Source organism: Adiantum capillus-veneris, chromosome 28, assembly GCF_014529385.1.
Source record: "Adiantum capillus-veneris isolate H3 chromosome 28, ASM1452938v2, whole genome shotgun sequence".
Lineage (NCBI taxonomy): Eukaryota > Viridiplantae > Streptophyta > Polypodiopsida > Polypodiales > Pteridaceae > Adiantum > Adiantum capillus-veneris.
In genome coordinates, this window is record NC_140958.1 from 56,676,973 (window position 1) to 56,749,061 (window position 72,089).

The window sequence follows — 72,089 nt, forward strand, 5'->3', positions numbered from 1 at the left end:
TCATCATCACTGTTCTAAGCGCCGCTAAGAGCCAACACGCCACCAAAACTGGCCATTTCCGCCCCTCAGCCGACGGGCCACCACCCCCTCCTGCGCAGTGCCGTGAGGCACTCTTGCCATACCCACGGCTTTGAGAGCTCACTCCACCTCATGTGATGCCCATAATACTCCATGCCTCATCACATGTAGACTTTGTTGATTGTACCTTGGTGAAGATGCGGGATTTTCCCATGCCATGTGGCAGTGCCTGGGCAAACAACCCCCCATGAGTTCAAAATTTCTCCCATTAAGTGAAATTTGAACTCACAAAGGGGCCCTTTAAGGAGTTTGACTTTACCTCTCTCTACCAAAACGAACGCATGGATAAATTTTTGCAAACAAACTCCAAAGTTAGCGGAGGTTTAGAATGTCCTCTTCAAGCTCTATCTACTACTGATATATAACACGCCATGAGATTCTTCATATTTTAGAAGATTCTTTTTCTGATTCACCTATGATGTGATAACTCTGTTGGAATCTAAGTGAATAAAAAAAAGAATCTTCTAAAATATGAGGAATCTCATGTCGTGCTATATATCAGTAGTAGATAGAACTTGAAGAGGACATTCAAACTGTCAAACCTCCGCAACCTTTGGAGTTTGTTTGCAAAAATGTATCCATGCGCCCGTTTTGGGAGAGAGAGGTAAAGTCAAACTACTTAAAGGACCCCTTTGTGAGTCCAAATTTCACCTGATGAAAGTTCTCCAAAATACCCCTTTGTTTTGCCCCCAACTTTAAAGCCTTGCAACATGATGCGTGGAGCTCAGTAAGCCAAGACGAGAGAGCCACTTGTAACTCCGATCTACCTGATCCTTACCACAGCTTGATTCTCTCAGGGCCAAAAACTGAGGCCGTGAATAACATAAAAAACCATCCACCACTGCACTGCCGCTCTCCAGTATCAACTTTGTTAGCAATGGCTAACACAAGCTACACCGATTATGCACCAAGTTGGAGATGTGCTATGGATGTGCATAATATTTCCTATCCACATTGTATAAGGTTTTGGGATCATTTGGAGTTTCAAGTTGTATATGCTAGCTAGAGGGCTCAAACTTAAACCCATAGTAGAAAGGATTGTGGTGCAAGATTTTATAAGAAAGCCTTTATGCAAAGTGGCTTCATTCATGGAGTAGTAATTCTTGAGGATCCATTATTGAGATCTCTCTCTCTCTCTCTCTCTCTCTCTCTCTCTCTCGTGTTTACTTTATGGATGGCCTAGCCTTGATCGAAATGCCCATGCTTAGAAGGCTAGTGCTAATCCATTGTAATTAGAGAAGAATTTCTTAATCTAATCTCTACTTTCTTCATTAGTCCTAATTCTTCTATATTTCATTATGTCATGAAGTAGTTTCACGTTCTCATTATTCTAGATTTGAGTGTGTGTGATGACTTATTGCTTATTGACCACTCATATCCTTCTATGAGCACTAGATTTACAATATTTAATATCTCTAATTAGGTTAATTAAGTTGGTTCTTAATCTTGTGATTAGTGTATGTGCCCTATTGTTTGCTTCTGTGTGGATGGGTTTAATGAAACTCTAGCACCATTCACCTTGTCTGTGTAGATTTTGATGAATTACCTTGATTGGCATGTGGTGATTGGAGAGGCCAACACTAATGCAATTAGTGTGTGCTTGTCGAGAGTGTGCTTTGAGATTCTAGTCTATGGCAAGTTGGACATTGGTGGGCTTAATGTGTGTAGTTGATGCTTGATTGATGATGTGATTAGAGTTAGTGATTCATGGCTAATCTCTAGTGCATTGGAAGAGCATTCTCTTGAATTCTCTCATTTGATACATCCAATGATACACGTGCTTCCAGCCCTATCCAGGTTGCTGATCCTAGGATTGATAAATTTGTTGTTCTTGGGTTGATTAGGTTATGCTACGATTTTTCCCAACCTTTGGCGCCATTGTCGGGGATCGATAACCTAAGCTAGTGAGTATAGGATGTTTAGAATAGAGTAATTTCACTACTAATTTCATTGGTTTTGAGTGTGTGTATCTCAATTTTGGTTTGATTTGATGATGTTGGTGCAAGTAATTGAAGATAAATTTTGAGTTATGAATACCCCAAACCCACAATTCCACCCCCAATTTCACTAATTTCATACCAACCCTTACTAATTTTTCTTCATTTCCATGCTAATTGTACAATATGCTAAAATTTTCTAATTTTTGACTAAATTTGCTGATCTAACCGCTAACATTTGAAGTGTAATGTATGTTCAATCCCCTTACAAGGGGTGGAATCAACACTTTTATCAAGTTAATTGTGCTAATCCATGCCTAATTTGATGATTCGAGTGTTTGATTTTTAACCTACAATGGTCAATTTTTGGGCTACTTTGGAAGAGCCACACATGTGTGTGCATGGTGGAATCATCATGTGGGTCAATGATTAGCTTGGATGCAATCAATTGTAAGTGCATTAACCTACTCTCCATTCAATTTTTGGGTGATTAATTTGATTCCAATGTGTTGCTAAAATTAGGTGTGTAAATCAATTGACATACTTTGAGATACTAATTTAATTGTTTTGGAATGAATTTGATGATCAATTTGGACTAATGAATGATTTGTGTGTCAAGATTAAGCTTGATTTGAAACAAGAATTCATGTGTGTGCATAAAGATCTTTGTGTGTGTAATGCACCAAAGAGGGAAAAAATTGCCATAAAATTCAAGTGTGTGTGCACCTAATCTTGAGTGTGTGCATGCATAAAAATTGAGGGAATTGATGATATGTAAATGTGTAATCATGTAATTGATGTGAATGCTATGCTAATCCCATCATTGGTTATGCCTATTTACCAAAAAATTGGGCAAAGATTGAGTGTGTGTGTGTGTGTGCCCATCCAAGACCACTTGATTTTCAATGATTGATGGTCAATTGGGGCACCCAAATGATTTTTGATTGTGAAATGTGCATGAAAAGTGTGTGCAATCATTAGGTGTAAGCCTAAATGCATTGACAATTGAGTCAAATTTGAACTTTTGTGCTTAATTTTTTAGTGTGTGCATTGCTTAATTGGGTCAAATTAGTGTTAATTTTTGAGAAATTGAGCATGCATGCATTTGTTTATGCTAGATTGAGTATACAATTTTAGCATTATGATGAGAAATTGATGGATTATGTGCATAAATTTTTGGCCTAAATTTGGGTGTGTGTGCCAATCAATGCATGTACAATCCAATTTGTGAATGAATAATTAATTGGTATTTTTATCAATTATGATGATGAATTGGCCAAATAATTGATGTGTTATCACAAATTAGCTTTGAGAATTGAGATACATCACTCGATTGGTACTCAATTGTGTAGATTTTTAGTGTATTGCCATGCTAATGATGAATCAATTTGATGAACATGGGAAAAATGCACTAATATGTGTGCCTACTCAATGAAATTTGATATCCAAATTGGGATGAATAATTCGGAGCAATTACCAATTATGATGATTATTATAAGTATGACCATTGCATGTGTATACCAATAGAAATGGTGGAAATTTTGATGCTTTATGCCTTTGGAAAGACCATAATCAAATGTGTATAGCCTCACAAAATAAAATGAAAAATTTTAATGATTTGGATGATTAGGACTTTGAGATATGAGCAACTCAAATGCATTGATCGATACTTGGAGTGTATATTTGCAAATAAGAGGAATTTTTGTATAGGATGCTTGATTTGTAGTCATTTTTGTATAGAAAAGCAAAATCTGTCAAGTTTGCATTGGTGAAGGGTGGTATCATGTATTATTTTTTACTCAATTGAGAACATATAAATTTTTAAATGCATGATGAATTGGATGGGATTGGATACTTCATTGAGACCACTTTTTAAATGATTTTTCAGGATTGATTGAGGGACTAGGTAATAATAATGGGGGTTTAAGGTTGATTTGATGTGTGATAATGCATTGCACCTTAGTTCATTGAATTATGAGTGTGCATGGAAAGTGATTGCACCGGGGAAAAGTCCACCTACATTCAAGTCGCCACTGCTTGAGTCACTAGCACAATCCATGTAGTCAACCTCTTGCTGCAACTGCACATAGCCCTTGTTACAGTATCATGACCATTGATCTCATAGCCTTGGAGAGGGGGAATGGGGGAACACACCCGACACAACAAAAAAGGCCTCTATATAGCTCACGGTATCCACAACACCCCTATCATTTCAGAAAACACCTTCAAAAACCACACTTCTCACTAACGGACCACTGCCTACTCTTTTTCCAATGTCTACACACTCCACAAGTCCACCACACAATGCACACCTATTGCCACGGTCGGTCTCCACCCTTGCACACACACACACACAGCCGCTCAATCTCACTCTCTCACACAAAACATCATCGGTTTGGGGGGCACACATATCCACACTGTCGGCATCTGAGGGGGAACACAAGAACAGGAGAAAAAGAAAGGGGGGAAAGGGGAATGACAACAAAATTGGGCAATATTGGCTTGATTATGCTTCAAAAGGCATGTACAAAGGTTGCAATGCCATCACAATGGCCATTTTCAACAGAAATTACAAAGGGATTTGACAGGCACACTCCTCTGCTAAAAAACTCCACTTTCCGGGCTTCAAATGGAACAAAAAAAGCCCCCAATTCATTAAAAAAATGGCTTTTATAGTGGGGGGTCTTCAACTTTGGAAACTGCTCCCTAATTGGCCTATCTGGCACCTTAATTTGGCATCTTTTGGAAGCGGAGAGCCGCTTTTCTTTCCTTTACTCTCTTTTGCTCTCCTTGGGCTTGTGCTCTTGAAGGGGGGGGAAGGGGGGTGCACTGGCGAAGACGCTAGTGTCCCTTGGCATTATTATTATTTTATTTTTTTATCCTTCATTTTCACCCTTTGGACTACCTTTGACTCCTCCCTTTGACTATCTTTGTCCGGTCCCTTGCTTAATCTATTCTCCCCTAGCCTTATCTCTCCTCACTTTCCCTTTTTGTCTCGGCCTTTAGGTGACCCTCTGCTCTCCTCGACCATCTCCTCGGACTACTCCTTTCTCAGATGGTAGCCCCCTTGTGCGGCCCTTGAATCTTTTCTCTCTCCCTCATTTTATGGGACAACTCCCCTTGCATTCGACCTGGCTCGAGCCCGATTACTCTACCCGGCCATACTCTCTCTCTCTCTCTCTCTCTCTCTCTCTCTCTCTCTCTCTCTCTCTCTCTCTCTCTACGAGAACAACCCCTTACCTCACCACTAGCGACATCGCTAGTGGGGGGGTTGTGCTTAATTTACCTTTAAAAAGGCCCCTTCACTTGTGTGGGACCGGCCACCTAACGGGCGTGATGCCAAGTCATCAAGTGCCGGAACTGGCAAGCCACCCTCTATGTGCCACTTGCCGCTGATGTTGGCCAAAAGCCACCACGTGCTGCCCTGGGCGCCATAGTAGCATAGCCCGGTGCGCATCTCCATCACCAAAACTCCAAGGAGCATGCTCACCACTCCTATACACTACCTATCCCCCATGCCTTGGGCTATATTTGGTGGCCTTTCCCCTCCAATTTGATCATATAGGAATTTTGCAAGTGCCACATGGCAGCATATGGACGCCCCCTCTTGAGATGGGTTGGAAAAACCCTCAAAAGATCACATTTTTTTCCCTTGATTTACACCTTTGTCATTTGCTGCTCACAGACCAAGCTCCCAAACCGTAAAACCCGATCGTAAGCACTTCTCCCCCGCTCCAAACTTGCCAATTCCTTGTCGCATTCCGAGCTTCCCTAGGTCGTAAATCAATGCCGCAAAACTATGAAAAAACATTCGAGACTGCTCTGTTGGCAATCATCACCGAACTTCCTAGCGCGATATCTCTGTCATCGTAGCTTCGATTGTCAAGCTGTAAATTCTTGTTGACTTCAATTGATGCATACCATCCTCCAAAATCCCGTCAAGGCCCCAAAGATGCCAGACGGCATGATTCCCCACGCGGTCACCTGGCCCATAACTGGCCCCCGGCAAAACTTCAATTGGCCATAACTTGCTATCCAAAGTTCATTTGCAATAAACAGTCATGCTCCATAATTTGAGCTCTACACATCTATCTACTACTCACATCTGCCTAGACCATCTGTCCCCAGCTGCCCTCTCCATCGGGGATCTGCTAAACCTTCTAACTTTGCACTACAATATCTTGAGCATCGGGAATCTGTTTGACGAGCCGTCTGAACCAGCTTCTGGAGCACATTGAACACTACATTTTAGAACACTGACTTGACACTTTGGGCACCTTGATCTATCATCCCATTTGGACATATCTTGAGTCTTTTGGCCTAAAAAACTACTTTAAACATACATTCGAACTGCCACCAGTCTGCCCAGGGACTCCATACTGCTCTAGCCTTCTGCACTGCATGTTCCTGTAGCCTTTGCCTGACATAGATCACTTTCCAACTCGGACCAACTTTAGCAGCACCATCATTGCCCAACCCCCTTGCTGAACATTTATGTTTGACCAAAAGCATATTTATAGAACTTTAACATTGGCACACCAAACTGACAAAAACTGAAAGCACTCGCAAAACCACAACCCCATGTATAGGATATGTAAAAAAACTTCATCTACCTTCGCACACTGCATACTTTAGGTGGGTTGCCTAGCCCCCTTGGCTACAATCTGATGCACCTAAGGCACTAGATTTCTCTCAAAATACAACTTGAGCCACACACTGTTTACCCTATTCCTAAGAAGCTTACCATTTGCTCCTACCAATTGATAGGTCCCATTCGGAAAGGCTTTCTACACTTTATATGGACCTATCCACTTCTTCTTGAAATTTTTCTAGAACATGAAATACAAATAACTCTTGTACTTCATGACCAGGTCTCCTTCCTCTATCCTTTTGTCTGGCAATTTTTTATTGAACTTGGCAACCCGTTTCTCTCTTGACTTCACATAGTAGTCCACTACTCCCTCCTTGTCCATATGCAAGGCCTCCTATTAGCAACAGCTAACACAGGCTACACCAAATATGCATCAAGCGGGAGATATGCTATGGTTGTGCATAATATTTCCAACTCACTTTGTATAAGTCTTGGGCTCATTGGAAGTTCCAAAGTTGTATATGCTAGCTAGAGGGCTCAAACTTAAACCCATAGTAGAAGGGGTTGTGGTGAAAGCCTTTAAAAGGAATCTTTTATGCAAGGAGGCTTCATTCTTGAGTATCCACTCTTGAGGTTCCACTTTTGAGAGCTCTCTCTCTCTCTCTCTCTCTCTCTCTCTCTCTCTCGTGCTTACTCTATGGATGGCCTAGCCTTAAGCTTAATGCCCATGCTTAAGAGGCTAGTACTAATCCATTGTAATTAGAGAAGCTTGATTAATCTAGTTCCTATTTTACTCATTAGTCTTATCTTCTCTACATTTCATTAGGTCATGAAGTAGTATTACACTCTCATTATTCTAGATTTGAGAGAGGTATGTACTTCTTGCTTTGATCTTAACTCTCTTCTTCCATAAGTATTTCAATTAGTTGATTACTTCTCTAATTCTCTTGATTAATGTAGTGTGTGTGTACTCTTGGTCATGTCATTAGAGTTTGTGCTTAATTGTGTGCTTATGTGTGTGAAGGTTTAAGAGCCTTGAGCTCAATGCCACTCGTGTGTGATGTGATTAGAGTAGCTAGGTTGATATGTGATGATTGGGAAAGCCAACTTCAATGCAATTAGTGTGTGCTTTGATCATGGATGCTTGTGTTGACTGTGTTCTTGTGATCCACAAGATTGGCAAGTCGGTGGACTTTGGTGGACTTGATGCGTGTAGGAGTTGATTGACTAGTGATTAGAGTATGTTTAGAGTTAGTCTTGCCATGGCTAATCTCTACTTGCATTGGTGAGGTATTATCTTGAATCCTCTATCTCTATTAATCCGATGCTCATGCTTCCATGCCCTAGCTGGGTTGTCGATCCATGGATTGATAATTTTGTGTGGGTTGCAATTAGGTCGTTTCTACAATGCTTCCCTACATTGGCACCATTTCCAGGGATCGATAACCTAAGCTAGTGAGTATAGGATGTTTAGAATAGAGTAATCTATGTACTGGCCGACTCCATGCAATGTGGCCCATGCCATCCACACATACATGCACATACACCCTCTGGGCCTCTGGCCATCTACCTATCTTTCTCTAATTCGCCACAATCGCGGGCCATCACCGCCACCAGAAAAAAGTAAAACCACGGTCTTTTTTGAAAAAAAAAACTATAGGTGACTCCCATTATCAAGAGGTGAGTCACACCTCCCTCATCCTTGCCTTACCTCCATCTCAAACGAACCTTGAACAACGAACCTTGAACAAACACATCTAGCTTCAATTTGAGGATGAAAACTTTTTGGGCATTAATGAGTGATTGCACGTAGTTTTTGCAGGAATTGTCACAAATTGAAAAATAAAAATAAAAATTTGCAAACCCAAATCAAGAATTGAAGCTAAACCTCCTTTCTTGCCCCTCAATTGTGTAGTGCTCCTACTCGTGTTTGGTCAACGCATAGAATGTCTTTATAACTATGTATTCATTATGTTCTCTTGCCTTGAATGATATGATTTTGTAGATGAGTGCAAGTGTGCAACAATCTTTAGTGCTTGAGTTGACTGGATTTCACATTGCTTCATTTGCGAGCTACATTGATGATATATTCATGCTTGGTCAAGAAGTCTTGTGCTTTAAAAATTGAGCTTGATATTGAATGTATATTTTAGTGCTTACTCTAAATGAAAAATCATTGCATAGCACTAAATTGAGCTTCTTGAATGACCATGAGATAGCATTGAACATGATTTTTAGTGCTTGTATTGTATTGATCATATGAATGTATAGCACTAATAATTGATTTTTTTTTAAGGGATGTGGAAATGTTGGGATTTCATTGATCCAACGTGGGAGTCATCATTGAAAAGTATTAAAAAATGTGGCTAGTTAGAGCCATTCCAAATTCTTTGAATTGAAAGTTGTACACATGCTAGCTCATAGCTTGGTCAAAAGTTAAATTTTTTCATTTGAGCTAGTGTTTACCCAACTTTTTTGAGAGCTTTCAAGTACAAAATTTGTCTATTGAGAGCCATTCATTTTAATTTCATCAAGTTGCAGACATCTCTAGCTCATAGCATGCTCTAAAAATGTAGAATTTCATGAGCTAGTTGCTAGCCAACTATTAGGAAAGCTTTTAAAATGTAAAATTGGGCTTTGAAGAGCCACTTCATTTCATCAAAGTTGCATTATTTTTCAGCTCTTGGCTTGTTTTTAATTCCATATTTCATTGAGCTAGAAACTAATCAACTTTGAATCATGCATGAGAGATGGTAAAACTTGCAAAATTTGCTTAACATTAGTCCTTTAGTCCAATTGCCATAAATACGCTCTTGATGGAAGCAATAAAAAAGTGCTAAAAACTGAAACAATGAAGCAAAAATGTGTCAAGAAAAAGTAGCAAAAATGCTACTAGACACATGAAAAGAAAATATATATGTTATGTTGTGTCTATGTGAGGCCTAGCGCCTTATTGGCACTTGGTAGGCGAGGAGAATCACCTTGGTTTGCTTGGTCAAGGCCCTAAACCGATTCCTTGGGCTGCTAGGGGTTAGCCAGTGCCTTGGTAGGCTAGTAGGCTTTTGGAACACTTTCTTGAGGGTTCAAGGAGCGGAGACTTGCCTTGGGGTGGTAGCCTTGTGTTGTGATTTACTTTTTCCTATAAATGACAAAAGCAAACTTCCATGAGCTTCAAAAATCTTTGAAAATGTACTAATAGATTAGGAGCTCTTTTATAGCCCATAGACATGATAGACTTGAATGATTTATTAACATTAGTCACATAGTTTTTAGGCTAGTAAGTTTATGAAATTTCATTAGCCTAGGGTCATAATTGATTGCTCGTGTTTTATGCATAAAACTGAAATTTCAAGTGGTTTAATACTCATGATAGTTAAGTGTCTTTTTTGCTTTATGTTGTCAAGTTTTTGACTATGATTCACCCATCTTTTAGAAGCAAAAAATTAACTTTGCATGATTGTTCATTGTACTTCATGTTTTATTTATCCTTGTTGGCCTTTGATGTTAATTACTTGTTCTTATGTTTTGCAGCTCAAACATTTCTTCCATGGACTTGCTTTCTACCATGTCTCCGTGTTTTGCTTCACTGGCACACGAGGACGTGCACCAAATTAGGAAGGGGGAAATGTTAGCAGTGGCTAACATAAGCTACACCGAATATGCATCAAGCGGGAGATATGTTATGGTTGTGCATAATATTTCCAACTCACTTTGTATAAGTCTTGGGCTCATTGGGAGTTCCAAAGTTGTATATGCTAGCTAGAGGGCTCAAAGTTAAACCCATGGTATAAGGGATTGTGGTGAAAGCCTTTAAAAGGAAGCTTTTATGCAAGGAGGCTTCATTCTTGAGTATCCACTCTTGAGGATCCACTTTTGAGAGCTCTCTCTCTCTTGAGTGCTTACTCTATGGATGGCCTAGCCTTGAGCTTAATGCCCATGCTTAAGAGACTAGTACTAATCAATTGTAATTAGAGAAGCTTGATTAATCTAATTCCTATTTTACTCATTATTCTTATCTTCTCTACATTTCATTATGTCATGAAGTACTATTACCCTCTCATTATTCTAAATTTGAGAGAGGTATGTACTTCTTGCTTTGATCTTAACTCTCTTCTTCCATAAGTATTTCAATTAGTTGATTACTTCTCTAATTCTCTTGTTTAATGTAGTGTGTGTGCACTCTTGGTCATGTCATTAGAGTTTGTGCCTAATTGTGTGTTTAAGTGTGCGAACGTTTAAGAGCCTTGAGCTCAATGACACTCATGTGATGTGATTAGAGTACCTTGGTTGGAATATGATGATTGGGAAAGCCAACTTCAATGCAATTAGTGTGTGCTTTGAACATAGATGCTTGTGTTGACCGTGTTCTTGTGACTCCCTAAGATTGGAAAGTCAGTGGACTTTGGTGGACTTGATGTGTGTAGGAGTTGATTGACTAGTGATTAGAGTATGTTTAGAGTTAGTCTTGCCATGGCTAATCTCTACTTGCATTGGTGAGGTATTCTCTTGATTACTCTATTTCTATTCATCCTATGCTCGTGCTTCCATGACCTAGAGGGTTTCCAATCCATGAATTGATAATTTTGTGTGGGTTGCAATTAGGTTGTTGCTACAATGCCTCCCAATAGTCTGACAATCGTGGCATGTTTTGCACTAGTAGTGCACGTCGAAGGCCACCAAAAGCCTGTTTTTAGCACTCAAAATAGAACTTGGTCTTTGCCTCGATGTCCACTTTCTTCATGGAATTGCTCCAATACCATACATATGTATTCTTTATACAACACCCTTCTTAGCAATCTGTCACATCCATAGTTCATTAGATCTTCACCTACCAGTGTGAATTTGCGGGCCTTCTACACCACTCTTCTTCTCTATGACTTGGACAAACCTTCTGGACACTACGGGCATGCACTAAAAAACCCTTCCATCTCCTTTAGAGTCTCCCTGCCTGCATAAGTGGCTCGGGCCACATATAAACCTACAACATGCACCTCCACTTTGCTACATGCTAATTGGTCTGCCTCTTGATTCTACTCCCTCCTTACATGCTTGAACTTAACTTCTTTAAAAGACTTTAGCATTTTCTTGATGGAAAAGAACCAGTGGTTCAAAGAATCCCTAGACAAACCTTCTGGATAGTACAGGCATGCACTAAAAAACCCTTCAATCTCCTTTAGAGTCTCCCTGCCTGCATAAGTGGCTCGTGCCACATATAAACCTACAACATGCACCTCCACTTTGCTACTTGCTAATTGGTCTACCTCTTGATTCTACTCCCTCCTTACATGCTTGAACTAAACTTCTTTAAAAGACTTTAGCATTTTCTTGATGGAAAAGAACCAGTGCTTCAAAGAATCCCACTTTACTTGGCATTGGCTTAGCAGTTGCTTGATGACTAGCAACGCATCTCTGTTCACCACCAACCTGGAAATGCTAGACTCTATACACCGCTTCAAACCCAAATGCAAAATGAGATACTCCACCTCATTATTTGCGTGGACATCCTGCAGATCATCTGCCTTCAAAAATATAGCTTTGCCTTGTGGGTTGTGTATCACCACACCTCCACTTGCCTTTTGGACTACCCTTCGATGCGCTCCGTCAAACCACATTGTAAAAGCATTCTCCAAATCAGGCTCCTCCTTAACTTCATCTGGCACCACCCTTGGATAGGCTTGAAAATTGACGGCCTTGCTAAAAAGAATGTTCACCAAGTGAGACCGACTCGTGTGATCTACCTTGAACTCGAAATCGAACTTGAACTCTTGCAGCTCCAACACCCACTTCATAATGCTCCTTCCTGGCTTCAAATGTAGCACTACTTCTGGCAATAAATTGTTATCCCTCACAAAAAATTGCATACAATTAGATGCGCTTTAAACTTCCTGCAAGCAAAGACCAAAGCCATCACCTATTGTTCTGCTTTGGTGTAGGTGGTCTCACTTGTGCTAATCATCCTACTTTCAAAGTATATCGGCTTGTAGCTCCTTCCTACCTTTTGCAGTAAAACCGCTTCGATAGCAACTGTGCCTACCGTCATGTAGACACATAGAAGTTGTCCTTTTGATTGGGAGGACACACTGCTGGTAACTCACACAAAATTTCCTTGACCCTATCAAAAGCTTCCTCAGCTTCCTCATCCCATTCGTAACCATGTACCATTTGAGCTCTCTTTTGAAGAGGATGTACATATTGTGATAACATCCAAAAAAAATGTGATAGATACTTTAGCTTATGAAAAAACAAACCCAAACCTTGAGCATCTGATGGAGGCTCCATTAACACCAATGCCTTCACCTTCTTAGGATCAGCCTCTATACCATTCTACAACACCACATGACCCAACATTTGTACTCGAGGCTGTGCTAGCTTGCAATTATTGGGGTTCAACTGACCTCCTTCTTCATCAAGACTTTGAAAGCATAACTGTAGTTTTGATAGGTTCTCCAATCTTGAACTGTAACAGCCTATATCATCCATGAAGACCCTGATAAAGCGGCCCAAGTATGGACCAAACACCCTGTTCATCCAATCCTAGAAGGTGGCATATGCATTCACCAATCCAAATGGGATCGTGCGATAAGCAAAACAAACCCATGGAGAGATGAACGTGGTCTTCAACTGGTCTCCATAATTGAGTATCTCTCGTGCCCAGCCACTTGGTTTAGGATCTAGTCTTGAAACAATAGTGGATAGGGATTTCTCTTGGTTTTTGCATTCAGTGGCTTGTAGTTGATGCACACTCTCCATTCCCATTCTTCTTAGGGGCTATAACCACTGGTGAAACCCACTCTAACTCTCTCACAGGGTATATGATGCCTGCATCCAACAACTTATTGATCTTTTGCCAAAGGGCCTCCTTTTGGATCTCCCCTAATCTCCTTAGCTTCTGTTCTTTAGGCCTATGCCCCTCCTTGAGAACAATCTTGTACTCTACCCCTTTTGCACCACTCAAATGCTTGTAGTTCGTCACAAACAGGTTTGGATAGGACTTGCATAGCCGAACATAACTCTCCTTCTCACCCTTGGTCAAATCTTCACTTATCATGCTTGAAAACTCCTCTATGCTTAAACCATGAGCTTGAGGCTCTTTACCTTTTTCCTTAGGAGGGGAGTCTTCTATGATGATCTTGAACAAATATGCATCTATCTTCAGCATGTTGTCCTCGCTCTCCTCTTCCTCTGTGCTAGCGTATCCTTCATCATAGGCCGTCTCTATCTTGTACTCCTAGCTCGTCGTGTCGCCATAGGAGGAGAACTGCTTTCTTTGGTCTTCAAATCTAGCACAATCTATCTACCCTTATCTCATCAGGCAAGGTGAACACTTTTCTCTCCCAATCCTGCTTAGCACCTATTGCCAAAAGCCATGGCCTACCCAAAATGATCGGATAAGCATTATCTCCTGCCTTCATCTCACAAAAAAGTCTATTAGGCACTCTATACCCATCTTTTTGACCTTTACATCCCGAGCCACACCCAGACACCTAGCTTTAGTATGGTTGGTCATCCTCATGCACACATTCAATTTGGCTACTGCCTTAACTCCCATCTCCTTCATGGCTGCTTCTATCATGACACAAACCTGTGCTCCACCGTCTATATAGGATTGTACCTGCATCCTTTTCTCTATGACCGCATCAACAGTGGAAGGAAATCAGTGGGTCTACCTACCCTCAAAGCCATGTTTTACACTGCTTGCACATTCCCCTTAGCTCTCGAAAGCCTGGTGCTAACACTTTTAGAACACTCCTTCATGGTTGCTTCTATCATGACACAAACCTGTGCTCCACCGTCTATATAGGATTTTACCTGCATCCTTTTCTCTATGACCGCATCAACCAGTGGAAGGAAATCAATGGGTCTACCTACCCTCAAAGCCATGTTTTACACTGCTTGCACATTCCCCTTAGCTCTCGACAGCCTGGTGCTAACACTCGTAGACCATTGCCTCCTCAATTTTGGATTTAAAGCTAACAACAACTGACAAAAAGTAATGTTTGCTTTCTGATTTTGAACATCACTTACCAGGTTGTACTTGGGATAGCCACATCCTAATTGGAAATCCACTTGCTTGATTTTGCAGCGTCTCCTTCTTTTGCTAGGTTGAGGCTGATCTCTACCTTCATACACTTTCTCTTTGCCCTTGCGAGCTCTGGTTTCCCACTCTGTCTTTGTCTCCCTCTGAGATCTTTCCCTCTTGTTGGCCAAAACTTCGACATCCTGCTTATCCACTCCGATAATATTCACTCTTGGAACTTCACCTCCGTTTGGTGGAGCTAGCTACACTGGATTCTCCACTGCTTGTTCTCTTGGACCATTGAACTGCTCTTGGAATCGGTCCCTACCAAATAGTGGGTAAATGCCTCCTCTCTCTCTCAGCGACGATTGCGGAAAATCAGGTGCACAGTGCCCCTCTTTTCCACAATTGTAGCGAGATTGTAGAAAATGCCTGGTAGCGTCCTTGCCCTACCTCTTGCTCCTCTTGGTTGTCCTCTTTCCATCAGGCTTAGTTGTAGCTCTTGCATTTGCTCAAACAAATCTTGCATCATGCGTACCCAATTTGTGGCACAATCGCTACTCCTCAATTTCCACGAATTTCCTTGTGCATAGTCCTCGCTACTCCTCAATTTCCATGATTTTCCTCGTGCATAGTCTCCCTCGGACTCTGCAGTTGAAGGGAAGCCATCGTCTTGTAGCCCGACACACCTTGCTCTATCTTCTTCTTTATCTTTCCGCTCTTTGATCGTGCAATTGCTATCGCACCATTGTAATTTTTTGGGCTTTCAAAATCAAATTTCTCTCCCACCTTAGGATGCAGACACACCATGAATTTGTCTAGCTTAAAGTAGTCCCCATTAGCCAATTGCATGGCTGCTACTAGTTCTACCCAACACTCTTCAAAATGGCCCAAAACCAGATTGAACTTTGAACTTGTCACTTACATCTTGTTTAAGCGCATTCAGCTTCGCATTCATCTCAATTTGGGACGCCTCCTTGCAAAAGTCATGAAGAAACCTTGCCCATAGAGCTGACCACGCCTGTCGCGGCTCGCCTTCTAGATCTTCATACCAAACTTTGGCTTTTCCACGCATCACCAAAGGAAATTTCTACATCTTGCTATCCTCGTTTGGCATACGCAATGATAGCATGTATAGCTTGAACTAGAACCACTGCCGCTGAGGAAAGCTTTTCCATGCATGGGAACCCCCCCATATATTTTTGCCCTTTTATCAAAATATTTTCCATTATATAAGTTACTTTTGATTTTTTCTTCCTTTTTCACAAACGTTTTAGCCTTTATTAAATAAATAATACTTATGCTAATCAATCACGATGTAGCATAATAAGTAAGCTTTCTTTGTTGATCTCTCTTTTGACCTTAAAAATATTAAATATATATATTCTAGTATTTTCTAATATATTTTTTTCATGTATGTATATTATTCCACTCTACCAAAAATTTTATTCACTAGTTTTCATTTTCAAACCTCAACCCCACTTTCAAATTTCAATAATACCTCCATCTAGATGATTGCCAATCTTTTCAACACTCTAGGTCATGTTTTCATACACATGAAGGAGCTTACACTTGAAGGCAAGAGAGAAGTCCACTCAAAGGGGACCACCAAAAGACTTTTGCAGCCACAAATAATACATTATTTGGCTAAATTTTTTAAGTAAAGAAGAACCCCGAATCTGAAGGAGCGTTCAACATGGAAGATGTAGCTCCTGATCTCAACTTTTAGCTCAATTTGTTTCAGAATTTTTGGAGTTATGAACACGGAAATATGATTTTTGTAGTGGACCCCAGTTTTCTCGTGTAATGGTGACACAGGCCATCCCACTTTTCTTCCTTCTAGAATGGCTATGGTTCTTCAAGTCTTCAAGCATGATTACAAGAGACAAGGCTCTTTTAATGAGGTCTTGGCTAGTCTAGAGTAATTCTATCACCATTTTTGGAGGATCCATCCTCATCAACAAATATCCACCTTCGACAACCTCTCTTATAATTTTCTTACCTCTCTCTTCTCTCCCTAATAAGCTTATGTCTATCCAAAGCTAGACTATTGTAAATATTTCCTATCCTCTACATCCTACCCACATTCTCTCTTTTTCTCTCTCTATTGACTCTGGTATTTTAAATAACGAGGAGACAAGATGGGAGCCATAGTCACATGCACCCCATTTTCCTAGTCACCAAAGTGGGACACTCACCTCAAATAGAAATATTGCTAAATCCTTCCCTCCTTCCCTATATAAGGAGGCCATGAGAGCTCACTTGGGGGAGAGAACACACACACACACACCTATCCATACACACTCTTGTGCTACATGCTTGTAGCATGAACCCTAATCACATAATCACAACACCATCATCATCACCATCACCATGCACAAAAGATGAGCACCACACCTCCACACCACTTGTAATTAAAGGTTGAAGGCACAATTTCAAGAAGAAGAAGGGTGGACACACTCATGATATTCCTCGCCATCAACTCCCATCTCTCCATTATGCCTCCTACGATCTTGTTCCCTTCTCATTTTCCTGCCATACGCTACCTATTGTATTCATCTTTTGCAAGCAATCAACACACTCCATCTTGGTGCCATACTTTGTGTCGCTTTGGATACATCTCATTGTGAGTATGGTATATTCTTCTTCCTTGCCATTTTTTTTGGCTTATGTTAAGGTGTGCGGATTCGCCACCACACACACACACTCTCTCTCCCTCTCATATTCCTATCATCTTGCTACTTCCATCTTAAGGTGTGCGGATTCCCCACCTTTTGTATGAGAAGTGAGCATACTTGCATGTATCCCTAACCTCGTTATCTTCCTTACTACATGCACACGTAGCGAGCCCATTCTCACTCACTCACCACTCCTCTCACCTTATTCTCCGACCACCCCATTCCACATTTGGGCGTGGATCTTGAAATTGTTTTCCATGCATGCTTCATTGTGTATATGTATGCGTCCTAGCCGCATATCTTGCTAGGTGGTGCCCCTATTGTGTATTCCCCGTGATGAGGCCATTGTGCATAGTCTTGGTGTAGAGGCCACCGGGTCTATTTTTTTCACTTCCGCCTCTCATTTGGTGCCCCCACGGAGGAAGGCTCTTGAAACCCTTCAGTTTACAAGACTGAAAACCCCAAACTATTGTGAATGGATGAATGAGTATGAAGGATTTTCTAACTGGACGACAGAAGAAGAAGCGCTCCAAGCACAACTAGACGAACTCCGCATCTCCATCCAAGCTCGAGTGCCAGGCGTAACGGTAATCGATTTGAAGTGGGAGAGTTAACCAACGCGCCAAACCCAGTGGATATACATAGGCCAAGTGCCAAGAAGAAGAAGGAGAAGGTGGAAACCATGTCCGCAACCTACAACCAACCAACAACAACAAAATGGAAGGAGCTCTGCACAATGGTTTCTATGTTAATGGTCGTTTTGGTCTCCATGGTTTCACCTGAATCAGAATCTTCTTCAGCGTCGTTCATATATATGGGGTCGTCACTAGTCCCTATGTTGGTCTTTGAACCGGGGTCTGACTTCACTGCTTTTTGCGATCTCTTTCTTCGTGTTTTCTTCTTTTTCTGAGATTGGGCAGTTGATGCCATGTCTCTTTCCTCAAGAATATAATTTTGTTTTTGGAGCATCGATCGTGTGAGTACGTTTACTGGTACCACGGGTGTACTTGGTGATGGCTCCTCGGTAACTTCAATCAAGTTTAATGGCGTGATCTTCGATGCATTTGGATTATTTGGACATTGGGCAATCAAACGATCTATGCCACATCGATTACACTTGAGTATCGGCATTGTAGACATGCTCGCTTGATTGGTTTGCATTAGTGTGGCGTTCTTTTGTAGCCTAATAGGACACTCGGCTACACGATGTGGACCTCCACACTCATAGCATTGAAGAGGTGGTCTCTTAACAGTGTAGTTGATATTTTGGCCTCTTGCCGCAAGAGCAGCTACTTGATATACAGGTTTGACTTGTCCCCAATAGTCCTCCATGTAGTATTGTGGACTTTCTTCAAGCACATCCATCCCATAGGCGATATTAGGATCTATATCTTCCTCATAGCCTTCCAAAGAAGAAATAGATGACTCACAACCCACTTGATTCACAGAAGTGATTCTCGGATGTGGTGGTTGCGGTCCTAGCACTGGAGGTGGTAAGGGTGTTGTTTGAACAACATTTTGGGCCCTAGGGACCATGTGTTGTGTTGTTTGTTCAAGAGGTGGGGCCGGCATCAATGCAGGCACTCGAGGTGTGTCTATCCATGCTAAGGTTGGTCTATTGGCCATCGCACGCTTAAATACTATGCAATCCTTAGCTTGATGACCATACCTTCCACATGCATTGCAGTTCCCATTGAATTTTACTCTAAAAGTAGGGCATTCACTCGTACTATGGGGTCCATAGCATACTGAGCACCATTGTTGCTCCCTTCTTGGATACAGATGATTGTTTTGTGGAGCACGATTGTCTCTAAGACTCTCTTGAATAGCCTTGGTGAGATCTGCTAAAGTCATCTCAAATATCTTTGGCTCTTTAGCAATAGGATTTAGGGTCATTGGCTGATGCCCTGATGCTTGCGAGCTACTAGACTTCGGCTCGGCAGACACTCTTTCTCCTGCAATCATTAAATTATCCTCTAATTGGATTGCATTCATGGTTACTGCTTCCCAAGTAGTGATACCTCTAATGACTAGGCCATTATAGATACTTTCATGTCATAGTCCCCTAATGAATCTATCGAGAAATTGGTTGTTTTTGAATTGCTCGTTTGGATTGCATCGAGAATTCAAATTCTTTAGGCGACTAATGAAGTCTCTCACGGACTCACCTTCTTCTCGTTGGGCTTTTTGGAGTTGAGAGGCTACACCCCAAAGTACTCCCTCTCGTATGTGCTCTTTCAAGAACAATCTCCTAAGAGTAGAGTAGATCGTTTTCTCTTCTACTCTTAAGGTTCTATACCAATCTCCAGCCTTTCTGCTTAGGGTCAAACTCAAAGCCTTACACTTATGTAGCTCATTGTTCTCTTCCAAGGAATCGCACACATGTTCAAAGACTTCCATATGCTTTCTAGCATCTCCGTCTCCACTGAATTTCTGTGTGAGCTTAGCTACTTGAAGTGCCTTGCTCCTAGGCTCTCTATCAGGTGCACTATGCATTTTTTCCGCAATAGAGCGACCGATAGTTTGAGAAAATGCTGCCAAATCTCCTATTTGAGCAGGTATAATGGGTGTATGTGCTCCTGGAACCACATGTGAGATGGGAGTTGGCCTTGGCCTTGGAATACGTGCGGCTCTTGGGTCCCATATTTCGTATGGTGGTGTCCCAGATGGTGGTCCAAAGTTTACAGGCGTGGCCCTAGGCATAGGGGGTACCTGATATGGCATGTTATTATTAAATGGCATGGCTCCACTTTTATAAGAGCTTGGATAATGCCATTGTGGATTGTAAGCTCTTGGAATAATCGGAGGTGTAGGAGCTACATGAGGCGGAGGTACGACAGGTGCACATGATTGATACATACATGTAGGTATAGCTGGGGGCACTGTGCTACTAGGCATCGGCGCAGTATTAACAAATGAACTCCGTGGTGTACTTCTTGTCATGCTCACCACTGGGATATGCATGGTAGCCATAGTGTCATTAAGAGAAAGATGAGCTAGATCTGGGAAGGTAAAGCTGCCACTTGTTTGCTCAGATTGTATTGAGGCTCCTAGAGAAACAACATATGGAGGATCAATGGGTCTCACTGAGGGAGTCTCCATTTGTGATAGGGTTGGTTGGTTGGCCTTTCCCGTATCCAAGAATCTCATTAGGCCTGTTGAAGGCATGTTGATCCCTGTGTTCTGTCTTTCTAACTCGACAATCCTATGGAGGACATCACAGAATTTCTGTTGTTGCTCATCTATGCTAGTAGCACCCGATGTGGATTGTAGAACATCTAACCAACCCACATGATAGGTGTGTCCTGTGTACCGATCAGTTAAAGCTTCTGCTTGTAGGTCATACTCCCAATTTTTGTTTAGGAATATCCCATCTAGGCCTGGCGTGCTGGAGGTTTCCCTCGAAGTGGAAGCATTATTGCTCCCCATCGCTTGCCCCTCCGTGACTACTACCTTGGGAGCACTCCGTTGCTCGGCTGGCATGATTGTTGTCATAGGAGCCTTTGCTTTCAGGGCTCGACTTTGTTCTAGCCTTCGTAGGTTCTCAATTTTCCTCTCCCTTGTTGCTTGCATATAGCGTTCGATCTCTTGTACTTCGGCAAGACTCCTTCCATCGGGTAGTAGAACCTCAGAGGGAGATAGTCCTAAAGGATCAGGAGGCGCAGTGGATGGAACATTCACATGCACACTCTCAAGAAGCATAGGGTCTATTTTAGACATGAATGACGAATTTACTTCCCCACTCCCTTCATTTATTTCATTAACCGCATGTTCGGAGCGAGTAGCTCTACTAAGGGTTTCTTTTAAGCGGCTAAACACACTGGACCCGGGCCGTGGACCCATGGCATGCATGTCTTGACTTGAACTATCAGGGTTTGGTGTAGGATACCCCTCCATGACTTCGTAGTCAGAGGAAGAATCACTAGACGCGATATGAGGATCTTGGGTCGCGCTACCTTGAGTCCCGACCGCAGGTCCAGAACCTAGGGTGGAGGAATAATGGGTGCCCGCGTAAATGGAGGCACTCCCAATATGCTCGTGCTCTAACACTCGTCCAGAGTGTAGGTTCATATGACTTGGATCCCCTAGAAGTGTCAGTGAGTGCCCGTGAAGGCTGCTCAAAGTCTTTTCTTTTCTTTTTTTTTGATTTTTTGGTCCTTTTTTTTCCTGACCCAGCTATAGAATAGAACGTATGATAGCTCAAAACGAGCGTCTCGGTCAGAGGGACGTGCCGTGCTTTACAGCCCTCCGTTTGGTCACTTTATGCCCTCGGAATCCCTAAAACCGTCAATTTCTAGTAGGGAACTAGGCCCAAATTAGAAAGTCTAAGGGTGCAAGTGGGAAGAGAAGGGAGGAGAGTGGAGGACTTGCCCCACATGCTCTCATTCCCTCTTGAGGGGGTAGGGTATATATATAAGAGTGAGTCTAGTATATATCATAAGACTGAGAACTGAGGCCTGGGCTTGGGCTTGGGCTTGGGCTTGGGCTTGGGCTTGGGGAAATGATCCCGATCAAAATTTTAGTGTAGCCCCCCAGTCACTCACGCTTAAATATTTTCGGATTTTTTACATTTTTTTAAAAGTTTTTTGTTTTTTTTTTTTAGGCGACGACCGCGCGCGTTTTAGGTGACCCTTTCTTGGCCACACACAGTGTCAACACCTACCTAACCTCTCTGTCAATAGCTCACAGCTCACTACCTTATCTACTTACTAACAGTCCTGCTAACCACTAACTAATCTACTAACTAATCTGTTAACCACTCTGCTAACTGATTACTGACAGTGAGCTAGCTGTCTACCTACTTCCTCTCTCACTACCTTACTGTGCAAAGACTGTGTGCAGGCAAACCTTAACAGAAAACTGTGTACAGACTGTGTGCAAACAGAAATTGCTAACTGTCTACCTAATTACTCATTCACTGCGAACAAGCTAACGACTACTAATTGTGCAAAGACTGTGTGCAAACAGAAAACACAAGATTATGCAGAAATCACAGAACTTGCAGACAATACAGAAATTAACAACTTGCAGAAAAATAACTCATTCCTCTTCCTCTTCCTCTTCTTTCCTACTACAAACAACTCATAGAAGAAGCACAAAGTGCCTCTTGGGCTTAGTGCAGGGTGATTCCCAAGCAACGGCGCCAAAAATGTGCGCTCCTTGCCGCACTGTCGAAGCAAGGGACTTGCCTAACACTGTGTGCGAGCCACAGACGGCTCCAAGCACACAACTAGCTTAACTAGTAAGCTCAAAAGAGGGCAATGGTGTGTCACTCACCGCTCTATGCTCCTGCCGTGAAGGATTCCTCACCGCGAAGAAGAAGGAGACGCCGCTACGTCGCGCTCAACCGCTTCACCGCCGTCGTGCCGCCGCAATGCTCGATCAGACACACACACTCTCTCTCTCTCTCTCAAGTACACACACACACACTAGTACACAAGGAGATGTACACACACTAGTACACACTAGGTTTAGTTGACTTTTATATGAGCTCACCCCATTCACACTTGGGCGTCCATACTTAGCCAACTAATCCCTTGAATGTTCCAGTTAGAGTGCGCCTCTCATCGGCGATCACTCTTACCCTTTTCCTATTGGACCGACAAGCCCCGTTCCTGACTCTACCAAATAAATAATACAATGTCTGCCGTAGGTTACAACGTCCGTCGTAGGTAATAGGGTGTCCGTGAGCCGTGAGGGTTAACACCATCTAGGGTGGACAACTTAATAGCTCCACTTGGAGATACATCTTCAATGACAAACGGTCTATTTCCCTTTTTCTTAAACTTGGGAATGTGTTGCTTGAGGGAAAAGACTAAAACTAAGTCCCCGTTTTTGAATATTTTTGTAATTAGATGGGAATCAAAAAAACTGTTTTTGTTTCCGCTTTTGTACATAGATGTGAGCTACAGTAGTTAGTCTTTGCTCATCAAGATTTTCTAAATCTTCAAGTCTCTCTAACAATTCATGCTCCGTCCACTCAAGATCCTTATCTACCCTTAGTGTCGACAATAGAAATTCTATTGGCAATATGGCATCAAGACCATAAACAAGGTTAAAGGGTGTAGCATTTATAGCTGTTTTGAATGAAACTCAATAAGCCCATAGAGCTGCATGGAGATTCATTTCCCAATCTGTCCTTCCTAAACTAACCACTTTATTCAATACTGAGCTAAGAAATTTATTCGTATGCTTAGCTTTTCGGTTTGCTTGTGGGTGATAGGGAGCTGATTTGTTATGGATGACCTCAAATTCATTAGGCAGATACTCGATTACCTCATTGAGGAAATGACTCCCCCTATTACTAACTATTTCTATTGGCAGTCTATATCTTGTGAACACATCCTCATATAAGAATGCGGTGAGAGGCGGAAGTGAAAAAAATAGACCCGGTGGCCTCTACACCAAGACTATGCACAATGGCCTCATCACGGGGAATACACAATAGGGGCACCACCTAGCAAGATATGCGGCTAGGACGCATACATATACACAATGAAGCATGCATGGAAAACAATTTCAAGATCCATGCCCAAATGTGGAATGGGGTGGTCGTAGAATAAGGTGAGAGGATTGGTGAGTGAGTGAGAATGGGCTCGCTACGTGTGCATGTAGTAAGGAAGATAACGAGGTCAGGGATACATGCAAGTATGCTCACTTCTCATACAAAAGGTGGGGAATCCGCACACCTTAAGATGGAAGTAGCAAGATGATAGGAATATGAGAGGGAGAGAGAGTGTGTGTGTGTGGTGGCGAATCCGCACACCTTAACATAAGCCAAAAAAAATGGCAAGGAAGAAGAATATACCATACTCACAATGAGATGTATCCAAAGCGACACAAAGTATGGCACCAAGATGGAGTGTGTTGATTGCTTGCAAAAGATGAATACAATAGGTAGCGTATGGCAGGAAAATGAGAAGGGAACAAGATCGTAGGAGGCATAATGGAGAGATGGGAGTTGATGGCGAGGAATATCATGAGTGTGTCCACCCTTCTTCTTCTTGAAATTGTGCCTTCAACCCTTAATTACAAGTGGTGTGGAGGTGTGGTGCTCATCTTTTGTGCATGGTGATGGTGATGATGATGGTGTTGTGATTATGTGATTAGGGTTCATGCTACAAGCATGTAGCACAAGAGTGTGTATGGATAGGTGTGTGTGTGTGTGTGTTCTCTCCCCCAAGTGAGCTCTCATGGCCTCCTTATATAGGGAAGGAGGGAAGGATTTAGCAATATTTCTATTTGAGGTGAGTGTCCCACTTTGGTGACTAGGAAAATGGGGTGCATGTGACTATGGCTCCCATCTTGTCTCCTCATTATTTAAAATACCAGAGTCAATAGAGAGAGAAAAAGAGAGAATGTGGGTAGGATGTAGAGGATAGGAAATATTTACAATAGTCTAGCTTTGGATAGACATAAGCTTATTAGGGAGAGAAGAGAGAGGTAAGAAAATTATAAGAGAGGTTGTCGAAGGTGGATATTTGTTGATGAGGATGGATCCTCCAAAAATGGTGATAGAATTACTCTAGACTAGCCAAGACCTCATTAAAAGAGCCTTGTCTCTTGTAATCATGCTTGAAGACTTGTAGAACCATAGCCATTCTAGAAGGAAGAAAAGTGGGATGGCCTGTGTCACCATTACACGAGAAAACTGGGGTCCACTACAAAAATCATATCTCCGTGTTCATAACTCCAAAAATTCTGAAAAAAATTGAGCTAAAAGTTGAGATCACGAGCTACATCTTCCATGTTGAACGCTTCTTCAGATTCGGGGTTCTTCTTTACTTAAAAAATTTAGCCAAATAATGTATTATTTGTGGCTGCAAAAGTCTTTTGGTGGTCCCCTTTGAGTGGACTTCTCTCTTGCCTTCAAGTGTAAGCTCCTTCATGTGTATGAAAACATGACCTAGAGTGTTGAAAAGATTGGCAATCATCTAGATGGAGGTATTATTGAAATTTGAAAGTGGGGTTGAGGTTTGAAAATGAAAACTAGTGAATAAAATATTTGGTAGAGTGGAATAATATACATACATGAAAAAAATATATTAGAAAATACTAGAATATATATATTTAATATTTTTAAGGTCAAAAGAGAGATCAACAAAGAAAGCTTACTTATTATGCTACATCGTGATTGATTAGCATAAGTATTATTTATTTAATAAAGGCTAAAACGTTTGTGAAAAAGGAAGAAAAAATCAAAAGTAACTTATATAATGGGAAATATTTTGATAAAAGGGAAAAAATATATGGGGGGGTTCCCATGCATGGAAAAGCTTTCCTCATTAGCCCTCCCCCTAAGGCTAAAGGTATTCATGCCTCTAGCGTTGTACCTGATTCTTCTTCAATTGAGGTGGAGGAGTCTCCCTCCTCGGGGATTTCCATCATAGGTGTTTGATCAAATCTCAAAAAGTACTGCTTCAACCTCCATCCATTGAGACGTGTTTTGTGGAGCCTACCATCTGCATCCATCAATCGGTAACTGCCATTGGCATAGCGCTTTCTAATGACAAATGGCCCTTCCCATCTAGGTGAAAACTTTTTATCCTTCCTAGTGTCAAACCTGTTAGCATACCGTAGGACCAACATACCTTTCTTGAGACCTTTTGCCCTAAGTCCCTTGTTGAAGGTAAGTCGACCTTGCTCTGCCTGTGCTGTATAATAGTTGATAGCATCTTCTCTGTCTAGTTGAAGCCTCTCTAGATCAAGAATGTGGTTGTGGAGATGAGCATTAGGACGTTCCACCTGCCCAGCTAGCACCCTGAGACTAGCCAATTGTACTTCAATGGGTAAAATGGCTTCCTTACCAAACACCAAGTGATATGGTGTGAACCCAAGGGATGTGCGAAATGAAGTGCGATAAGCCCAAAGTGCAGCCATAAGATGCTTGTCCCAATCACTTTTGTGATTGTTTACATGCTTAGTGATGATCTTGCAGATCATACCATTTACCTTTTCCACCAAACCATTGCATTGTGGGTAGTAGGGAGTTGAGTGTCTTCGTGAGATACCTAACTTCTCCATTAGCTCTCCTACAAGGTCTCCTCTAAAACCTGGTCCCCTGTCAGAAATTATTTCAAGAGGAGTGCCAAAACGGCAACAAATGTTTTCAAATACGAACTTAGCCACTTCCTTAGCTGTAATCCGGGTGGTGGCAACTGCTTCAGCCCACCTGGTCATGTAGTCCACACCCATGATGATATAAAATTTACCTGATTGGCTCCTTGGCAAAGGCCCAATAGCATCAATTCCCCATTTCTCAAATGGTCCATATGAGATTATAGGAGTCTGTGGCTCATATGTGAGCCTCCTATCCCCTGCCTTTTGACATTCCTTGCATGTTTTACACCAATGATGCACATCCCTATGTAGACTAGGCCATACAAACCCTGCTTGTAGAATCTTTCTACTAGTGATGTCAAGTGCAAAGTGTCCTCCGCAAACACCATCATGGCAACTTGAAATGATTTCAGTGATCTCTCTAGAGAGGGCCTAAGAATTTGATCCTTACCCTTGTAGTAGAGCTCGTCATTGATAAGGCGGTATTTTGTTGCCTTGCGCACAAGCCACTGCTTTTGGCCCTTAGTAAGATCCTTAGGACACTCTCCTGTGTCCAAGAAACTCATGATGTCAGGCATAGCATCGCTACCTTGGAAGAGAGGCAGCTTCAACTTGATAGCACCCACCACTAAAACATCTTGCAACTTCTCTCTAGCTAGAGCATCTGCTTCTTGATTTTCTGCTCGAGGGACATGATGTAATTGTACAACTTGAAATTTCCCTAAAAGTTCCTTGACTTTGCGCAAATGGCCTAGCAAGACATGATTTTTACAAGCCCAAGTTCCTTGTATTTGTTTTATTAAAAGCATGGCATCACCAAATACATTTAACTGTTGAATGCCCTGTGTCACACACCACTCTAACCCAAGAGTTAAAGCTGCATATTCTGCCTCATTGTTAGAGTGAGAATCCAAGAGATTCCCAATGGAGAAAACCTTGTCCCCTTGCTCGTTGAAGATGACAATGACTGCTGCAGCTTTGTCCACTTTCCTCTTGTAGGCTCCATCAAAGAAAAGAGAGTGAGCCTCCTCTACCTTAGGGACTTCCAGCACGGGTGTAATATCTTGATCATTTGGCTTTATCTTTAGCTTCTTTTCATAGTGGCGATGAGTGAGAATACCTCCTAGACTGGCCCTTGTGGAGTTCTCCACTTGCATTGTGTAGTCAAACTCTTGTAGCCTTGTGAGCCATTTGGAAATCCTAGAAGAAACATCCATGTGCTGCATTACATAAGGAAATACTTCTTCCATTGTTAAGATTATGAATGGTCTAGACAATAAATAAGAGCGAAATTTGGTGGTAGCAAACATTAATGCAAGCACCATGTGCTCCACTGCCGTGTATCCCTTTTCTGATGGGTCATCATTCGACTAGAGAAGTAGATAGGACGCATGAAAGAAGTTTGAGGATCCTTTTGCATCAATACAGCCCCAAGTGTGTCATTGCCAACACTAGGGTTTACATAAAATGGCTCGTCCCACTTTGGAGGTGCTATGGTGGGAAGTGAAGCTAGAATTTGTTTTACCTCATTGAATTGTTGTTCATTTTCTTCACTCCAAGTGAAGATCTCTTGATGGGTAACTTGTTGTAAAGGGAGAACCACTTGGGAGAGCAAGTGAATGAACCTACCTAAATACCTCACCTTTTGAAGAAAAGAGACCAATTGCTTTGTTGTGGTGGGAGAGGTCAAAGCCACCAAGGCTTGAACCTTGCTTGGGTCAGCTTCAATGCCGTTGGCCGAGATCACATGTCCAAGAAGAGTAACCTTGCTTTCACCAATGTGGCATTTCTCCACATTGAGTTGGCCACCCAAAGCTTGTAGCCTAGCTAGACCTTCATAAACTTTCTCCAAATGAAGAGAGCGAGAGCTATAAATGCAAAAGTCATCAATAAAAACACGGATTGATTTTCCAAAGAATGGCTGAAAAACAAATGTAACATATCACCGAAAAGTGGCTGGAGCATTAGTGAGACCAAAAGGCATAACTCTGTAAGCAAAACATCCCCATGGTGTGATGAAGGTTGTCTTCTTTTGATCTTCTTCAGCGATGCTAATTTGGAAGTAGCCTGAGTAGCCATCACATACCGTGTAGCGCTCATGTCCTGCTACCTCATTGAGTATTTCGTCTTGAAAAGGAAGAGGAAAATGGTCCTTCTTTGTGGCTGCATTAAGAGGCTTGTAATCAACACAAACCCTCCACTTACCATTCTTCTTTGGTGTGACTACCACTGGAGAAACCCACTCCGAGTCTTCAACAGGATAGATAAAACCGGCTTCTAGCAATTTCCTCACCTCTTTGAGTAGGGCGTCTTGTTGAATTACTCCTAGCCGCCTGAGCTTCTGCACTACAGGTTTACTTCCCTCCTTGAGCTTAATGTGATGTTGAACTACTGTGATGCCAGTGATTTTATCATATTCATCAATGAACAATGTGGTAAAATTACTTAGCATCAAAATATAATCTTCACGCTCCTTCCCACACAACTCACTAGAGAGCATTTGATGTAGCTTACTTGCTTCTACCAGAGGCTGTATACCTGGTGTCTCTCCTTGGCTTGATGATGAGGCATCAGGTTGCTCCATCTTCTTAGGGTCCTTGAGAATGATCCCCATCACCTCAATGCTACTGTCACTTTCTTCACTCACTGTTGACTCCTCCTCTGAAGTGGTTGAAGAGTCACCACTAGAAAACTCATCCTCGGAGGTTTCTAGATCCATGTCGCGTTGTTGACCTATCTTCATGTCGTAAAGTATTGGCCTTCCTTTTGCATCCTTCATCTGGATTATGTCGGTGTCCCAGTCCTGCTTAGCTCTCATAGCCATAAGCCAAGGCCTCCCTAGAGTGATAGGATAGCCCTCCCCTTTGTGTGGCATGACAAAGATGTCCACATCTACCTCGGTGTTGAATGCCTTTATCCTAACTGCATTTATGACACCAACACATTGAACTTTTAAATTATTTGCCATTTTGGCTCGGCATGGTGCCGGCCGACTCACCTCTAAACCCAAACGGTGCATCATTTTTTCACTCATGACGCATATTTGTGCGCCACCATCGATGTAGATATTGGAGATGTGTTGCCCTTTGATGTAAGCATCCATCACTGGTAGTATGTCGTCTAGATTCCTCCCGGAGATAGCCCCAGCTATCTTTGGCTTTGGTCGCCTCGTGTTAACCATCTTTGTCCATTGTCTCCTCACCCTAGGTGCTAGGTGGAGTAACTGGGGCCAGGTGATTTTTGGGCCCTGCACAGAAACATCTTGAACCAAATCATATGCTTTAGAACATTCACCCAAAGAGAAATCTACAATGTCAATTTTACATCATGACTTGGACGGCTTTTTGCTAGATTCCCCTTTATTCTTCATCTTTTCTTCCTTTTGAGAAGATCCACCATGCCTAGCGCGTTTTACCCCAATGGCATCTACTCCTTTAACCTTGGTCTTATCCTCCTCCACTTTCTCCTTTCCCTTACCTTCAAGACTGATGACGCTTACTGTTTGATTGCCAACTGGTGGTGGGGGTAAGGGTGGAATGAGAAGTTGTGGTGGTGGTGGTGGTTGAATCGGTGGTTGTAAGATTTGCACGGGTGGTGCTTGTCGTGGTGCCCTCGGTGGTGGTGGCCTTGCTCTTGGTGGTGAAACCTGGTTTTGTCTGGCTCCTCTGTTGAAATTCTGCCTCCTTGGTTGTGGACAGTAGTACATGCCATGACCATCCTCCCCACAATTGTAGCAGTGGTATTCTTGGTTTTGCCTTCGTTGTCCTCTCCCTTGCTCTTGGTTGCGATTGTGTGCATGCCCTTGTTGTATCAAATGGACTGAGAGATTCTCAAGTTGATTGGTGATTTGGTTGAGTAGGTCTTGCTGATCTTCAATTGATTCTTGTGGTTGAATCCTCTGGGCGATTGTTGTAGGTGGTGCTAGAGGTGGTGGGGTCCTAACGGCTTCCTCTCCATCGATATTCCTGGCTTGTAGGCGCAACTTCTTGTCTTTAAGGTGGGCCAATTCAACTGCTAGCTCATACGTAGCAGGAAACCTTCCCTTCACCTTCTCTTTAAGAGTTGGCCATAACCCAGCCACAAACCATCCTTCTTTAGGAAATCAGGTGCCCCCTCATCCTCTCTTAGCGATGCAACCCATCGTCCCCATAAATCTACAAACTTTGACTCATATGATGCGTATTCCAGCATACTACCCTGCTTCAACTCTGTCAACAATTGCCATAGTTTCTCTGATGTTGTGCCCTCTCCAAAACGCTTGACAAAGGCTGCCCTTAATAAGTCCCACCGTTCCTTGGTTTCTTGTGCCAAGGCATTGTACCATGATCTTGCATCCACCTTCATTAGAAGTGGGAAGATGCGCAAGCGCGAAGCATCATCATCTCTTGCAGAGATGACACATGCTATTTCCAAGTTGTCTAGAAAGTCTGCAGCATCCTCGCCCACCTTACCAGTAAAGGTTGGAAATGCTACACTTGCCATGATTACTGAGAGAGAGCTAGAAAGACACACTTCTTAACTTGCAAATTTTTTTCTTCTTTACGAGGAGGCGTGTATACCCTATTATACTAGGACATAGATTAAAACATCAAACGGTACATTGCCTTGTACCAAAGGTAAAACAAATGGCTGATCTGATGCCAGAACCTTAGAAAACCGCTCCCCACCCGGCATGGTGTCAATGACGTGCTGGTAGTGAGTCTTCAAGTCCAATATTACCTTGATTGAGCGTACACGTGTTGGTATGTGTGATCTGTCTTGAGGTAGGTTGTACTGATTCATGTGAAGCTTAGAGGTGCTTAGTCACTATCCAAGCTTGTAGGAGAGGGTGGTGTTCTTTCCTGAAACAAAGTCAGTAGATCCCTAGTTTCTCTAGTGAGAGTGTGAGCCAATGCTTCTGTTATCTGTGTTGCACCATCAGGTGCGACTTGAAAACTGACTATGATAACTACCTCGGTGACTTGAGTTACCCGATTCTCAAAGTAGAATAGTGTTCCCTACGCAACAACAACCTCACCAAGTCCATAGACCCTTGGACATACCTAGTGTCATCCAAGAAGAAAGTGACTTAAAGTCATGGGAAAGTGGGCATACTCACTTCTTGATGGAAAGAATGTTTACAGAGGGACTACTTGATCCTATCGAAGAAATGGATATCCCATCTTCCCCACGTCAAGGGACTGAAGTCCAAAAGGTACCATTAAACATTGCCAAATTGATGGATTTCATGTCTTCAGAAGTTAGAACCACCATTATGTCCAAACTATATAAAGACCCTGAGCTAGTCGCAGCCCTTCAAGCCTTCCTCAATGGAGAATTCAAGTTTGGGCTACCACAATTTGCACAGATGGATGGAGCTGGGGAGATACCAATAGAGGAGGAACACATAGATCCACAACCCAATCTAGATGAGAACCTTGTTATAGAGATACCTGTTAACAAGTTGGGACAATACTTTGAGGGTGATGAATCTAATGCGACTATACCAATCACTACTAAGGGATTAACTGTGAAGGGAATCCTTGATGGTGGCACTTGGGTTAGCATTGTGACTAAAAATTGCTGGGAAACTATGGGAAGACCTCAACTTGCGACCACAACTATAGTAGTGAAGATGGCTAATGGGTCTATTGTTAAACCTATTGGGATGCTAGAAGATCTCAACATCAAGGTCTTTGGACATAAAATAAGAGTTACATTCATTGTTATGTATTTCTCCAAACACACTATGGCATCGGAGATGATCTTAGGACGTCCTTTCATGAGGGAAGCAAAGATGGTGCATGACTGGTCTAAAAACCATGTCTACTTGCAATTCCAAGATTCTGTCATTCGAGTGGATCTTGTGACGGGTCGAGCACATCCTCTAGGAAACAGGTTTATAATCGATCATAGATCTGACACAACAGTTCACTCGGCCCCATTGCAGTATTGTTACACGTGTAAAGCGGACACTGATGTTGGGGAAGATTCTCCATATATGGATGTACTACCTGTGATGACTGAGTCGGACAATGTGGATTGGGTCCACCTAGCAGCAACTATAGACACTTGGGGAAATAGAGGGACAACCTGGGTAACACCTGAGGGGGATGAAATGCCCGTACCCTTAAATATGCTACAAGCAATGCATATAGCTTCTGTCAAGACTCATCCTCATATAACGAAGAAAGAATACAAGTGGGTCCCTAAATCTTCTTTAGCGACCATAGCTAGTGCTAAAAAACAGAAGCCTTGTAAGAAACGTTCCACTCGCTCCAAGAAATGTAAGAAAATGTGGCGCTGGATTCCTAAACGACTATTGGAAGCCCAAGGCTACTATCAAGGAAATGATCAAATTTGGGTGCCAAAACGTATATTGTGTCCTTACCTGTCACCTGACCCATGTGAGCCCAATCCTGTAGCTCAAAAACAACTTAAAGATTGCGGAAAGCAAAAAATCACAAAATGCTACACACCCTCTCCATAGCTAGTTTGGGTACCTAAGAAAGAACAATCTACTCCACCTAGCTCAGGAAGGGGGGAGTCCCATGAAGCTTCTAGCTCCTTATGTAATGCATCCATAGAGGTAAAAGCTTCTCCACATCCTCCACCTACAATAGTGGACCTCCATAAAGCTACAAAGGAATCCACACCTCCCAGTGTTCAAGAATCACCTGATGAACCACTTCAAGTTCGATCTTGGGAGAGTACCTTACCACCCTTGCAACTCGATGAGGCACCTAAGGTAAGAGAAAACTACTGGCAAAAATCCTCACCTATTATCGACTGGAACAATTGGTTTCAAAGGGTGACGAGCACATTTCAAACGGTATGACCTACCCAAGGAAGGGGGGAGTGTTTGCTAAAAGTCATCATTCACTTACTTCCCTCTCAACCTTCCTCCCTGACCTCTTAATTTCCGATCTTAGGGAATGTACATATAAAGTCTTATACTCACAAAAAACAAAAATAAATAAAGGGCAAGAGCAATTAGCAAACGAGTATGCACAATAAAAGTCAAAACATTGACCCAGACCTATACATTCACATCCGGTACACTGAAACAGAAACCTATGTCATAAAACACCTTTGATCCTCATCACTCGAGTGATGGAGGGTAGGTAGGATTAGTACGATAGGAGTGTTTCCGTTTTAGAGTTGAGTGATTAGCAAAGTTCCTTTTTCCCACTAATGTGCCTCCTAGAGGTATTCTTTGTGTTTCCTTGTGTGTACAGGAACGTGTTGCTGTGGTTAGGATTTGGACCTTCATAGAATCTTTCTCTCATCCACTTTTCAAATCAAGCGTGACCATCAACACAAACAGGTGTTTCTTGTCCATTAGCATTGCCCCTTATCTTTTTGCATCCATGTTTGTCTGTTTTGATTGTGATTGGTAGCATAATATTGAACACATTTTCTTAGTATCAAACATTTAATTCAATGAATTTTTTGTCATAATCACTTGTCTAGATTTAAAAATCAAGCAGTCCGACTAAGCTAGTTTGACCAAGTTAGGTGTTAGAGATCTTCTCTTAATACCATGGGGAATGCCTTCCTAATAATTAATGGTTACTTAGGTTCTCAATCCGATTTAGGCATCATTGTGTGAAATGTACTAGGGCTTTCTAGTGGGCTTGACCCTATTGACCTTTCGCTTAAGTATATAAAGGGAGTTTACTTGTGTGATGAGCCTGGGGAGGTGTATCAGTGTTATATGACCCCCCAAAGTTACAAAATTAAAATGTTGAAAATGAACAAACAAAAAATCAAAGTGCCATAATGTAAAATCTTAAGCTGGAAGAGAAATCTCAGCTTGATTGGGTACTTCACTCACATGTATCGCCTATGGTACTAGAGCCCTAGAGGTTTCCAGTGTGGGCGCTTTTCCTTGAAAAGCAAAAAAACCAAGGCATACAAAATAAGCACACACATCATTCACTGTGAAAAGACTTTGGGGGGTCAAAGAAAAGGTAATCAGTCAGGAGATGATTTCATGAGAAATTCCTTTTATCGTAGCTTAACTACAAGGTCTTCTAGGTATAGCCTCTAGTCAGCCCTCGAACATGAAATACTTGGCTCTCGCGATTAAACAACTTAATTGACCATAGAAAATTAAGAAGCTTACCCATGGTATTAATAGTCGATCTCAAGTGCCTTTCGACCGTTAAATTAGCGACCCCAGACTTGTTTAATTTTTTACCTTTACATCTGTTTATGCATTTGATTACATTGCAATTTAATGTTTATTGCTGACAAATTGTTTAAAATTCTTTTACCAAACAATTTGTCTGCCTAAAACTGCATATGCTTTTTAATCGCTTATGAGAATACAATTACTGTGCCAATGTTGTTTGATTTTGCAGTGAATGAAGAAGGCTAAGGACATTCATCTCAAATGCTCTTCCACCTCGACGAACGAGCTTCAACTCAATAGCTTCCGAGGATGGAATCTACATCAGGAAGGGGGGCATGTTAACCCTCACGGCTCACGGACACCCTATTACCTACGACGGACGTTGTAACCTACGGCGGACATTGTATTATTTATTTGGTAGAGTCAGGAACCGGGCTTGTCGGTCCAATAGGAAAAGGGTAAGAGTGATTGCCGATGAGAGGCGCACTCTAACTGGAACATTCAAGGGATTAGTTGGCTAAGCATGGGCGCCCAAGTGTGAATGGGGTGAGCTCATATAAAAGTCAACTAAACTTAAAATTCACTCATTCTCTCATTTGTGCAATGCAAGAAGAGTGCTCTTGCTCCATCTCCTTCTCCATCTCCTTGTGTACTAGTGTGTGTGTGTGATCGAGCATTGCGGCGGCACGACGGTGGTGAAGCGGTTGAGCGCGACGTAGCAGCGTCTCCTTCTTCTCCGCGGCGAGGAATCCTCCACGACAGGAGCATAGAGCGGTGAGTGACACACCATTGCCCTCTTTTGAGCTTACTAGTTAAGCTAGTTGTGTTCTTGGAGCCGTCTCTGGCTCGCACACAGTGTTAGGCAAGTCCCTTGCTTCGACAGTGCGGCAAGGAGCGCACAGATGGTGAACCAATGGCTAATTGGATTAGTGGATGTTGTTTAAAGAAGTACAATTTGCCACTAACCAATGAATTGCTAGAAAGGATGCATGTAGCTAAGCAAAGAAAGATAAAACAACAACAGGTTATTGATGAAGCCCAAGAGGAAGCTTGCCTTTGAGTACTCAAAAGGAAAGCTGCTCTCAAGAATCAACAAATACCTATTCCCATCAACACTCTAGGAATAGATGACCGCCAATGGTATTGCAGAAAGATGCAGTGTCAAAAAATGATGAATGGCTGTATGGTAGGTACCTTCGCATCAAATTACAACTCAACAATCATAGCACAAATGCATTGGTCGACACAGGAGATCGAGTAAATCCAGTCAGTTATTCCACCTACAAGAAAGCAACGAGTCAAGTTTTAACAGCAGGATAGCAACTATCAAAGGATGCAACAAGAACCCAACACCAACATTGGGAGTAGTCAACCTAAATGTGATAGTACATGGATTTTCAAGTCCTCATAAGTATTTATGCTTACCAGATGAACACGTGAATGAGACACTGATTCTTAAAATCTCATGGATGGGGACGTACAAGGCAGTACCAGATTGGAATACCAATTAGCTCAAACTATCACCTAAAGATGGACAACTCATTGTTCCAATTGCACCAAGCAAAGAGGAATGGAAAAGATAGTGGGACTGGAGTATCCATAGACACCAAAGAAGTTTGAAAAAAATGGGAACAAAATGCTCTTAGAAAAACCAGAATGAAATTGCAACTCGCAAATGGTTAGGGTATATTGGAGCACATTATTGTAGCATCTTGGGATAGAATAAAAACATACATTTGCAATAGTGGCCTTTGGTAAGAGCATCAACTTTGATGTCATTTTAGGGAGACCCTTTTATGATCAACTTAAAATGGTACAAGATTGGGCTATGAGCACATCTACTTGAGGCACAAAGAGGTTACGACAAGGATCAATGTGAAAGACCATAGCTACAAAGGTGTTAATCGAACTCATATTGAGGCAATTGACTCAACAATGATCAACAAACCAAAAATCCCATCATGGTTGTAAGATAAAGCACATCTTTAAATGTGTGGAGCTTAAAAATGTGGAAGTTTTACCAAAGAGGGTTGTATTCTAGAAAGACTAGTAGATGACACAAAGTATATCCTAGAATATCATTTCTTGAGGAATTATTTGAGCCATTTGGATGGGACAAAATCTTGGCTACTCTAGATGTGTGTGTGAATGAAACAACACCTACAAAGTTTTGTGATGAGGAAGGCTCTGATATAGATCCCTCTTTTGTGATAAAGGTGTTGAAGGAAGCTAATGAAAATTGTGAGTATGAAAGGAGAAGAGGTGAAACAACCAACTATGCATAAATCGTGATGCAAAATCACAAACAAAGGGAGAAAAGAAACCACAAGTATATGTCATCATTGATATACCTGAAGAATCAACAATAATTGTTTCAAACAAGATGACTCCAAAAAATGCACAACAAAAAGCAGATGAAGAAACAATGGTTTCAAGTTCCAAAGTTAGATGTTCAACAAACTTCAAATCAAGAGAAGAACAAGGGTAAAAGGCAAAAGATTGATTGTCTTTTGCAGTGACCAAATTCAATGTATGTACAAAAACAAGGCTTAAAATTACATGTTCAATTGTGATAGATCATTATGCTACAAAGAATCTAATGTCTTATGGAACTTCTATGATGATGGGAAAGCCATCCATCAAAGATCTATAAGAAATAGTGTACACAAGCTCTAAAATTCCGATTCCTAGTTTTGGCATGACAGAAGCCATACCCAAGTTGAGTAATGGGACATTCAAGGATGTTTTCTACATAATCGACTCCTATTAGATCAAAGAGAGTCTTGTCCTAAACAAAAGCTAGATTAACATCTTCTTTGAACAATAGAAAAAGGCTTCAACAACAACAAAAAGAATAGTGCCAGAAGCATCACAACTCCATGCAAAAAAGAAACAACCAACCATAACAAAAAAAGGTAAAGCTAAAGTAAAACTAAAGAAAATCAACTTTGCAAGTCAACTTTACCTTCAACACATCTCCATGAAACTTTGCAAGTCTACTTTACCTTCAACACATATCCATCAAACTTCCTACATAGCCTCTACATCAAAAGCCAAACCATAAAAAATGCGTTGGAAACCTAAGCAAAAATTTTATCAACCAAATTTTCCATCATAACAAAGCCTCCGAAAATGGTCAAAGAAAATCAACCAAGTGTTAGTATCGAAAGATCACATCAAATTCAAAGATCCAATAAGGAACAACTAAGATCTAGCATGCAGTACAAGGCTCGACCCAAAGGCACACATTCACAACCAAGAGTGAACAAATCCAATCAAAATGGAGGGTGATACAACTTCTACACGGATACCTTGTCCTCTACCACAAAGGAAAGGCTTTTACAATGGTAACAATCAGATATGGATAACAAAACCTAGTGTCCATCAAGTCATAGAGTAAAAGGGGAAATGGCAAAAGACGGTCACATCATGGAGACCAAAGACACGATGGATTCCAAAATTTCTATTGGAAACTCAATCAATTAACTTGGACTCATAAACACAATCTTGAGTTGTTGATAATCCATCACAAGCTCACCATAAAAAAGAGAGGTGTAATGCAGAACAAACTTGGTTTATTCATTCATGAAATGAGCATTAAGTTGGTCTACAGCCTTGAACCACTACGTGTGGGATAATTCCTTCTCTTCTCTCCTTGACTCATATTCTAGGACAAAGCGCACACTTCACAATCATATTCTCTCCTTGACTCATATTCTAGGACAAAGCGCACACTTCACAATCACCACTCGTGCCAAATCAATGGCAATAAAATATTGTTGTATAAACGATGAAAACCAATTTTTACATGTGGTCCTTTTGAAAAATGGGGAATTGATGCTATGGGTTCATTGCCTAGAGCAGCAAATGGTAAAGTCTATATCCTTGTTGCTATCAACTATATGAAAAGATGGGTAGAAGCACAAAGTGTAGCATGAGTAAATGAAAAGAACAGTGAGCATGTTTGTCTACACCCAAATCTATTTCATGTTTGGTACACCTCTTGAAATCGGCTCTAATAATGGTCCAAGTTATAAAAAGAACTTACTAACAGAAGTGTGTGATGAGTTTAAAATTCCCCATAGGCATTGCATACCCTATTATCCATAATTAGATGGTTTGGTAGAGAAAGCTAATGGGATTATTGTAGGAATCATGAGAAAGATGGTGAAGAGAAAGATGAAGTTATGGGATGGTTTCTTAGATGGGGCATTATGGGTATTTAGAACAACTTACAAAGATGATACCCAATTCACTCCATTCCACTTAGTGTATGGACAAGAAGCTTTGCAACCAATTGAATTTCACATTCCCACTATAAATCTTACATGTAAACAAGAGAAGAAATGGGATGAAGCATGGATCAATAGGCTCCATGGTGGAACTAGAGTGGAAAAGAGAGTCGGCGTATAGGTGCTACGACAAGAAATCTTTGTAACTCAAGGAGAATTTTGACAAGGGTCTCAAAGACAAAGGGATTAAAGAGAAAAATATAGTCCTTTGCTACAACAATACATTGGACAACATGTTTGATGCTAAGTTTGAAAATAGATGGGAAGGGCCTTATATTGTGTAGAACGATTTTACATGCAACTACTACCGATTGATGGATTTGGATGGAAAGGAGCATCCTAGGAAGGTCAATGGCTATCGATTCAAGCATTATCTAAGTCGCATCCTTCCAAGACATTTGGAAATAAAGCAAGACAAGGACGAAACCAAGGAGGTATGCTACTATTGTTGCTCTTTTCACATATTGAAATCATGTGCAAATAGGTGCATAACCCATGAAGGAAAAGAGACATCAAGAAGGAAAGGAAGATTGGAGGAGGCATTGCAAGATTACCCACAACTTTCATTGTAGTGCAAGCGAGTTGATTATACATGAATGAATCATCAACAGGGGGGGGGGGGGGGGGGGGGGACTAAATGATAGCTATTTTTTGGTCCAGCTATCATGAAAGAAGAGACAACAAAAAACCATAAGCATAGCCCAAAATAAACCGAGTGTGGGTGAAAGCATGTATAGGTGGACCGCTTTTGCCACTATATAGTATATGGTTTTTGGGGTTGAGAAAATGAGTGGTTTAGGCGTTTGAAACAGTGGGATTAAATTCAAAATTTATGGAAAAAAAGGGTTAAAATTTGACTTGTACTAAGTGAAAGCGCTTACTCATTAATGATCACCTCAAGGTACGTTCAAGCACTTAATGCAAATATTCTCTCGAGTCTCGTCCCTCCCACACTGTCTCGCTCGTTCCTCCCCCCTCTCTCTGTCTCGCCAGCGCCATTCAGGTTTCTAATTCCCTCTTTCCTCCCTCCTTTGCGTTTCTCTGCTAGCCGAAGCAACAAGCAGCAACATCACAACAACAACAAGAAAATTTAGGAGGAGTACTTTTTGCTGGGCTGGTCATCAACTTCAGTAAAAATCCCCTGCAGCATCAATAGGTATGTGTCATCATGTAGCTTGAAGCATTCTATCTCGAATGTTGGCTGAATTTGAATGTGGCTGGTTTTCCTAGGTAGCATTTCCAGGTAGCATTGATCCATGTTTTAACATGCTTCATGCAGATGTAGAAGCATTGTATGCTTGTCTCTGAATGTGTGGCGAGATAACCAAAGGGGGCTTGGCCTAGTGTTTAAAGTGAATGGGTGGGTGTGTAAGGACCCAGGTTCAACCCCTGGCGATATGGTCTGCCCTCTGTTGGGTGGCAAGATAATCATGGATTGTAAATATTAATGATGCATGTGTAAGTTTAGAATTTATTTCTTGAATGTATATGCATTGTGCGCATCTAATTGATCACCCTTGTGAATGCTTTATAAAAATGCATCATGCAGCTTGAAGCATGAATGCATATTTTATCAACTGTGTGTGCATGCTTATACGAATGCATCATGCAGGTTCAAGCATGTATGCATTTAACTATTGATCTTGTATCTATGTGGCATTTGTGATTTTTTTAGGATGAAGAACCAGGCTACAAAGGGACCTTCAGACTCTGACAAGGGTACACCTAGGAAGGGAAAGAGCTCTACACAGGAGTCGCCTATCAAAACAGGTTAGATGCATCATGAATGCATTTCTAAAATTGGTTTTATGTCTTGTAAAATTTCTGAATTTTTTGCACATGCATACTACAAAAAGAACTTCCGAGTCCCCCAAGGGTACACCTAAGAAGCAAAATGTTCAGCAAGTTCGATGCAGGTATTTCCCCCATGGATTCAATTAAAGTGTTGCTTTATTAGGAAAAAGTAGTGTGCACACCACTAGTAAATATCAAGAGGGTGAACCCCACTTTTTATGGGTACAGCACCACTGATAGGCTGTGTTGAAGTGGTGCATCTGCAGCACCCTTTAAATTTGGGCAGAAACCATGGTTGCATCACTACATAGTTATGCTGATATGGTGCACCATCTCTTAAAAGTGATACTGGACCACTTTAAAGTGCTGGGTGGCACTAAAAAGAGGTAAGGTTCTAGTAAAAATTGGAGATACAATGGGTGCATAACTTTCCAGTGGAAAACCCTAACTATTTTGTGGTGAAGCATCACTTTTAAGCGAAGCATCACGATGTTGCACCACTTTTCAGTGGTTTTACACACTTTTAAGATACCGAATAATGTTCTAGTTAAGAAGCACCACTTTCTAGTGGTAAACACAACTATAAAGTGGTGCTTCTTAACGAGAACGTTATTCGGTACCTTAAAAGTGTGTAAAACCACTGAAAAGTGGTGTTTTTTAACCTGAACGTTATTTGGTTTAAAGTGGTAAACACCAATAAAGTGGTGCTCACCACTTTTTGTGGTTCAAATCACATTTAAGTGGTGTTTATAGTGGTGAAGATCACTATAAAGTGGTGCTTCTTAACTAGAACATTATTCGGTACCTTAAAAGTGTGTAGGACCACTGAAAAGTGGTGCTTCTTAACCTGAACGTTATTTGGTATAAAGTGGTAAACACCAATAAAGTGGTGGTCACCACTTTTTGTGGTTCAAATCACATTTAAGTGGTGGAGCGTGATTGTCAACCACTTTCAGTGCTGTAGAACCACTTTTTAGTGGTGCTTTACAAAAGTGCAATAATCGTTAGTTCTGCATCTTTGCTAAAAGTGGTGGTTAAGTGCTTTTAATTGATGAAGCTTTACAAGAAGATACCACATTCTATTGGTGTAGCACCACTTTTTAGGAGTGTAGCACCAGTTTTAAGTTGTGTACAACAATTCACATCGGTGTAGCACAACTGATCATCCCACTTTTATGTGCTGGAGCACCACTTTAAAGTGGTGAAGAAACACCAAAAGGGGATGTATCACTAGAAAATAGTGGTGTAGCAGGACTTTTTAGTGTTACCTAACCAGTTTTAAGTGGTTGAGAACCATTTAGTGGTACACCACCAGTTAAAAATTTTGTAGTACCACTGAGAATGGTGCAGAAATCATTTCAACCACTTCTTATTGTTGATAAAACAAGTTAAATTATGGCTCATTATATACTAACATGCATTCTTATATGTTTTTACAGAGAGGTGGACAGTACCACGAGTGGCCTTACCCACTCGAACAAATTTTGCTTCACCAAGGAAGATTTTCATACCGAATATGGGCTATGCTTGGTTGGCCAGGATCCGAAGCTCCTATGTGATGATGATTTTTCAGATGAGGAGTGGCTTAGTGTATGGCTTTACAAGCGTCACCAAAAGGAGAAGATGCATTTAAAGGGGCTGAGGCCTGAAATGTATGAAGAATGTCTCGTGCTATACCACAAAGTATATCAGGGAGCTCCCCCGAACAACGAGGTAGGTGTGCATTTTGCACATGGATTTACTTGGCAGAAGTGCAAGGCTGCTGAAGATTTTGAAGGTTTAGTTGCATGGGCTGTGTATGTTGAAGGTGTTATCAAAATGTTACGCCAACAGAAAACTTTAAATAGGAAATTGGAGAAATGGAGGTCCACAAATGGTCCATGTCTTAGAAGCGAGTGGAAATTTAATGCAAAAAATATGCCTAATTACACTGACAGTACTGGCACAGGATTTGACTGGTAGACATACTCAGGTGGACATCAATTTTCAGGGCAGGCTAAGGAGGAATTTCTAAAGAAGTGATCCTTTGGCTCGATGGGAACATTTGGAATGTCAAATGTTTCCTCGACTACATTTTCTGCGTCAACGGCTGATGTAGCAGCTATTTCTAACATGAAGGCTAATGCTGCTGAAAAGTTAAAAGAGAAGCAGCAATGTCTCGAAGCAATAAAAATTGCTTTAGATCAATTAATGAAAAAGAGAGATGAGAAGGTTGGTTTGATGCGAGGCACCGCCAAGATCGTAGAGAGACTGAACAAGGATATGGAGGAACTCAAGTTGCATAAGGCTGGGCTTGTACCAAACGAGGAAGCAATGGCAAAGCTTGAGACCTTGATTCAAATCAGAAAGGAGGCTCTCAAAGACATGGGACTTGATATTGAAGTGCACACTCTCGATAACCTAGGTCATGAAGAGGCAGCACGGTTATAGGTATGTAAGCTTGATTGATTCACCTAGTAGTAGTTGATATTACTTAAAAGTGGTTAAACTCTAATTAGGAAAAAATGGTTAGAGACCATTTTATATGGTAAAAGACCACTTAAATATGTTTATATAACACTCTTAAGTGGTACCACATAAAGTGATGAAGACTCTTGAAAGTAATGCACAAACTTCTATTGTTTTATAAGTACGCAGTGCTATTTTTTTACAGGGTCAGCATGACACTTTGTTATGGGAAGTAGACGTGGCGACAGGGCATCTTCAATTTGTGGAAACGATTATTGATTTGTTCAAGTCAAGAATGCCTATCCTTCCTATCAGGCCGCCTGTTCATTTGGGATCGGACAATAGCTGTGTGCAGTTAGGTGATTTGTGTTTCTTGTGGGATGTCTATCATGCAGACTGTTGTTACCGGTGTCTACATGCTCCAGTGTCAACATCCATATCACCCACTTTGTTTTGTAGCTGCCTGTAAGTCTGCCGGCCAGTGTCTATTTCATGGATGTGAGGAACCTTTAAAAGATGCTTCGAAGCTGTTGGCACCCGGAGAGGCAAACATGGATGAGCATGTTGGTACAAGTAATCGATGTTTTTATACCTTATGATATGAAGCTGATTGTAGATTCATTTCTTGACCATTTTGTTTCTTTTCTCCATGTAATTATAGAGAAAGATCCAATGGAAGGCATCTTTGGATCTCCTGTTGATGGAATTGGTAATATTCTGCGGAACATTCTTCTCTTTGAATGTTCACATAACTTAATATTGAGTATTATTACATTGTCTTTTATGTAGCACACTCCCAAGCTGGGTCATCACGCAAGCCCAATATTGATAGCATGTGTGATGGGTGTGGGGATAAGAATGTATCCCAGAAATAAGCAGGTGAAGACAGTCGGGACCAACAAAAGACTGAAAAAAGGGCTGAAAAAAGAGCAGATGTAGTGGGAGATCAAGGTGACGCATCCAAGGAGTCAGCTGAGGTGCCTCTGAAGCCAAAACCTGCAATGAACAAGGATGTAGAGGATGCTGAAAAATCATATGAGAAGCCAATTAAAAAGGATACAAAAGTGAACTTGTCTGATGAGGACTCAGAACTTCTTATTTTAGAGGTTTGTGCAGAGGTTTTTGGGGCGTAGGAAAAAGAGGAGCAACACTGAAGAGCGCGCCAAACCAAAGAAAAAATCTAAGATTGCATCCGAGCCTCCAGAGCCTACTCCAGGAGGTAAAAAATCCAAGGAGCCTTCATCTGCTCGGAAAAAGACTAACCTCCAAGCACCCAACCTTAAACCTCCCAAAACAAAGTCCCATAAGAAACTTCTGTAGCCCCTATTAACCCTTTGTGCTTTGTAGCCTCTTTGTAATTTTGTCTTTGTACCCTCATTTTGATGATAATGAAACGACGGCTTTATTTTTCGTTCACTGGTTGTTTATTGCTCATTGATTGTCTATTTATTCTACTCATATTGTTCATTGACTGTCTATCTATTGTACTCATATTGTTCTTTCCGACATCATCATGAGCATCTTCAAGTAGAGCTTATTTTTTCTCTCCAGTATCTCCTACCAAGTGGATTGTTGCCATAGAAGTTCAAGAAATTAATGAAATGGAAATTAATAGCCTGGAAGGTATACTTTTCAAGTGTATTTTGAAAAGGTTAATATGTCAGTCTGATTGAGGTTTTTAAGGCATGGTACTTGTCTATGGCAGAACTTAGCTGGATTGGAGATGTTCAAGAACCAGATGAGAAGGTTTAAGACATAGCAGCTAAGCAGGATGCAGATGTAACACCAGATAAAGTAGAGGAAGACCAGGAACTAGCAGTTTGCCCCGAAATTGAGGAGATTTTGCCAAACTGCCCTGGATGGGGATATCTTGTTTCAAATTTTTGCAAGATCAAAAAGCTCATCATCCTTGATCTCGATGGACTATTCATGAAACGAGATGTAACCAAACGTGATCCAAAGACTGGACAACTTAAACACCCTCCACGTTCAGATTCCAATAGAGTTAAACTAAAAAGAGTGGACGAGAAGTTGTGGATCTACTACCGTAGAGATGTTGAGCAATTTGTTAGGGATTTGAGGCAAATAGCAGATGCAATGATTTGTAGCACTTGTACTGCTGCTAACATTGACCATATCCTCAGTACATGTTGGCCATACATATGGGAACATAGGACTTATTACTTTAGGGATCTCTTCTCAAACTGGCAATGTGAAAAGTGGTCGTATTTTGAAGAGATTGCTGGAGCTCCAAGAGACCTTGTAGGTGAACCTATGTTTTTCAAGCCCCTTTACCATGTTTGGAGCACGTTTCCAGAATACGACTCCTCTCGGACATTGCTCGTAGATGACTCCAGATATAAAAATATGCGCAATGTCTGGGACAACTGTATATGTCCACCCACCTTTGATCCTCTTGATGAAGAACAAGACCCTGATTACCTCACGCTCACACTGTTGCCATGGCTGTGCAGATGGGCACTAACCCCCAATACCCTGGTGTATACAAAGGCAAACCCCATCAGCAATCCCAAATATGAACTTTCAAGTCTAGTCTTTGAGCACTTTGTTATAAATGGAGATGAATGAGATTGTACATCCGGAAGTGCCAGAAACGTTATATATTGTACATTCTTGGTGGATATGTAGACGTTTCTGGATAATTGTTGTAATATACTTTTTGTAATATACAGAAGTTCTGGCACTTTACTGTCTCTGCACTATACATGTCTCTACACTTCTAAATGTCTCAGAACCACTTTTTAGTGGTGCTAAACCCCTAAAACATGGTTAAATTTTTATTATGTTATTGCAACAGTTTTTCTGGAACAGCAACACCATTTAATGGTGATGTTTGGGGGGAGTGGTGAAGCATTCTTAACCACTTTTTAGTGGGGCTAAACCACTTTTTAGTGGTGCTAAACCACTTTAGTACCACTAAAAAGTGGTAAATTTTTATTGAGTTTTTCTAAAACTGCAACACTTTTTAGTGGTGATGTTTGGGGGGGAAGTGGTGAAGCATTCTCAAAAACCAACATGTCAATTCCATCGTACATTTACACCAATTCCATCTTGTTTAATCTTTCACTAAATGATATAAAATCAGATTTGATTTACAATTGAAAGGGCATGCTATTGTATATTGCCTCATGGTTTTCATTGGAAAGTTCTAACACTTCTCCTATGCCATCGAGCACTACAGGCTCCATAGGGAACTTTATTGCCCTTATCAAGTGGAAATATATGAAAACTATTGGCTTGTTATCCCACAGGTTATACAAGTTTGCTTGTAGGGATTTATACCAATGGCCCGTGACCATATAAGTATGCTTCTCTATCTTGTTGAATAATGCATCAATTTGCTCGTTAGTTGTTAGGCCCTTAGCCACTACACACTTAAAAATGTAGAAGTCAACAGCCTCCTCATTATTCTCTCCATAAGTGACAGCAAAATTGTCTCCAGGTGTGAGAGCATCGCTTAAGGAGTCATAATGACCTGCATAAATGGCACCATGGAACTCCTCATCGTCTGAGTCTTCATATGACTGGGAATCATTAGTAAGTGGCTCTAAAGTGTGATATTGCCACGTCTCCACATGTGATCTGTTAATACACTTTCTCCAATGGCCAAGCCTGCAAGGAAAACAAAATCATGACAACTGTTTTGATCTCAATGCACAAGTGTTGTTCTCAGAATACCCATTCACACAGTGCATTGCTCTTGAGCCCTTCAATGGTTTGTAGTCCCATTGATGGCATCGTTGAACATCGCCTAGCTTGACCTCCCAGAACACCCTACTGACCTCCCTCTTTTGCTTGTCATACATAGTAGTTGCTCCAGTACTGAGATTCATTCTCAAAAAAGAGACAACTTCAACTGCACAAGTCAACCGCACACTATTTTGCTTCAATTTCTCATGAGTTAGAGCCCTTTTAATGACAGCCGTAGCCCATCATGTTCCCCCTTTCCATGTCCTGAGCAAAAAAAATTCCAATTCATTTCCATGCCAGTAAGGCTCCTATATCTAGCAACAAAGTAAAACGGTCGCTTTGCTTTAAATTGTGACGCTGCGCCATCTGACCAAACCCAATGTTTTTTAAATCTTAGCCCTTGATCTCTCAACCATTGAGCATGTAAGAGAAAAGCATGCTGCACAAATAAGGTGTAATGTTGTTTATCATCTGAGACAAAAAAGTGCATGGTCTTCTTTATTGCACCTGATGCGATGTGGAAATAAGTAATCAGGACAAAGATAGTGACCTGCTTAGTATACCAATGCATTGACTGGATCTCATTTTGCTCCTTGAAGGAGTAGTTCTCTGAAAAGTCAACGACGGAGACAACCACATCATCTGGAAACAAAGAAATGCAGTCCTTGAACTGTTGTGCTTGCCGCCTAAATATAAAATTGTGAGTGACATGCTTCTTCAAGTGGTCTTGGTACACTCGCAAAAGTTCTCTAGGCAGCATTTTCTTGTGGACAATGTCTTTCACAGTGCTCTTTCTAGCTTCATTGTTTAATCCAGTAGCACCCACTATATTTTCAAAAAACTTCATAGATACTTGCTTACTCTGCTCAACTTCTTCTCTTGGACAGATCTGAATATTGTAAAGAAAGAGGATGCAAGAGAGATACACAAGACAAGCACAAAGCACACAGAGATGGAAAGCTTCTTCTTCTTCGTACAGAAAAGAGAGTACAAAATGACTTAGTGCTAAAGTTGAAAAGTAGCACATATGTACATGCGATCACAAAGTGTGAACACGCTAGAAGCGTACTAGGCTGGCACTATAAGTGTAGTCCAGCTGTAGAATGACTGGCAGAGATCCTCCGTGTCGGTCACCTAACGCGCCAGTGAGAAAACGCCGTAAGCGGCCAAGACCCGTAGTGGATGCCAGCTCAAGATGTAGAGCTCGACATCTCAACACTCCCCCTCGAGCTCTGCATGTCGTAGAGTCCAAGCATAGTCGAAAAACGTCGAAGCTTATCAGCTCCGAGGGCCTTGGTAAAGATATCCGCTATCTGCTCTTCTGTGCTGACGTAGACCAAGTCGATGTCATCCGCCAACACTCGCTCTCGAACGTAGTGGTAATGGACCTCTGTGTGCTTGGTCCTTGCATGGAACACTAGGTTCCTAGCCAACTGCATGCTGCTAAGGTTGTAATAATGGATGACAATCTTCTGGTCCACCTGCACTCCCAAGTCCTCAAGTAATGTGCGTAGCCAAGCTACCTCGCACGCCGCAACTGCTGCACCTCTGTACTCGACCTCTGTGCTCAATAAAGCAACCGTAGGCTGCTTTTTGCTGCTCCATGTAACAGCAGTACTCCCAAAAGAGAACATGAAGCCACTCGTAGATCTCCTATCAACAATGCTACCTGCCCAATCTACATCTGTGTACCCATACAATGCTAATGGCGCATCTGCTGCATAGAACAATGCGTAGTCAAGAGTCCCTTGCACATACTGAGGTGTGCGTCGTACTCCATCCAAATGTGGCTTCCTCGGAAGCTGCATGAACTGACTCTCCAACCCTACTTTGTAGCTCAAGTTTGGCCTCGTGATAGTCAAGTAGATTAGACTACCCACAATCTTCCTGTACATATTGACATCCTCAACAACATCACCCTTCTCCGCACTCAACTTTGCATTCACATCCAAGGGAATAGAAATTGGCTTACAATCAGCCATACCATACTTTGACAACATGTCCAAAGCATATTGTCTCTATGACAGCCATACACCCTCTGGAGTCCTGATCACCTCAATGCCAAGAAAGTAGCGCAACTCGCCCAAATCTTTCATTTCAAACTCCTGTTTGAGAAGACCCTTCACATGGTCAATCTCCATAGCATTGTCACCCACAATAATAAGGTCATCTACATATATGGTAATGATCGCAATCCCCACATCACTCTCACGTACATAGAGTGAATGATCAGCATGAGCTCTCCTAAACCCAATACTGACAAGATACTTGGCAATCCTGTCATACCATGCTCTAGAGCCCTGCTTCAAACCATACAAAGCTTTGAGAAGTCTGCATACATAAACTGGGTAACCTGGATTGACATAACCAGGCGGCTCATCCATATACACTTCCTCTTGCAACTCACCATTCAAGAAGGCATTCTTTACATCCATTTGATGCATAATCCATCCTCTAGATTCAGCCACTGCTATGACAACTCTCACAGTCGTCATCTTTGCCACTGGAGCAAAGGTCTCCTCATAGTCTATGCCATACGTCTGTGCATAACCCTTTGCGACCAGCCTTGCCTTGTGACACTCAATGTTACCATCAGCCTTATGCTTGGTTTTATACACCCATTTATAGCCAATAGCTTTCTTGCCACTTGGCAATGGCACCAACTCCCATGTGTCGTTTGCCTCCAATGGAGCCATCCCTTCATTCATTGCATTATCCCAATGCACATTTCCAAGCGCATCCTCAAAACATGTGGGCTCCACATCCTGTATCACCTTAGCCATGTAGGCTTGGTGATGTGCTAGATACCCATCATAAGTCAATTTCTGAACTGGATTTCTGACTCTGTTAGATCTGCGCGGTCCTGGGTCACTCCTTTGCCCTCTAGCATCTTCTTGTACTTTCCTTACACCAGGTATCCTGACAGCCGGAATTCCAAATTCCTCATCAAGACTTTGTTCATAACAGTCTGAATCCATGTCTACATGTGAAAAACCTGATGATGCATCAGCCATAAAGGGAGGTTCATCAACCTTTTCCTTTCCTTTTCATGATACATTCGCTGTACTTGTTGGTGGAGTAACCTGCATACGTAGTCTACCATTCCATGGCTTCTCAACAGAGCCACGAGAAGATGACTCTTGTGGTCCACTCAAAACCGGTGACTGTGGCCTCACATTTTGTACAACCACATCATCTTTTACATCAGCCCCAATAGTGCCATGTGCATTACTGTACCAGCTGCTCATCTCATCAAAGACTACATCTTTGCTCACTCGTAATTCTCGTGTAGTAGGATTGTAGCACCTGTACCCCTTTTGTTCAAGGGAATATCCCACAAGAATACATTTCCCTGCTTTAGGATCCAATTTCCTACGCAACTCATCTGGTACATGCACGTAAGCTATGCAGCCAAACACTTTCAAGTGTGCCAAATCAGGCTTTGTACCTGTAAACTTTTCCTGAGGTGTTACATCATGCACCGCAACTGTAGGTGTCCTGCTCATAATGTACACAGTAGTATTTACAGATTCAGCCCAAAAATGATGAGGAATGTTCTTCTCATTCATCAATGCACGTGCAATCTCTGCAATGTGCCTGTTTTTCCTTTCTGCAACCCCATTCTGCTGTGGAGTATATTTGCATGTAAACTGCCTGTGTATACCATGCATTCGCAGAAAATCTGAAAAATCGTTGGAGAAGTACTCTCCCCCTCCATCTGACCTCAATGTCTTGATTTGCATATATGTCTCCTTCTCAATCATGACTTTGAAGTCTTGAAAGTGACCAAATAGTTTACTTTTGTTACGCATGAAGTAGACCCATACTTTCCTTGTATGGTCATCAATGAAAGAGACATAATACCTGCAACCATGTATACTTGCAGTATCGGTTGGACCTCAAACATCTGTGTGCACCACCTCAAGTGGTTTTTTACATACATTGCGCTCATGTGGAAATGAGCCCTTTGACTGTTTTCCAAACTAGCCTGCTTCACACACTTTATGCATACCATCCACCTTGAATTTGGGCAAACGTTTTACAATCTGTTTTGATTGCATGCTGGGCAATCTATGTTCATTCACATGGCCAATGCGTTTGTGCCAAATGTCAACATCCGCCACAACACCTGTGCCCTGTGCCAATAATGTAGCTTTTACCTCAGGCATGTCTAAATTCAGCATAAACATTATGCCCACACATTTGCCCTCTGTGATCAGCTTACAGCCATTCTGGAAATCTTCTACATAACAGCCATTTGGATTGAAACGAACCTGCAAACCCTGCTCAACCATTTGTCCAACAGAAACAAGATTCTTTGTAATTATTGGGACATGAAGTACATCTTCTAAGTACTTTGATTTCCCACTCTTCGTATTTAAAGGTATGTCCCCTACATGAGCAATGGGGTGAGCTGTGTCATCTCCTGTCTGCACATAGCTTGACACATCTGGTTTGCGCATATCTCTAAACCACTCTCCACGAGACGTCATGTGATTAGAGGCACCTGAATCCACATACCAAACATCATCTTGGGTGGAATTCTCTGCAGTCATTATATTCATTACATGCTACATAACAAACATGCGCTCGTTTTTCTTGTCATCTGCATCTCTGCAAGTAGATTCATAGTTGCCTTCTTCTCTCTTTCCACTTGCTTTTCCCTTGGACAGTCACGTGACATGTGACCTCTTTCACCACAAGTCGAACATTATCTGCTATTTGCAGTATGTTGCTGCGTGCTTGATCCTGCACCACGACGTCTTTGACTCCCCCTGCCTTGAGACTGGTTTCCCCTGCCACCTATATTATTTTGATTTGATTAACCTTCTCGAAATTGGCCCCTGCAACCACTTGGGCCTCGACCACGACCTCTACCTCTACCTCTGTTGGAGTTAGAATAGAAGGCCTGTTCAGAATTATTTCTGCCATGAGAAGAAGATGTTTCAAGGTTCTTCTCCTCAAGAATAAGCATAGAAATCAAATCTTGGAACACGGGGATGTCGTCTCTTGTATTCATGGAAGACCTGAAATGTACATACTCATCTCTTAGACCATCCAAGGATGCACAGACAATGTCATCGTCTTCCACTGAGACTTTAATAGATCCAAGAGCCTCAATGATACTCTTGATCTTCAAGGCATAATCATTGATGGAGAGGTTGTTCCTCTTAACCTGATTTAGCTCCGACTTTAGCTGAAGCTTCCTGGCCTTGGTGTTCACCTTGAACACTTTGCCTAAGTTTCTCCATGCAATGGCGGGGGTTTCGGCATCCTGTAGATTCATGCCATCTGTGATGCTTATAGAAAGCCAATACATCACTTTGCTCTAGCCTTGTAATTGCCAGTCCCACAAAGCTTTCCTTTTTTCTGCTGTAGCATTTGCCTCGGGAATCTCTGGTTCCTTTTCATTGTCTCCTTCTACATAGTCCCAATAACCTTTTCCTTTTAGGAAATTTGTTATTCTGAACTTCCATGCAGGGTAGTTATTTTTCTCAAGCTTCTTAGTAACAATCTGACTGAAACCGTCAGACATCTTGAAGCACTAAGACAAAATAGCTACAATCTGCAAAAACCTGCAAATCTGCTGAACTTGCTATCCTGGTACCTCTAACGCTTTCTACAGTCAACGAGTGTCCACAATCAAGCATACATACAACCACTGTATTTGTACAATAAATCTCTGTGTACTGCACTTTGGAGACCTGTTCAAAAACTTGTACAAAAAACTTGGCATCTGGTCGTGGATTGGGATTGAAGGGATTGTGATGCTCTTGCTCTCTTAGCCTCTCTTGCCTACATCAGGCTCTGATACCATGTAAAGAAAGAGGATGCAAGAGAGCTACACAAGACAAGCACAAAGCACATAGAGATGGAAAGCTTCTTCTTCTTCGTACAGAAAAGAGAGTACAAAATGACTTAGTGCTAAAGCTGAAAAGTAGCACATATGTACATGCAGTCACTAAGTGTGAACACGCTAAAATCGTACTAGGCTGGAACTATAAGTGTAGTCCCCAGCTGTAGAATCACAGGCAGAGATCCTCCGTGTCGGTCACCTAACGTGCCAGTGAGTAAATGCCGTAAGCGGACAAGACCCATAGTGGATGCCAGCTCAAGATGTAGATGTCGACATCTCAACAAATATTACCTACACCGCATGCATTTCATGTTCCGATTAAGCATTGGTAGCTATGGAAACTATGTTCTGCAAGTATAGGGCAGAGTATAGACTCCAACAGTGAAGTGGTACTCATACTTTCATTTTTTTATGCAAGACATCCATGGTTGACAACTTCTTCATGATGAAGGCATATAGGGCAGCTGCACATGCAGCAAGAACCATGAAGATCAAAACTTCGAGTCCGCATGTGATTTACTGCCTCTTTAAGGAAAATCATTTGCACATGCACAATACAATAGCAGGTGTAGCGATCCCTCAATTTTCGGACAAAGAACAGTTTCATAGACTCGAAGCAATGTTGCGAAATCTGAATATCTGCATACTTTGTCTTGAATCTTAAATAAAGCTCCACCTACAATATACATGTATAAAAATTTTAAAAATAAACTTAGCATTCAAAACTGGTTAAATTGTTTCAAAAACATAAAAAAGTGATTCTATATCACTAAAAACTGGTGTGCACCACTAAAAACTAGTAATGATACATTCGGTAGTATTGTTTTACCTGTGAAAATAATGCACCACAAATACAAATTAGTGTAGAAACTAGTAATAATTATACAAAAAGGTAGAATATTAAGATTTTGTGTGAGGACAACTTAATAGTGGTGAGAAACCGCATTCAGCGTAACTAAAAAGTGGTTTGGCACGACTTAAAGGTGAATTCAAACCACTTGACGGTGATGAACCGCCAATAAAAAATGGTGTGCACTGCTTGAATATGGTGAGCAACGATTAAAAAGTTGTGAGTAAGGACATGAAAGTTTTGGGGAAGTTCAAAACTAGCACTTAAAAAGTAACTGGGGGGGACAAAATACTAGGTGACAGACCAGCATTAGCACTAGATAGTAGTCAAACACAACTTGAAAGTGAAGGAGCTCTTGTGAAAAGTGTTTGATGACCACTTTAGAGTGGTGAGAGACTAATTCAAATTGGCCAGTCACCAATTTAAATCTAGCACTTAAAAAGTAGCGGGAGGGACAAAATACTAGGCGACAGACCAGCATCAGAACTAGATAGTGATCCAACACAACTTGGAAGTGGAGGAGCTCTTGTGAAAAGTGCTTCATGACCACTTGAGAGTGGTGAGCAACTACTTCAAAGTGGGCAGTCACCACATGAACGCGGATTCTGGTCACTTGAATGCAGTTTCTTGCCACTTGAAATCGAGAACTTGCCGCTTGATTGCAGTGACAATGTTTTAGCTACCACTTGAAAGTGGTGTCTTGCCACTTGGGAGTGGTGCCTCATCACTTGCATGGAGTGATGACTGACGTAGTGACTTAGCACATGAAAGTGGTGTCTCACCACTTGATGACCACTTGAAATTAGTGAGCAACTACTTCAAAGTGTGCAGTCACCACTTGAACACGCTGATTTTGGTCACTTGAATGCGGTGTCTGGCCACTTGAAAGCGGGAGCTTGCCGCTTGATTGCAGTGACCAGGTTTAAGCTATCACTTGAAAGTGGTATCTCACCACTTGATGACCACTTGAGAATAGTGAGAAACTAGTTCAAAGTGGGCAGTCACCACTTGAACGCGGATTCAAGTCATTGGAATGCGGTGTTCGGCCACTTGAAAGTGGTGTCTCACCACTTGCATGTAAAGAATGAGGATGCAAGAGAGCTACACAAGACAAACACAAAGCACACAGAGATGGAAAGCTTCTTCTTCTTCTTCACAGAAAAGAGAGTACAAAATGACTAAGTGCTAAAGCTGAAAAGTAGCACATATGTACGTGTGGTCACTAAGTGTGAACTCGCTAGAAGCGTACTAGGCTGGCACTATATGTGTAGTCCAGCTGTAGAATCACTGGCAGAGATCCTCCGTGTCGGTCACCTAACGCGCCAGTGAGTAAATGCCGTAAGCGGCCAAGACCCGTAGTGGATGCCAGCTCAAGGTGTAGAGCTCGACATCTCAACACTCCCCCTCGAGCTCTGCATGTCGCAGAGTCCAAGCATAGTCCGGAAACGTTGAAGCTTCTCAGCTCCGAGGGCCTTGGTAAAGATATCCGCTATCTGCTCCTCTGTGCTGACGTAGACCAAGTCAATGTCGCCCACCAACACTCGCTCTCGAACGTAGTGGTAATGGACCTCTATGTGTTTGTTCCTGGCATGGAACACTGGGTTCCTAGCCAACTGCATGCTGCTGAGGTTGTCACAATGGATGAAAATCTGTTGGTCCACCTACACTCCCAAGTCCTCAAGTAATGTGTGTAGCCAAGCTACCTCGCACGTCGCAACTGCTACACCTCTATACTCGGCCTCTGTGCTCAATAAAGCAACCGTAGGCTGCTTTTTGCTGCTCCAAGTAACAGCAGCACTCCCAAAAGAGAACATGAAGCCACTCGTAGATCTCCTATCAACAATGTTACCTGCCCAATCTACATTTGTATACCCATACAATGCTAATGGTGCATCTGCTGCATAGAACAATGCGTAGACAAGAGTACCTTGCACATACCTAAGTGTGCGTTGTACTCCATCCAAATGTGGCTTCCTCGGAAGCTGCATGAACTGACTCTCCAACCCTACTGTGTAGCTCAAGTCTGGCCTCGTGATAGTCAAGTAGATTAGACTACCCACAATCTTCCAGTACATATTGACATCCTCAACAACATCACCCTTCTCCGCACTCAGCTTTGCATTCACATCCGAGGGAATAGAAATTGGCTTACAATCAGCCATACCATACTTTGACAACATGTCCAAAGCATACTTTCTCTGTGATAGCCATACACCCTCTGGAGTCCTGATCACCTCAATGCCAAGAAAGTAGCGCAACTCGCCTAAATCTTTCATTTCAAACTTCTGTTTGAGAAGACCCTTCACATGGTCAATCTCCATAGCATTGTCACCAACAATAATAAGGTCATCTACATATAGGGTAATGACCACAATCCCCACATCACTCTCACATACATAGAGTGAATGATCAACATGAGCTCTCCTAAAACCAATACTGACAAGATGCTTGGCAATCCTGTCATACCTTGCTCTAGAGCCCTGCTTCAAACCATACAAAGATTTGAGAAGTCTACATACATAAACTGGGTAACCTGGATCGACATAACCAGGTGGCTGATCCATATACACTTCCTCTTGCAACTCACCATTCAAGAAGGCATTCTTTACATCCAGTTGATGCATAATCCATCCTCTAGATGCAGCCACTGCTATGACAACTCTCACAGTCGTCATCTTTGCCACTGGAGCAAAGGTCTCCTCATAGTCTATGCCATACGTCTGTGCATAACCCTTTGCGACCAGCCTTGCCTTGTGACGCTCAATGTTACCATCAGCCTTATGCTTGGTTTTATACACCCATTTAAAGCCAATAGATTTCCTACCACTTGGCAATGGCACCAACTCCCATGTGTCGTTTGCTTCCAATGCAGCCATCTCTTCATTCATTGCATCATCCCAATGCACATTTCCAAGCGCATCCTCAAAACATGTGGGCTCCACATCCTGTATCACCTTAGCCATGTAGGCTTGGTGATGCGCTAGATACCCATCATAAGTCAATTTCTGAACTGGATTTCTGACTCTGTTAGATCTGCGCGGTCCTGGGTCACTCCTTTGCCCTCTAGCATCTTCTTGTACTTTCCTTACACCAGGTATCCTTACAGCCGGAATTCCAAATTCCTCATCAAGACTTTGTTCATAACAGTCTGAATCCATGTCTACATGTGAAAAACCTGATGATGCATCAGCCATAAAGGGAGGTTCATCAACCTTTTCCTTTCCTTTTCATGATACATTCCCTGTACCTGCTGGTGGAGTAACCTGCATACGTAGTCTACCATTCCATGGCTTCTCAACAGAGCCACGAGAAGATGACTCTTGCGGTCCACTCAAAACGTGTGACTGTGGCCTCACATTTTGTACAACCACATCATCTTTTACATCAGCCCCAATAGTGCCATGTGCATTACTGTACCAGCTGCTCATCTCATCAAAGACTACATCTTTGCTCAATCGTAATTCTCGTGTAGTAGGATTGTAGCACCTGTACCCCTTTTGTTCAAGGGAATATCCCACAAGAATACATTTCTCTGCTTTAGGATCAAATTTCCTACGCAACTCATCTGGTACATGCACATAAGCTATGCAGCCAAACACTTTCAAGTGTGCCAAGTCAGGCTTTGTACCTGTAAACTTTTCCTCAGGTGTTACATCATGCACCGCAATTGTAGGCGTCCTGTTCATAATGTACACAGTAGTATTTACGGCTTCACCCCAAAAATGATGAGGAATGTTTTTCTCATTCATCAATGCACGTGCAATATTTGCAATGTGCCTGTTTTTCCTTTCTACGACCCCATTCTTCTGTGGAGTATATCTGCATGTAAACTGCCTGCGTATACCATGCATTCGCAAAAAATCTGAAAAATCGTTGGAGAAGTACTCTCCCCCTCCATCTGACCTCAATGTCTTGATTTGCATATATGTCTCCTTCTCAATCATGACTTTGAAGTCTTGAAAGTGACCAAATAGTTTACTTTTGTTACGCATGAAGTAGACCCATACTTTCCTTGTATGGTCATCAATGAAAGAGACATAATACCTGCAACCATGTATACTTGCAGTATCGGTTGGACCTCAAACATCTGTGTGCACCACCTCAAGTGGCTTTTTACATACATTGCGCTCATGTGGACATGAGCTTTTGACTGTTTTCCAAACTGGCATGCTGCACACACTTTATGCATACCATCCACCTTGAATTTGGGCAAACTTTTTACAATCTGTTTTGACTGCATGATGCGCAATCTTTGCTCATTGACATGGCCAATGCGTTTGTGCCAAATGTCAACATCAGCCACAACACCTGTGCCCTGTGCAGATAATGCAGCTTTTACCTCAGGCATGTCTACATTCAGCGTAAACATTCTGCCCACACATTTGCCCTCTGTGATCAGCTTACAGCCATTTTGGAAATCTTCTACATAATAGCCATTTGGATTGAAGCGAACCTACAAACCCTGCTCAACCATTTGTCCAACAGAAACAAGATTCTTTGTAATGTTTGGGTCATGAAGTAAATCTGCTAAGTACTTTGATTTCCCACTCTTCGTATTTAGAGGTATGTCCCCTACATGAGCAATGGGGTGAGCTGTGTCATCTCCTATCTGCACATAGCCTGACACATCTGGTTTGCGCATATCTCTGAACCACTCTCCACGAGACGTCATGTGATTAGAGGCACCTGAATCCACATACCAAACATCATCTTGGGTGGAATTCTCTGCAGTCATTGTATTCATTACATGCTGCATAACAAACATGTGCTCGTTTGTGCTGTCATCTGCATCTCTGCTAGTAGATGCATAGTTGCCTTCTTCTCTCTTTCCACTTGCGTTTCCCTTTGGACACTCACGTGCAATGTGACCTCTTTCACCACAAGTCCAACATTCTCTGCCATCTGGAGTATGTTGCTGCCTGCTTGATCCTGCACCACGACCTCTTTGACTCCCCCTGTCTTGAGACTGGTTTCCCCGGCCACCTATATTGTTTTGATTTGATTGACCTTCCAAAAATTGGCCCCTGCAACCCCTTGGGCCTCGACCAAGACCTCTACCTCTACCTCTGTTGGAGTTAGAATAGAAGGCCTGTTCAGAATTATTTCTGCCATGAGAAGAAGCTGTGTCAAGGTTCTTCTCCTCCAGAATAAGCATAGAAATCAAATCTTGGAACACGGGGATGTCGTCTCTTGTATTCATGGAAGACCTGAAATGTACGTACTCATCTGCTAGACCATCCAAGCATGCACGGACAATGTCATCATCTTGCACTGAGACTTTAATAGATCCAAGAGCCTCAATGATACTCTTGATCTTCAAAGAATAATCATTGATGGAGAGGTTGTTCCTCTTAACCTGATTTAGCTCCGACTTTAGTTGAAGCTTCCTGGCCTTGGTGTTCACCTCGAACACTCTGCCTAAGTTTCTCCATGCAATGGCGGGGGTTTCAGCATCCTATAGATAGCCCATCATGCCATCTGTGATGCTCATAGAAAGCCAATACATCACTTTTCTCTGGCCTTGTTGTGAGTCCCTCAAAGCTTCCCTTTGTTCTGCTGTAGCATTTGCCTCGGGAATCTCTGGTTCCTTTTCATTGTCTCCTTCTACATAGTCCCAATAACCTTTTCCTTTTAGGAAATTTTTTATTCTGAACTTCCATGCAGAGTAGTTATTTTTCTCAAGCTTCTCAGTAACAATCTGACTGAAACCGTCAGACATCTTGAAGCACTAAGACAAAATAGCTGCAATCTGCAAAAACCTGCAAATCTGCTGAACCTGCTATCGTGGTACCTGTAACGCTTTCTACACTCAATGAGTGTCCACAATCAAGCGTACATACAACCACTGTACTTGTACAGTAAATCTCTGTATGCTGCACTTTGGAGACCTGTTCAGAAACTTGTCACTCCTTTGGAGTCCTGGGTCACTCCTTTTCCCTCTAGCATCTTCTTGTACTTTCCTTACACCAGGTGTCCTGACAGCCGGAATTCCAAATTCCTTATCAAGACTTTGTTCATAACCATCTGAATCCATGTCTACATGTGAAAAACCTGATGATGCATCAGCCATAAAGGGAGGTTCATCAACCTTTTCCTTTCCTTTTCATGATACATTCGCTGTACTTGTTGGTGGAGTAACCTGCATACGTAGTCTACCATTCCATGGCTTCTCAACAGAGCCACGAGAAGATGACTCTTGTGGTCCACTCAAAACCTGTGACTGTGGCCTCACATTTTGTACAACCACATCATCTTTTACATCAGCCCCAATAGTGCCATGTGCATTACTGTACCAGCTGCTCATCTCATCAAAGACTACATCTTTGCTCACTCGTAATTCTCGTGTAGTAGGATTGTAGCACCTGTATCCCTTTTGTTCAAGGGAATATCCCACAAGAATACATTTCTCTGCTTTAGGATCCAATTTCCTACGCAACTCATCTGGTACATGCACGTAAGCTATGCAGCCAAACACTTTCAAGTGTGCCAAATCAGGCTTTGTACCTGTAAACTTTTCCTCAGGTGTTACATCATGCACCGCAGCTGTAGGTGTCCTGTTCATAATGTACACAGTAGTATTTACAGCTTCAGCCCAAAAATGATGAGGAATGTTTTTCTCATTCATCAATGCACGTGCAATCTTTGCAATGTGTCTGTTTTTCCTTTCTACGACCCCATTCTTCTGTGGAGTATATCTGCATGTAAACTGCCTGCCTATACCATGCATTCGCAAAAAATCTGAAAAATCGTTGGAGAAGTACTCTCCCCCTCCATCTGACCTCAATGTCTTGATTTGCATATATGTCTCCTTCTCAATCATGACTTTGAAGTCCTGAAAGTGACCAAACACTTCACTTTTGTTACGCATGAAGTAGACCCATACTTTCCTTGTATGGTCATCAATGAAAGAGACATAATACCTGCAACCATGTATACTTGTAGTATCGGTTGGACCCCAAACATCTGTGTGCACCACCTCAAGTGGGTTTTTACATACATTGCGCTCATGTGGAAATGAGCCCTTTGACTGTTTTCCAAACTGGCCTGCTTCACACACTTTATGCATACCATCCACCTTGAATTTGGGCAAACGTTTTACAATCTGTTTTGATTGCATGCTGCGCAATCTATGTTCATTCACATGGCCAATGCGTTTGTGCCAAATGTCAACATCCGCCACAACACCTGTGCCCTGTGCCAATAATGTAGCTTTTACCTCAGGCATGTCTAAATTCAGCATAAACATTATGCCCACACATTTGCCCTCTGTGATCAGCTTACAACCATTCTGGAAATCTTCTACATAACAGCCATTTGGATTGAAACGAACCTGCAAACCCTGCTCAACCATTTGTCCAACAGAAACAAGATTCTTTGTAATGTTTGGGACATGAAGTACATCTTCTAAGTACTTTAATTTCCCACTCTTCGTATTTAAAGGTATGTCCCCTACATGAGCAATGGGGTGAGCTGTGTCATCTCCTGTCTGCACATAGCTTGACACATCTGGTTTGCGCATATCTCTAAACCACTCTCCACGAGACGTCATGTGATTAGAGGCACCTGAATCCACATACCAAACATCATCTTGGGTGGAATTCTCTGCAGTCATTATATTCATTACATGCTACATAACAAACATGCCCTCGTTTTTCTTGTCATCTGCATCTCTGCAAGTAGATTCATAGTTTCCTTGTTCTCTCTTTCCACTTGCTTTTCCCTTTGGACAGTCACGTGACATGTGACCTCTTTCACCACAAGTCCAACATTCTCTGCTATCTGCAGTATGTTGCTGCCTGCTTGATCCTGCACCACGACGTCTTTGACTCCCCCTGCCTTGAGACTGGTTTCCCCTGCCACCTGTATTGTTTTGATTTGATTGACCTTCTCGAAATTGGCCCCTGCAACCACTTGGGCCTCGACCACGACCTCTACCTCTACCTCTGTTGGAGTTAGAATAGAAGGCCTGTTCAGAATTATTTCTGCCATGAGAAGAAGATGTTTCAAGGTTCTTCTCCTCAAGAATAAGCATAGAAATCAAATCTTGGAACACGGGGATGTCGTCTCTTGTATTCATGGAAGACCTGAAATGTACATACTCATCTCCTAGACCATCCAAGCATGCACGGACAATGTCATCGTCTTCCACTGAGACTTTAATAGATCCAAGAGCCTCAATGATACTCTTGATCTTCAAGGCATAATCATTGATGGAGAGGTTGTTCCTCTTAACCTGATTTAGCTCCGACTTTAGCTGAAGCTTCCAGGCCTGGGTGTTCACCTTGAACACTTTGCCTAAGTTTTTCCATGCAATGGCGGGGGTTTTGGCATCCTGTAGATTCATGCCATCTGTGATGCTCATAGAAAGCCAATACATCACTTTGCTCTGGCCTTGTTGCCAATCCCACAAAGCTTTCCTTTTTTCTGCTGTAGCATTTGCCTCGGGAATCTATGGTTCCTTTTCATTGTCTCCTTCTACATAGTCCCAATAACCTTTTCCTTTTAGGAAATTAGTTATTCTGAACTTCCATGGAGGGTAGTTATTTTTCTCACGCTTCTCAGTAACAATCTGACTGAAATCGTCAGACATCTTGAAGCACTAAGACAAAATAGCTGCAATCTGCAAAAACCTGCAAATCTGCTGAACTTGCTATCGTGGTACCTATAACGCTTTCTACACTCAACGAGTGTCCACAATCAAGCATACATACAACCACTCTACTTGTACAGTAAATCTCTGTGTACTGCACTTTGGAGACCTGTTCAGAAACTTGTACAAAAAACTTGGCATCTGGTCGTGGATTGCGAACGAAGGGATTGTGATGCTCTTGCTCTCTTAGCCTCTCTTGCCTGCACGAGGCTCTGATACCATGTAAAGAATGAGGATGCAAGAGAGCTACACAAGACAAGCACAAAGCACACAGAGATGGAAAGCTTCTTCTTCTTCTTCACAGAAAAGAGAGTACAAAATGACTAAGTGCTAAAGCTGAAAAGTAGCACATATGTACATGCGGTCACTAAGTGTGAACTCGCTAGAAGCGTATTAGGATGGCACTATATGTGTAGTCCAGCTGTAGAATCACTGGCAGAGATCCTCCGTGTCGGTCACCTAACGCGCCAGTGAGTAAATGCCGTAATCGGCCAAGACCCGTAGTGGATGCCAGCTCAATGGATGCCAGCTCAAGGTGTAGAGCTCGACATCTCAACATTGCATGGAGTGATGACTAACGTAGTACTTTGCACATGAAAGTGGTGTCTCACCACTTGATGACCACTTGAGAGTGGTGAGAAACTAGTTCAAAGTGGGCAGTCACCACTTTAACGCGTTTTCTTATCACTTGAATGCGGTGTCTGGCCACTTGAATGCGGGAACTTTCCGCTTGATTGCAGCGATAAGGTTTTAGTTACTACTGAAAGTGGTGTCACACCACTTGGGAGTGGTGCCTCACCACTTGCATGGAGTGATGGACTGACGTAGTGACTTAGCACATGAAAGTGGCTTCTCACCACTTGAATGCGGTCAGACACCACGTGAAAGTGGTTTTTATACGTGTAAGTGTTGTGTGCACCGCTTCATTGTGGTATAATAACACTTGTAAGTGTTTACTAAGAAAATGTGTTCAAACTCCACTAATATGGTTTTGGTTACCATCATAAGGTGGTGGGCACCATTCATGCAGCAGGAGTAAAAAGTCTATGGCACTACTATAACTTTTGCACCATGACTAAAAGCTGCTACATCACTTGGAAAAAGTGAGCTACACTACCAAAAACGTTTGCACCTGTAACACCCCTACTAGTTTGTAAAACACGTCTATTAGCATTGGGTAAACAAGACTTTTTAGTGGGTGAACACCACTTTGTAGGGTTTACGGTGAAGCGTTGGTGCATTTCTAGTAAAAATTGTTTCTTAAACATTAAAACCTGCTACAAAACATTAAAAACTGGTTCAAACACACTAAAAAGTGGTGTGGAAACACAAGTAAAAGTGATTCAAAAACATTTAGAACTATTGATCAAATTTTAGAAGTGGTTCAGATACAATTAGAGACTAGTATAGTAATGTTTCACCACTTTTTAATGTTGCAGCACCACTAGAAAGTGGTGCAAAAAACCAAAACAAGATGTAGCACTAATAAGAGGAAGTATAGAAACATAATGTTGTGGCAGTAATGAGTTGTAGCACCAATAAAAAGTGGTATAGAAACATAATGTTGTGCAGGAATATGAGTTGTAGCACCAATAAAAAGTGCTAAAAAATTATATCAATTACCTGAGGCTCCTCAAGAAGGTGGATTGGATGCTTTACATATGAACATCTAGCTAGTCTCTTACTGCAAACATCTTTCTTGTTGGGGGCCACCCTCGTCTCATCCGTCCAAAATTGAAAGACTATGTCTTTAACAGTTTGAGTGATGTGAGTTCTTCGTGCATCATCTCTATGACACGCAGATGCAGGGAACGAACCATCGGATTCACTTGACACTATTCAGTGATGTTTGGCTGAATATAAGTTTCTTTTGTGGATCCCCATAAGCTTGGCAGCTTGCGGTATGCTCATGTCAGTGTTTTGCTCCTTGCTTCCACCATTCACCAACATCATCATTGCTGATTTCTTCACAAAAAACTCGTCTGAAGATCTTGGGACCTTCACATGATTCAAAGTGTTGCGAATGTTTCTCAGCATAATTGCTTCCAACTCTTTGGATTTACTCTGGATAGTAAGGAAGCAAGGATGTTGAAGAAGTTCATCAAAGATTTTCTTCCTACCACTTGCATCCATTCCCACGGTTAAAGTGTTGTACCATAGCTTGACATATCCTTCGTTTCTTTCTTTCATCCATCTCCCCTGTATTACTTTCCGTCACAAAGTTGATCGTTTCCTTATGTTGCTTTCATTTCTAAGCAGCCCAACATTTCCTCATTAATTTTCTACGCTGAAGTTGAGCTTCTCTACTCAATGACGATGAGGTGATAGACAGTTCTTCACTGTGCTCCATTGTTGCAGTACTTTCAAAGGATTGCTCTACAAGAAATACAATACAAATCATAACTACACGCTATACTTTTAATTAATACATGGCACTTCTTGCACTAATTATCAAGATACTAACAAAGCATAATAAGTGTTTACATACTCAAGAATCATCAAGTAGAAGAGGAACCTATAGAGATAGAGTTCGTGAGAGAGAGAGAAAGAGTGCTAAGAGAGAGAGAGAGATGAGCGCGAGCTCAGACACAAGAGGAGCCATGCTTAGAGAGATAAAGAGAGAGAGAGAGGGGGGGAGGCTGAGTGATACAGAAATCTCAGCAAGATCTCTGTGAGAGAGAGACAGAGAGGAGCTAGATAGAGCTCCAAGAGAGATCTCAGAGACAAAGAAAGCTCAGACAGGTTGTAGCAGGAAAGAAGCGGTGGACAATAACCCAACGTTCAGCAGTAAATTACATTTAGTCTCATTAATTGTGGTACGTTAGGAGACTTAATTGACGTACCTTAGGAGAGTGATATTATTTTTGAGATTTGAAGCACTTTTAAAACACCCACTTTTAAGCGCAAAAAAGCAATGTCCTTGACATTACTTTTCAGGCCACCTATACATGCTTTCACCCGTGTATATATGTAAATAACCCTAATAACTTTATTTATCATAGGTAACCAAAACACACTTTCAAAGTTTCTCATAGGAATCCCTACTTTTTTGTTCTATATTTACCATTAGGTGTGCATTAATATTAGGGGTGATTTTCTTATATGTAATTTATGGTTTGGGGGATATCTTCATAAATAAATAAGTGTTTCACCTATGCTTACGTATTTTAGTTTATATACTATCACTTGTGAATATTCATATAGAATATTAAATAAAATCTAGTAATTTACTTCACATGGAAAACAACTTGAGATAGATGTATTCAAATGCACATGTCTATTTCCTACAAATGTCAAAGAGACTTCAATGCAAAAGGAGAAGAAGAGTTCTACTTGAAATTGTCTTCCTATGATGAGTAGTCTTGAAAGGATATGGAAAAGAAGTACCAATATTGTTCTCCATAGGCTTCTATGCAAAGTGAAAAAGGACGGGGACACATAGTACATGGGAAATTGGAAAACATGAAGCACTTTTGGTAGCCTTCAAATTAAAAAAAATGGACTCATCACTTGCCGTAAAAAATGAAAACTTGTTGTTGAGTCTCTCTCCTAATATTTTAGTCAATATTTTCTCTCTCTTGCTTTTTTCACAATAAAAAAATCCCTATGATCAATCATCTTGATCTCGGGGGCTTGTTCGGGCCTCTGTAGGACTCTAAGATGCTTTTATCCATGATAAAACAGTCCATATCTTTTTTCTCTATTTTTTGTATGGATTTTACACATTCTCTTCTAATTACACACACACACACACACACACACCATTTTCACTAGCATGAAGAAGAAGCTTCACAGATTTGGCTATGGCTTCTATGTGTATATCTACATATTCTACTACTTTTCTAGAATAATTCACCTGTTTTTTCTTGTTCTATCTCATATCCTACCACCAACCCTCTAATTTCTTATGAATTTCATCCACACAACGCAGCAAACGAAGGAAATTTTAGCAAAATACTGGCTCCATCCAATGGAATCAATACACGACGCGTGGAAATGGAAGTGACAATTCAACAACAAAGAAGGGGAATCTTCTAGATTTGGCTATTTTCTCATCTCTCCAATTTCACCATTTGTAAATATTTCCTTATCTTATCCATTGTAGAACCCCATACTAACACTAACACTAACTCTAATTCTAACTCTTACTAACCCACTAACCTAAACTCTAGCCCTATCACCTATCTCTTTGCTTCAATCAACTACCTCCTAAGAAAAACTTTGTTATGTGTAATTAAAGGTGATCATGCCAAATATAATCCCTCCAAAAACCTATAAAAGGAGGGCATCTCTTTGTAATGCCATATACATGAGACGAAGATGTGATAAGTGTAGAGAATGAGAGTGCAAGAGGAATTGTGAGAGAGGCTACAAGATTTTCACAAGAAGCCTTGCATTATGCTATGCTAGCTTTGTGAGTGCAAATAGCTAGTTTTTCCAATTCTTGCTAAATACTCAAATGCAAAGTTCTTTGTATAGTGTATGCCAAAGAGAAGAGAGGAGAGGAATTAGAGGTTGCTTCTACAATTGTATGCTCATTTTGGTGATCTCATCAAAGAAGAAGTGGTTTTGGGCTCCGCATCTTGATGGTGTTCTTTCATCTTGTGTTTGCTAAACATCATGGAATCTACACAATCGTAAGTTTTTCCAAGTGTCTTGTGTTTGTTGGTTTTTTGGGTGACATTATGTGTGTGTATCCCTAGCCTCGAGTAAGTCATTGTAAGAGGGTTGCAAGGTGGAGATAACTCCTACGACCCTAAGACAATGCATGGGGTGGCTATATTTGAGTGTGTAATTGTATTGAATGGAACTTGAAATTATAAATTGTTGTAGTGCCAATTTTGTTTATCCTTGTGTTGTGGTTTTGATTTAGTTGGGGTACTCATATCACTTATCCGTTTTCTTGAAGCTTTGAGAATGCATGCTTGAAGTTTTTCATGGTATCTCTCTCTCTCTCCCTCTCTCTCTCTCTCTCTCTCTAGGTGGTGCCCCTATATTTTTTTATAGATTTGGAGTATGGTATTTGGGTGTGTTGTTGTTTTTGGGTTCTGTGTGTTGTACTTGTGTTAGACACTTGAACCCTATGAGCAACACGGGAGCCTTGAGAGGTGTCTAGAGGCCACTTCTCTTGTCGCTTATCCCAGAATGCCTCAGTAGTACAATCAATCGTTATTGCAAGAATTTGGTGGCCTATGCTAAGCTTGGATGCTCAAGAGTATGTGAAATAATGTGATTCTTGTCAAAGATCTAGAGTACCTCAAAGAAAAGATTACATGCCACTTTGATCAATGATGGGTGCTCAAGATTTTGCAAAATGGGGAATTGATTTTTCTTGGGGGGGTCACTATGTATAAACTGTGTATATCGTGTTATGTGTTCAAGGACTATTTACAAAACTCCTCATCTGTGAATTTTTTACAAATAAAATACGCCCCTTTTTAATTGAAAATGTAACCAATTTCATTTTATGATACCCTTTTGTATGTGAATATGTGAGAAAAAATCAAATTTAATATCCCCTTCTATTGCACTCACGTGATAGTCACATAATTACTAAGTGATGTCCTTGAGTGATTTTTTAGGCCTAATTCACCTACCAGCACATAGAAACTAAGACCAATTATTATTATTGCTATAAAACAATGCGATGAATCCAAAGCAACAAGGAAAAATGATGCACACACAACAATGCAATTCTTGTATGAGAATGTATTTATGCACTATGAAGTACTATTGATATTTTTATCGATAGGAAAACTCATTTACTTAAAGAGATACTTGAGTACTTGAATTCATGGTGGTTCAAAACAAGTTTTCTCTCCATCACCCCCAAGATAATGGACAAGCAGAACAAACTAAAAAATTATGAGCTCTATTATCATGAACATTGTTAGCACTAGGAAATTTGGTGAAAAACTATAGCTACACTTTGCAATATGGGCATATCATATTCCTTACAAAACCACTTTGAACTTAATACCATTCAATTTAGTTTTTGGATCAAATGGAATAAATTTTTGGATTAAATGCACTACTTCCTATGAGTTTTTAATATTGATACTTTGCGTATCAAAAACAATTGAGTGGGATGGCCATGACTATCAAACAAGCTAAATGAACTTGAAAAAACTTGATGAACAAAGACGCCTAACCATCGCTCATATCTACACATAAGAAAGGAAACAAAAATAGTTCTTTGATTCAAAAGTCCTCACCAAAGAGTTCAAAAAGGGGGACCTTATTTTGGTATTCTAATTAAAACACCACATTCCAAATTTTAAGAAAAAGGAGAATGGATTTTTTATTATTGAAAACTTGTCTCCCAATGGTAAATTTAAACTCTTCACACTAGATAGGGATGTAATGGCCAATTGGATTAATGGTGAGCGGTTAAGAAACTATCATTTGCCACTAAGAAATGAGATGCTAACCAAGTGATCACACAAGCTCAAAAGAAGACTTGGCTTCAAATTCTCAAGCACAAGCAACGTGTGCATCCAAATCCCATACCGATGGATGCCATCAAACTTGTACATTTTAATGATTCCGTACAAGAAGACATGGATATCAAAATCAAAATTGGTTCATCAATAAGTTATCATGAGCGGGAAATAGTAGATACATGTGCCAAGAAAAATGCTATGAATTATACAACCTATTTCCAAATGACCACCACTGAAGAAATGGATCCATATAGAATGAACCTCCATACTACCAACACTCAATCTCTTTTCTATACAATTGGGAAGGTGGATATCTTATGTAGACATGTTTTTTATATCCAACTTGGTATCAAGCTAGCAAAAAAATTAATTCTTGGAACACCTTGGATTTGAACTTACAGCTAAATTCCAAACTAGGAAGATAATTTGTTAAGAGTTATGAAACTGTTAAGAGATAGAGAAGTAGAGAGATATAGCTCATAAAATCACATACACACACACAAATGGAGGAAAAACCTTTTTATTCTTCTTCTTCACTAACTCAAGATAAGAGGTCTACAATGCATATAGATAAAATACAACATAAAGGGAAACTAATACAATGGTCTAGTGTGAACTACTAGTGAGTGAAATGGATGGATAAGTGTGCCACCAGTCCATATAGGTGGACCAAGTCAATGTAGCTCAACTTACCGATAGGTAGACTAGGTCGATGTAGTCGATAGGTAGGCCAAGTTGATGTAGTCTAGGCATAGTATCACTAGTGAAGATATGTGTATCTACGAGGTGCATTAGTGATGATGATTGTTAGTGATAGTCATCCAAGAGTAATACATGTTGAGCTTGACATCTCAACACTTCCTTTCAAGCCCTACTCCATCTCTCATATGGAAAGCATCATTGAAAATAACCATAGCTTTTGTGCTCCAAGGGCTTTTGTGAGGATATATGTAACCTCCTCATCCATCATCATGCACTCAAGGTCGATGTTGCCTCCCCATTAGGAAGAGAATGGAGTCTAGGAGGGCCTCTTTATTTGCCAGTTTAAGGGAGTCAAACCTCCAGTATTAAGAAAGCAATCAAAGGACAACTTTTGAATTCAAACAGGCAAAACGGCTAGTTTATTTGAATTTGATTTTTCCCCCAAAATAAAAGTTAAAATCTAGCGAAAAAAAACCATATCATGCAGCATATCTATGGAAAGAGCTCGGTGTGTTATAGATCTATAATCTCTGCTCAAATCGAAGATCATATGTAGGGTTATGGAAGCCCAAAAATCATAAAGTTGTCCACTCCCTTTTTTGGAGGGAAAAGTGTATCCTTTGACCACTCTTACACACCCACCATTCTTGCACGCATGGCGTGCATCTATTTGTAAAAATGTTAATCACCTCCATAATCTCATGGAAAATAAAGAGGCCCTCCTAAACCCCATCCTCTTCCTAATGCAAGACCCTCTCTTAATTAAAGTGGTTATGCACCTCAATTTTCTTTGTCCTCACATGAAAAATTGGTTTTGAGCTAATTGTATGCTCCTAAGGTTGTCGATAACAACCGACCTCTATACACGTACTAAAAAGTCATGATGTGGCAATGCCAACCATACTACATCACATGCCACCAATGCAACACCCCTGGGCCCTATACTCTACCTTTGTACTCAATAGAGCAACCATAGGTTGTTCTTGTTGCTCCATATGATAGTAACACTCCCAAGTGAAAACACGAAAGTGCTGGTGGTGAACCTACAATCATATGTGCTACTAGTCCAATTTGCATCTCTGTAACCATAGAGCTACAACTCAGCATCATCCCTTAATAAGATTATATAATCCAAAGTAGCAATCACATAGCACAATGTCCATCTCACTACATCCAAGTGTGGATTCCTTGGGGAGTGCAGATCATGTATACCCTATACTTTAGTCACATTATCACCTCCAAAAATCAAGTCATCCACATAGATGCATATCACCATAATTTGTATCTCATTATTTTTCACATACAATGAATGATCTGCATCAGATAGTCCAAACCCAAAGAGCTGAGGAATACCATAATCCTCTTATACCAAGCTCCAGGTGCTTGCTTCAGCCCATATAATTCTTTCTTTAACTTGCATACAAGATCACATGTCCTCATATTCACATAGACTTGTGGCTTCTTCATAAAGATAATCTCATTCAAGTTGCCATTTAAGAAGGCATCCTTTACATCCACTTGTTTCAACACCATCCATTTTCTAGATATGCACAATGAGGACTCGAATAACTATCATAAGACAATCTATGTATAGGATTTCTTACTCTCTCATATCTGAGTGGTCCAAGATCATTTCCAAGTGCCTTGTCTCTTCTTGCATCCTTCTTGCACCTAGATTTTTTACAAAGGGTATGCCTAAATCCTGATCTAAGATTTTCTCATAACCACTATTGTCACCATCACCATGAACAAAACTCAAATTTGAAATATTAGGGGCATCATCAACTATTTCCTTTCCTTTTCTAGATACATTTGAAGAGCTAGCAAGACTCACTCCTTCACAAAACCTGCCACTCCATGGATTCTCACAATGACCTACACTAGATGACCCTTACAGTCCACTCAAAACCTTTGACAGTGAACTTTTTTTTTTGTAGCCACATTCTCTCTTACATCAACCCCTAAATCGTTCTTCATATCATCATACCAACTTGTCATTTGAGCAAAAACTACATCTTTGCTCACCCTCACCTTACCCATGATTGGATTGTAATCTTATACCATTTGATTAAGGAAATAGCCAATGAATACAGATATTTCTACTTTTGGGTCAGGCTTGCTTCTTAGGCTTATCTAGCACATGCACATAAGCAATACATCTGAACACTTTAAAATCTGATAAATCCAAATTTCCACCAAAAAAACTTATCTTATAGTATCATGTACTATAGAAATATGGTCCATATACATAGTGTAAACACCTATAGCAATAGCCTCAACCCAATTACAATGAGGCATGTTCTTTTCATTCCTCAATGCTCTCACAATTTTTGCAATGTGTCTGTTCTTTTTCTCAACGACATTTTGCTTCGGAGTATACCTACATAATAATTTCCTTTGAATTCCATGCTTTTCTAGAAAACCATTGAACTAATTGGAGATGTATTATCCCCCTCCATTTGAGGCACTTGACATGTTTCCTATTCTGTTTTTCAACCCTAGCTTCAAAATTTTGAAAACGCATAAACACCTCACTTTTGTCCTTCATGAAATAGAGCCATACCTTTCCCATGTGGTCATCAATGAAGCTCACATAGTGCTTGTATCCACCCACCCATAGACACAGTCTTTATTGGAGTCCATACATCTATATTTACTAAGTACAATGAATTCTTGGTTACATGATTGAGGGAATGATGTTTTTTCATGTTTCCCAAATTGACAAGCCTCACAATTTTTCCTAGATCTCAACAATTTTAAATGATGGCAAACCTATAACTATCTTTTTGCTTTGCATCATTTTCAGCCTTTGAAAATTTACATGAAAAATGCATTTGTGCCAAATCTCTTAATATCTTCAACAAC